Source organism: Leptonotus elevatus, chromosome 2 (genome assembly GCF_054856555.1).
Source record: "Leptonotus elevatus isolate MCC_2025b chromosome 2, RoL_Lele_1.0, whole genome shotgun sequence".
In the NCBI taxonomy this organism is placed as follows: Eukaryota; Metazoa; Chordata; class Actinopteri; order Syngnathiformes; family Syngnathidae; genus Leptonotus; species Leptonotus elevatus.
Window position 1 is genome coordinate 18,042,584 of NC_141240.1, and position 72,089 is coordinate 18,114,672.

A 72,089-nucleotide genomic window follows, 5' to 3' on the forward strand; every position below is an offset into this window, starting at 1 on the left:
GGTTTGTATTATCTGATTTTCAACTAAATTGTAGTGACCTGGTTTATAATTTTGAAAAGGCTGAGCTAGTTTGTTTTTTGTTTTGTTTTGTTTTAACACACTGGCATGTGGCATGAGTGTGTGGCACCCCTTTTCACGTACCTAATACGTTGGGACCCCATATTTTATTAATTTATCATGTATGGAATTTTTATGGCCAGTTTGGAACCAAATTTGGGCAGGGGGAGGGGATGGGGGTTGCAAGCTTCTGCAGATCAGGGCCTGCAGCAGGCCTCGAGTTTGGCACATGCTTTCTCTACACACAGTAAGCCAGTTAAGAGGCAGCCAAGTTCTTGTCTCGTTCTTTATTTGAGAGGAATGCAAGTACAACGTACAGCAAAGACACGGCACGACTTGACGGAGAAGCACTGTTGAGTAGATGCAGCTGCAGAGGAAGGAGTGCAGAAGGTCCCAAAGTCCAAAGGTCCAACGCATCTGCAGTTGCTCCGAGGTGGGACAAGCACGTTTTTGTCACGTGTACAGGAAGCTCCAATATGATTAACGGGAAAAGTGATGAAGTTCACGTGCAGTGTGTTGATGCAAGTCTCTCCTTTGGGCGTCTGGTGCCCTCTAGTGTTCATCGACACCATGGCAACTACTTCAGTTCTATTCACTCACTGACCTCGACCGTATACAGTCGCTACAACCTACATGACTGCTGTATTTTTGGATCTTCTTCCTTTCCGTTCACATGACGCACAACACCATACATGTAAATGTTTCATCAGTCACATGATACAAGTTCTGCATACAAGGACACCAGTCCTCGGGCCTCGTCAACACTCTGGCACTTCAGTAATTACATTTCCAGATACAAAAGAGCTCACACAAACCTCATTCCATTTAACTGATAAGTGGCACATTGCACGTCTGCAGTGTCAAAATAAATAATAATCAGAGCGCTGCACATTGCAAGATAAAAAGCAACGATCTTGATATGAAGCATAAATAAAATGTGGAACTGCAACAGTGCTCGGTTTTGTTTTTCATTCTGGAGGGGAGCAAATGTGTATTTTTATAAATATGAAGCATATTCATTGTAAAAACATACAGGGCGGGGTCGGTTAAAAATACAGTATATTATCTCTGCAATGATTACCGACCCTGGGTAAGTCTGCACCTTTTTTCGGTGAGCACTTTTCATTTCTCGTCAGGAAGTTAAATTTCCTCTTTTATACGACAACTCTGATTTAAATAACGATTAACCTGACCTTTGTTGTTTCTGTCATTACGATCTACAATCATAACCATTCGTGTTGGCTTAAATGTATTACTCAATTAAAGCCTAATAATGCAAAGATATTGCCATGCAAATGTGATCTCAAATACTGTTACAGAAGCCCAGTGATGATCTTAATCTACTCACTACACAAATATGCAGTTGAGCTCTTTAGGCTGGGAAAGGGCAGGAACTGGGCCCCGTTTAAACATGCTGGACTACCATGTGAACAGGAAGTGCATTCGCAACTCCTAATTTGTAGACCCAAAGACAGAAATTGTTGAAGTGTACAATTCATCACATTGCGGCAAGTCACATTCATATACACAATACAGTACAACTCAAAATTCAATTTAGACGTTGGGCCTTAAAGGCACCGCCAGAGGGCGATGTTGTTCTTTTCAAGTCAAGGCTATTCTCCTCAATCAGTGCAATGACATAGGACATGAACTATCTGTGCATTTCAGTAGTCATAGAAGATATTAAATGCATTACTAATTAAGAAGCATACACAGCAGGAGTTTGGGAACGAGATGTTCTACTTCTAACCATCTCATTAGTCCCTTTTGCAAAATGACAGTGTGGATGCCACAATGGCACAAAAATGCACACAATTCCTTTGACGCATGAAAGGGAACATTGTTGGATTCTTCCAGGGCACGTTATCCATCAATCTTTTCTTTTTTCTTTTTCTTTTTCTTTGAAACATCACTGCAAAGCCTCCCGCGTCACAAGAATGAAGATATGTTTTAAGAGAAATCAGAACTATAGGAATGAGATTCAAAAAGAGTTCTGTTTCCAATTGGGGAGGGAGGATGGATGGCTGTCAGCTGGGATGATAGGTGACAGACAGGAAATCAACACTGTAGGGGAAACAGAAGGAAGGCGTACTTTGAAAGCAATGATATCTAATGGTGTGACTTCAAAATAACTAAACTGGCTTGTATGTTGTGAGCCAACATTTTAGATACCAGAGAGCTTCAGATAAGATGGCGGTCAAATCTGCCACATTCAGCCACTACATAAATTGAAAACCTAAGTCTGGCTACTACTGTATTGATTTTTCTCTCTTTACTTCAGTTTAAAATATTATCTGTGGCACACTACTCCGATGATGTAGAATTGGATGTATTTTTAATTAGCATACTTATTGCTAGTGATGGATAAATGAAGCATTATAAAGCACTTGGCTTTTTTTGAAACGCCCTGCCAACAACTTCACAAGTCAGTCAAGTGCATTTGAAAAGCTTCTTCTACCTCTGCTCCATGCCGTTCCTCAGTGGATGATTCCGTTTCCCTGACAACCACCGCCTTGGTCACCTGCATGTCTGGATGCTGCTGCCTGGCCTCTTGGATTGCGATGGCCAGAGCCTGCCAGATCAGATCCGTTTAGATACGCCGCCACTGAGGTGACTGTTGTGGCAGTGTAGGCCTGCGGTGTCATGACCGTGTTTGCAGTTCACCTGTTCCTGGTCCACATCGTCGTCTCCTGTGATGATGATCCTCTTTTCAATCCTGGTCTCCGAGTAGCCCCCTTTCACCGTCTGCAGATTAAAAAGCATATTACACATCGAATGATGCACTTTGTACATTTTTTTGGTCTACCTTGGTAACTTGTGTGGTCGCCGAAGTAACATTTTCGGTGCCGAGGATGGGAGACCCCGTTGACTCTCTTCCGTGACTGCCCATATGCACCTGTGCGGGAAAAGCAGTTGGAGATGCTATTCATGTTCACTCACTTGCCACTCGGAAAAGCATGCACTCTGTCCTTACTGTGTCTTGCAAGTAACGTTTTTTCTCTCCCCCCACTACGAGTGGTCTACTAGTACGATCGTAAGTTATGGGTGGAGAAACTCGCTATGAGGGCAATAATATAATAACTGCTACAGTATAACAATCACAGTGAGACCAAAAAATGTCTGTATAGCTCACTGACAAGACATGTTTCCTGTAGCTCACAAAAAAAATTACACAGGGTTTTAAACGACAGTTAAAGTTTCAAAGTAAGATTTTAAACTAGGCCGAAGGTTACAAAATAGGATTTCAAACTTTGGTTCTAATTAGGGTTTCAAACTATAGTTAGGGATTCAAATTAGGGTTTTAAACTAGGGTTAGGTATTTAGATTAGGGTTACAGACGGCTTACGGTTTGAAAATACGGGTTCAAGCTCTGGCTTGCGTTTTAAAATAGGGTCATGCTTTCAAATAGGGTTTCCAAATACGTTTAGGGTTTCAAAAAGCTTGGCTTAAGGTTTCAAAGTAGGGTTTCAAACTATGATTGTAGTTTTAAATTAAGGTTTCAAAATTAAAATTAGGGTTAGGTCTTCAAACTATGGTTTAAAACTAGCGTTCAAAGTAGGGCTTCACATTGGGATAGGGTTTCAAATTATTGTTTCAAACTAAGGTTTGGGTTTCTAAGTAAGGTTTTAAACTAGGGTTTCAAATTGGGTTTTAAACTAGTGTTAAGGTTATAAAGTAGGATTTCAAAATAAGGTTGTGGTTAAAAATGTGGCTTTCAAACCAGGGACGTGAAGAGGGTGGAGCTAAGAGGTTGATAACACAGCCCTGGTACTGTACTTTATTGCACCTCAATTTATGATATTTACGTATTATGTGTATAATACTGCATATGTATGTGTAAAAGTTGTTAAACTAAACAAGTACCGGTAGGTCCCAAAATGCAATTTTATAATCAACAAAATTGAAGAAGTCTTTTAAAAAATGATCAACAAACAATGCAGAGCTTATAGCTCTTCTAATAGATGTCACTGGATTGCCTAACGTGTTGCCCTGTGCAAGTACGTATTTGGCGATAGATTCTAGAACACAGGCGGGCAATCTCGGTCCTCGAGGGACGGAGTCCTGCAGGTTTTGGAGGTTTCTCACTTCCAACACAAGCCCATTCCAATCAACAGGATCGTTATCGGGCTTATGCACAGCTTGCTGATGAGCTGATCATATATCAGCTGTGTTGGAGAAGGTCAACATGCAAAACCCTGGAGGAGGTAGATTTCAAGTCATTGTAAAGTTGGGGCTGTCCTGCTGTCCATACTCACAGGGGACACGCTCTGTCTCGTGGAGTAAGAGACCTCGCTCAGGCCGGTCATACCATGATCCTGCAAGTAAAAAAATAAATAATTATTATTAAATATATATATTATATCATAATTATTATTATTATTAATTATCATTATCACAATGGGCTGGCGCTTATCACGTCTAAATGACAGTTTTGAGGTTCTGCTTTAAATCTCAGCTGCGACCTTCCTGTATGGAGTTAGGAGTAGCGCGTTCTCCCAATGCTTGCGTTGGGATTCTCTAAGTACAAAAACAAGCTTCTCACAGATTTGCTGATGCCGAGGATTTGAAAACCCAACCTCAGAACTATGAGGCAGACTTTCTTAACACTAGGCCACCGTGATTGTCAAGTCCTTAACTCATTCACTGCCATTGACGACTATAGACGTCAAAAATTCATGTGAAGTATTTCCATTAGTTTAACATTTTTTCATAATTTTTTTTATGAAAACCTCTACTTTTTTTATTGTACATTTATAACAGATATAAAATTATCATGTCATTAATTATGATTAAATGCCCCTTATTTGTATTATTTTTATTATGCCCAACAGGCAATTACATTTTTTAAATGTAATTAATCACGTGACACTAGTTAACCAACGATTAATCTGTTCTAAATTTACAATATTTTTTCTCTAGATTTTCATACTCTTGTTAACGAAAGTGGAAAAAAATGTTAAACTAATAGAAATAGTTCCAATGAATTTTTGACGTCTATAGCCGTCAATGGCAGTGAATGAGTTAATAAATATGATTAATTAATTAATAATGTATTGTTATTTTTAATTGTGTGGAATCCTAAAGGGAAAGAAGGGTGAGGGACCCATGCAAAACCATTACTAGCCAGTCCCAACCGACCTGATCTGTGAACTCCACTATGGTCGTTGTGACCTCTGACCCATTGGGCTGGGTCTCCGTCCTCACGTCTGTCTTCCTCACTGCGCCGATGACATCACTGGCTTCCCCACTCAGAGGTGTGGCGCTGGGGACCCGACTGGCTTCCCTGTGTGGCTGTTCTCTGTCCACTGAAGATGACACCGGTACCGACCTCTTAGGCTTTTTAGGCACTACAGGCTCCAGAGGAGAACATAAAGCAAAAATGTTGTTACTGAACACGAAAAAAGACTACACTTCAATCTATGCAAATATCACCTTAATACAAATGTGTATCTGTTTGTTTTTAACAGGCTGATCTGAAAGAAAGCAACAAGCGTGATGTACCTGCACATCGAGCCGCTTGGGTTCCGTCCGAACTTCTTCGGCTTGGACATGCTTAGCTGGAGGACTGCTGCTCGCTCCTCTGGACACAGGAGGCACCAAAGGAGGCGACTGCTCGGAGGGGCCTTGCTGCTGGAGAAAGTCGATCCCGAAGCGCAGCCCTCCGTCGGGGGACAGGTCCCGATCGCCCAGTTCGGTCATGCCCCGGGAAAACTCCTCCATGCCCGTGTGCAGGTCTGTGAGGACGGTGAAGTCGACCTCGGCCTCCAGGCTGGAAGTGGAGCTGACTGTGATGCTGGAACATTTGCGCTCGATGCCCAGGTGGGATTCCTTCAAGTACGAGATCTCGTGGTCTTGATCGTCCTCGGACACTGACCCCAGACGTCTCTCCCATGGATCCCGCTACAGAGAAGGTCCATGTTATGTTATGCATTGGCCAGTGAAGTAGGTATGAAAAAAATAACTAGCCTACTAGCCTAACCTGAGTATGAAGTGCTTAAGCCTGTATCCCACTGAGGGCCGAACATTTGCGAAGCTAATGAATGTTAAATTCACATTAGAGAATGTTTAGGAAACATTGCGAACTTGAGCAAACGTGTTTTTGTTGTTGCAAGGAAAAATCATTAAAACTGTTTAGAGCAGGGGTAAGCAAACTTGGTCCTCAAGGGCCAGAGTCCTGTAGGTTTTAGATGTCTCCCTCCTCCAATACAGGTGAGGATCGTTATCAGGTTTCGCTGATGAGCTGATCATATGAATCAGCTGTGTTGGAGAAGGGAAACATCCAAAATCTGTATATCTCCGGCTCTCGAGGCCCGAGTTTGCCCACCCCTGGTTTAGAAAATGTTTAGGAAACATTGCGACCTTAAGCGACTCCTGACATGAAATCAATGTTGTTAGCATCGCAAACGTTCACCCCTCAGAGGGATACTGGCTCAGAAAAAACGTAAATATTGTACTTTTGTCCAATATTAGCGAGTGTTTCAGTGTCAAGATCACCTCATGTTGATGATTGAACATCCGTAACTGTTGGTTCCCTTGAGCAAGGTTTAGCTATTACCAGTTTTATGTTATATTATGTTTATGCTAGCTTTCCATTTGTATTCCATTACGGTTGGCTCTATATGACTCTGCATTAGCTTCTCTCATTAGCAACTGCTAACTAGCTTGTAAGTTGTCATCAAACAGTAGTAGTAGTAGTAGTAGTGTTTGATTTCATTTTGTGCTTGTGTGAGACGGTGTGACAACATGCATCAGGGCCACAATGTTATTAAATCTTCTCGATCATGACCGTTCAAGTGTTTATTTAATGTAATAAGGTAAGACTGTCTAACTTCTGCTTATACAGTACTTATATGAAAATTAGTACACATAGAAAAGGTTTTATGATGATGGTCTCTTAAGCTGCATTCATCAAAAATATCCCAAATTTAATTGAAATGTACTTTTGAAAGACTGAATAGAACTTCAAGGTGATAAAAAATACTATAACGCTCAATGACTACTCACAGAGGAATCACTGAGCGGTTCCTCAAGAATGGCAGGCGTTGGAGGCGTCTCCTACAGAATTACGAACAAAGCACAAGCAGAAATTATTAGCCAGCTAATGAATCAAATCCTCAAATTCATTCATGACATTCTACCTAGTAGTTTCTAAATAATGGGATTTCATTAGATAAATGAACACATCCATTAGTTATGACATTTTAAAAAGTTGGCCATTGTCCATCGAGGTTTCTTACTCAGGCTTGTAAAACAAACACAAGATAACTCCTCATTGAAGCTTTAGTCTGAAGCATGCTGTATTTCACTTCAAAATGAACTGTAATGCCATGCACTGAACCGTTCCACTTTTTTTTTTTTTTATAACCATATTCAGGGGAAAAGTATTCATTGGAAATGGGATGTATGAATGCCTAAACCCAGAAAGTTTTGGCAGCTCTGCAGCCTCTGACTGTGTCTAATTGATGTTGTTCGATTGTCTAGTGTTGCTACAGAGGTGCCAAGGCAGGACATTTAGTTCCACAGCCTTTCTTGGCCATTTTACGAATTCGATGACGGAATGGTCGGAAAAGGCCTTGCGCTCCTTGCAACAGCAGCCACCTTTGTCATGTGAGGATGTTGGAAGGATAAAAGGGGACCTTTAGGCCTGTGGCCTTCTGAAATGACCAAGCAGATGTCAAGCTTTGCAGAGGGAAAAAAGGAAAGCAAAAAGCTGGCTGGACCGTGGACAAGAATTAAGTCGATCAATGGCTTTTGCTTTCTCAGTCACATGAGTTGTAAAGGATGGGCGTGTGATTTTGGTTTACTTTTGAGATGGCAAACACAAGATTTGCTGCGTCAAGCTCATGCAATGTTTTACTTCCCCATGATGGACAGACAGGTTTTGGCGGTTTACCGCTTGCTTCCTCTTGGTGGCGTCTTGGTTGCTTCTGTAGTGGATGTGGCTGCAGTCAGTGTTGCTGTGGCGGTCTCGGGACCACTGCTTTTTCAGAGGAAGTGTTCGCGGGGGAACTGTCGGTAACCGAGTCAGGAGCCTCTCTGGGTTAAAGTCTGCATCATTTTGAGCATCTTCTGGTTTCTCGCCACTTCTTGGAAATGGACTTGCTGCATCCCTTATTTCTCTCAGGTCATGCTGTTGTTGTTGATGCAGTGGTCCAGCACCGCTGTGGTATTTTCTCGCTGCTGAGTTATCGCTGACTTTATCTGTGGCTGAGTGTAGTCTGTCATTATCCTCCACTCTCCTTGTTTTCCCACCGGATTCCCCGTCTGATCGTGTCATTGCGATATCCCCGACAATACCCCACGCAGACTCTTGAAGAGGGTTCACACCAATTATGGTGTCTTTACTCAAAGATTTCTTTGATCTCTGTGGTTTGAGAGGAACAATTTTGGGGACTTCAGCATGTTCAGAGTTCAAAGTTTTGCTAAAATCTTTTTGCACATCCTCAGAACTCAGGCCATCGATTTTCTGTGTCCCTCTCGATGCCTTGACCCCTTTTCCCTTTGAGTCCGAATCCAGTGTCTCCGAGGAGAAGGCAAAGTTCTTTGTTAGCCCTTCAGGTATGTTCTGCTCATATTGGCAAAGCTTAACATCTCTCCTCTGTGTTCCGTTCCTTTGTTTTGCCTTTGGGGAACTGAAGCCATTTTCATGAATGTAACTCCTTGTTAATACAGAATCGTGGTCATTGTTAGTGGCCAAAGGAGCATCAAGGGGGCTTCTTACTATAAGTCCCATTGCTCTTAAGTCACTTTTAGGAGATATCCCAGTTGGAGAGTTCCACGTTCGCCCATTTTCCTCAGCCCAAGGTGTGACTGTCAGCGTGTCTCTAGCCACATTAGAGTCACAATCCAGCACTCGTCCATTAGCATCCTGCTTGTCAATCAAATTGGCTTCACCAGTCGCCTATGTTGACATAGAGTAAACAGTTAGCCTAGCGTAACACTCCGATGTTATGCTACGAAACACTAAAAGGGATTTTTCAAGACAAATCAAGGGGAAATGTAAATCACGTAATTCCTCTGTAATATATATTTTTAAAAAATCTGGTTTTCTCATTAGTTTTTTGGAGTGGCTGCACAAAACATTACCAGACACCTGGCCAAGCCAAACAGATTAGACAAAGGGAAAATATGGAGATCATTATCGGAAAATCACATCATATTCTTACTGGTTTCCGCTCTGGGGTTCCTCCGGGAGGAGTAGCAGAGCAAGCGCGTTTCTCCCTTTGGGTGATCTTGCTATTGGGCTGCCTCAAGGCCCTCTTCAGCTCATTAATGCTGGCCTGGTGCTTCTGTAGAACATCCTCGGGCTTGTCCAAGAACTGCTGCTTACACAGTGGAAGTCAAGGCTGAGTTACAAATACCAAAGAGATACTTTCCAGATATGCCATCTTAATCTTTTTTACACGGGAATCTCGTTGTACTTAGTTAAAGTTAATGTATCAATTGAGGCAATATACCTTTCTCATGCTAGATTATGTAGGTCTCATTTGACTTTAAAATCTCTTATTGTCGTATGAGCAAACCTGCAGTTTAAACATTGAACTAAATGTTTGGAAAAGTGTTTTCCTCTGCTGCCATTTTTAAACAACGCCCCATTTTTAAGGAACATGCATTTGTGGGATGAACAGCACAGCTGAGCATGTGCATTGTGCCCATGTAAGATGGCACACATCGCCTTATTTTGTTGTTGCATTTGACTGGTGTTTGATTATTATTATTTATTTTTTTGCATCATTCTCATCAGTTAGTAAGGTACCTGATCCTCAAGCTGGTCACCAGCCTGGCGTCACACTGCTGTGAGATAGCATTCCACTCCTCAACCTGGAGTCATCTCAAGTCAGCCATTGTGGTTGTGTTGGCCATTCTAGCGCAAACTACACGCACAAGCCAATCCAGCAAGTGTTCACTTGGGTTTGCGGTCAGGACTGTTGGCGGGCCACTCCAATTTTTCTACTCCCAGAGGAGAAGTATCTGATAGACACCATCTCTGGGAGTGAACATCACCATCATGGAAGATGGAGTTCAGTCCCAGATGATGGCGATATATGGCCTTTGGTGGCTTATAATTCCTCTGATGAAGACACCACTCTATGCCCTCTCACTACAATTAGCCACCATTTTTCAGCTTCTTGAGGTACCAGAAGCTCAAAACAAGAGTCAGTAGCAACTGCAAAATAAGCTGTTTTGACACATTGTACAGTGGCATGTTTTTGTGAATGTGGCACTCTGAATCAAAAATACACATTGTTCATGTTGTGTTCTTACAGGACAATAGGTGATGGACACCAAAGTAGACAAGATAGGAAAATACCTCCTGCTTGGGCCGAGCCGTGGCCAGATCCTTGTCCAAGTGGGGAGCGAGCCAAGTGAGATGAGGCGTTTCAAGCAAAGCAGAGCATGGTGTGATTTTATTTCATTAGTTTGGTTAATTTGCATGCAAATATGTAAAAGCTTAGCCAAAAAAGAAAGACAAGCAGGCAAACACTCACACAGTCATCAAACAAACCTTTTCAACATAGGCCAATTGAATAATCATGTACTAATATCCAGACAAAACATGAGCAGCTTCCCTAAAGACCGCATAATGAATGATTATACCTGCTTGTGGCTGAGTGAATAAGGGCCTTTAAAAAAAGTGTATCTTGTGTAGAGGGTTCCAATTAAAATGCATCTTCATGATTTAATATCATTTTTAACGCTTGGCTGTTGGAGAGTGGAGTGTCAAGAGATTAGTCAACTGGGGGGAGGGGGGGCACTTGCTAATCAAGAGTGCTTGAGGACCATATGTTTGTAATGAATGCTAATAATATATATATTTTTTTAAACAGTCCCTTTAATATAAGTGAATGTGTACACCAGTTCTCTTAAGTAGTGATTCTCAAAGTGAGGTGTCTGTGAAAGAATCCCAGCATAAGTGCACATTAGTAGTATTACAATTTTAAGTACGTTTTCATTCATTTAGAACTGTTTGTTTGATCTTAAAAAAAATTGTTTAACCTTTATGCGCAATACATTTTATTTGAATCATTATAGTATTTTTCCCGATATTAAAGTGCAGTGTTAATGTTCACACTGTGCATCATATGACAGTGACTTCAACTAATATTAAAGTAGGGCTGCAACTAGTTTTATTTTACTTATTTTAATCATCAATTAATTTGTCACTGTTGACTACTTTGACAATTAAACAAAAAAATTCATTTGAAAAAAAAAGTGCTTTAATTTCCTCCCCTTTATAGGGCATAATTTAAAATTGACTGTGTAGAAAACACACACACAAATATTTATTATTGGGAGATTGTCATTCCGAGGATTTGTCCGATTTCAAATTAAACATGGCATTGTTATTGGTAAATAAGGTTATTGAGTCATTTTAATTAATAATAATTAAAGTGAGAATTTTGTAAAAGCTTTTTTGGAATACAAACTCCCTTTTGATGAATATTTAAGCCTATTATGCAACTGTATTTTAATAGTGGTTATGAAGGTGGAACTTCTGAGGGCTAAGTATTTTTTAGTTGGTGTTTGTTGTAAAAAAAAAAAATTATGATAACAACTGCTGTTCCGCACTTCTTTAGGTGAGGGTTCTTGCACTGTACTGTATGGATATTTACAAACATAATTGGATTTGAACAAACTATTTGCCAGCAGGTTTTTCTTTTTAATTTTTCTGTCCATTCATCTGATAACAACGGACGGATTATGCCCATTGGAATTCTGCAAAATTGCCAGCTGAATAGAAATAACATTCCTTTCAGGGAAAAACAATCATAAAGGTACACAAGGTGCAGACACGAGGTGTGGTACTAGACCAAACACAACCACGCGCACACACAAGTAGCCAAAATACCTCTGGTTTCGAGTCTACGGGCGAGGCTGCTTCATCGGTCTGCAGGACAAGACAAGCCGGAGTGCAAAAAAGAAAAGGTCAGAGAAGAGAAAAGGGGGTGGTTAGTGGGACGGGATGATGATGATATTAGAGCAGGGAGATGAGAGAAAACTTTAAGAGGAGCTTAAAAAAGAATAAAAAGAGATTAAGAAGCAAGTGGTCTCTTAAATGCCTGGAGAGGAGCTAAAAAAAAGAGGCGGGATTAGGTGAAACGATTGGCTAAACAGATGTTGAATACCAGTGTCCAATGCAAAGGAAACTGAAGAGGATAAACGGTCGTATGGTTTTGATCAGTTTAGATGACTGTTAAAATCAAGGATGTGGTTCAGTCAGTACAAGACTCCCGAGTATTGTATGGAATAAAATCCATTTAGATCGGATCGGCAGCCATTCATCAACATGATAGAACATATGCTAGCATTTTCTCTTGACCCATACCTTGAGCTCCAAAGTTTTGCTGCATGTTGAGATGCACGCACCACGAATGTTCTCTGGATCTTGGTGAAACTCTAAGTCCTGGTCAGTGTCATGATCCTGGTCTTGGTCCTGGTCTGGATAGTGGTAGTGATCATTGTCTAGATCCAGGCTGCCTTCTTGGTCCAGGTCCTCTCTGGACATGAACTGTGTTCGTTCACTCGAGCTTCGCTGGGACAACTGGTCCATACTGTTACTTAAAGCTGAAGCTGGTTTGGTGCCAGTGGAGGGAAAATGCAGTGTTTAGTTTTAATAGTCCGCATAGGTACACTTTACAAAAATCAATTTGGCATACAATGAATCTTTATTTGAAGGCAGTCATGCTAAAATATTCTGTGAAAGAAAATTTCTGCTCCTGACGGTTTTCTGACCTGGCATGTGTGGTCTAACTGGCATTGGCGTTATTATTGATTCCTGTGAACACTCTTGAGCAAAGATGATGTGACCAGGAAATGGATTCTGAGCAATTCAGTTGGTCTATTTGATCAATTCTGATAAGAAGTTGTAAACTTTGTAATAAATCACATTTCTCATTGGTGTAATTTCCAACATATTAAGTGAAAGAACTGTAGGTAGTACTTTACTGTAAGTAGTGCAGTTTTTCTTTTAACCCTATAAAGCCAAATGTATCATATTAAAAACAAGACATTTTGAGCCCTCTAGTTCATGAGTATAATAATTGTTTCCCCCATTGAAACCCTGACGTATATGATCCGACAAATGCATTGCACGGCTAATCCATTAAAGGGCAGTATCACCCAGCTGATGGTTTTTCCAGCGACCTTGCAAGATCGCCCCAATTGAGAAAGGAGTACAGCTATACTTATTAATAGTGGGAAATGTTCTTTCTGATTTTTGGAAACACTAATATGTTTGATACGTCTGTTTATTGTTCCATTTTTGACAGCTATAATTGTACAAATTTAAAGCATTGTCACCGGATGTATCAAATATGTCACAAATCAAAAGTTATTAGATGCAGAGCAGTCTACAACTTTTTAGCCATTTTTAAAGGTCAGGATAAAGCCTTGCCAAGTGAGGTTCCCTCCTTCAGAACAACATAAAACACACATTGAGGAGTAATTTGAGTTCTTACCCCCATCAATACTTCGGGACAGCAGGTACCTCTTGCTAACAGAGCGGTCAAAGAGAGGAGCAGGCCTGTCAATCAGGGCGCTGGCCTGTCTGGTTTGAGCTTGAGTTCGCCCACTGTAGCGGAACTTGGAGCCAATCACCAGGAAGCCCTTTGGAGGTGGCTCTGGAGATACCAACCTGGAAAAACAGTTCACGGATTATGCTAAAAATAAAGAGAGATGAAAGAAGTGAATGTATGTCATTTAGTCCTGGATTTCTGAGGATAAAATGAGCTCCCTAATCCATACTGCCAAGCTTTATCTTGATTGTAGCCAATCAAAAAAAAATGCATGAACCAATCAGCATCCGTTAAAAAATAGAGGCAGCGACTAAGGTTTGGTTTGACACTGAATCAACAGCACCTCTGCTTGCAATAGCCGAGGTGCACTTTGTTTTGCCTAAGACACACTCAATCAACAATCAATTCCACACAGTCAGCGGGATTCTTAACGATTACTTAATCAATGATCTGGCCCATCCCTAGTGTCTGCCATGCAACAGCGCAGAATAGGTCCTACCTGAAGAAAGTGTGGTGCTCAATGCAAACCTTCCACAGGCGCTTCGATGCCCGATGGTTGGGCAACTTGAAGCCAATGGTGCTCTCAAACTGTTCATACTGAGCCGTGAGGGAGAAGGAGTGATGGATGGTGGAGGGTGAAAAAAGAAAGGAAGGGTGAGAAGAGCGAGTGCAGGGAAAGACGAAGGGATATTGTGAGGGTGAGCTGCGTTTACTCCAGAGCAATGGAAGAATCAATATCTTTTCTTTCCCCTCAGACATATTTTCTTTGGTGACACGTACGGTACAATCCCAGACAACCTAAAAATAAACACCCATCAGGTGTTCAGTGATGTGAACAGAAGTCGCATCTGTCCAATCAATAGGTTATTAGCAATTGCACAGGTCTTTAAACATCACATTGACAGTTGTCCTTTCAAAAACAGAACCCTGATCGTCCAGGTAAACACTCACTGATTTGAGGATATAGAGGAAAGAAAATTAATTACGAAGATAGAAAGAGCTCTGTCGTCACGCAAGCATGGGAGGAACAACTGTGAGACAGACATGTTAACCACTAATGCGCCGTGCTGCCAACTGTGAAACCATTCAATGAAATAGTGGAGTCAAACGTGGCCCTCGTTCTACTACCTGTGGATTTTGCTCTATTTACTATCACGAGCAACCCTCACTGGGCGGGTACAATAATTGCAAAAAGACATCTCACTTTTATATCTACCTCTCCAGGACGAATCTTGATGTAGAAGTTGCTCCTCTTGTAGGAGATCTTGAGGATCTTTGGCCAAGCAAAGCGGTTAATCCTTAGACGGTCTCGGTAAATGAGCAGACCATTGGCACTCACGCCAAGCATGATGTCAATCCCCTCGGAATCCTACCCAGCATGGGCAACACAAATATGTGTGTTAGGGGTATGCAGCTACAACATAGGCCACTGTATATGTAGCAGCCCTTATGGTTTGTCTCTTACCTTAGCGTGATGTAGGTCCACCCCATACATCGAGAGCTTCTTTGCATTTTCTAAAAAACTCACTTCTGCTTCTGCTGGACTCATTCCTCTACAGTGGGATGATCACAAACGAGGCATCATTGAATCTGCCACACCCCGTAAAGTATCACAGGCAATTATATGAATTTGGGTGCAGACCTGTAGTTACGATGCAGCTCCATCACCCTTTCTTCCAGCTCCCGGGTCTGATTCGGGGCAAAACGGAAGTCAGCGACATAGTCCGGCCCGTGTTCCTCAGGCTCGTAGTCACCCAGTTCTGCTTGAACTGTGTAGGAGCCCAAGAGGGCGTGCGTCACAAAAGAACAAGGCAGACGGCCGGACAGGATGTCGTCCCTCAACTGCAAGCACAGGTAGTACCTGAAGAGTAAAACATATGGAGGCACGTTAGGGTTTGCCTTCCGTCTTGCTGTTATTAGCCTAACCGCACTAATACACTCTTACATGGGTACTACCACAACATCCATTGCTGCCACTGTAACAAACCTCAAGAGACCTCAGCACAACTTTCAAGACTTCAGATCAAAGAATGACGTTTTTGTTAACTTGAAAGATATTTTGGAATGCCAATAAGGAGAGAGTGAAAAGAACCATACAGCTGTTTATTTATTTATTTATTTATTACGGTACATACAGGCTCCCATTCAACATAGAACTGCCACTGGCTGTTACAGTACATAAAGGTTTTTTATTATGTCAGCAGAACCTTTCCAAAGCAAGTTTGCCTTTTTTTCCTCAAGTCCGAGCCTGGCCAGTCACTACACATTGGATTGTGTCCAACTTAGAGCTTCTACTGCTTTGTCACGATCAAGTAAATTAAGCCAAACTGTTATGCAAGGCCAGGACATAAGTGAACATTGGTGTTTATCCACATAAAAAGTTCCCTCAGACAATTACTGATACCCTGTGAAGCAAACAGCAAAACACAATGTCACGTAACAGTTTCAATAATCTAAATTAGATCCAATGGTCCAGTATAACGCAAGATCGCTTACAGCTTGTGGTTGATTCGCCTTTTAAGTTTTTAATAAAATGTCTGTCCAGAAATAATTTCACAGTTATTCATACTGATTATCTTGGACACTATAATACTTCCAGCTCAGGAGAAAAAAAGCCATAAAGGTTACACCCGATCATTGCTTTGCGGTTGAAAACAACTCCAGTGAGGTTTCCTGCGTGTTTAAATAACCCGTGCGCTCACTGGGTCACATGGAAAAAATCTTCTATAAGCATAGTAATTCAAGCAACACGGTGTAAGAGCGTTTCAAAAATGTCTCGCATACTCCTTCTTTAAATAACCAGTCATTTAAGCACTTTATCTATTATTGATAATTTTTTTTGGGATACTCATTGTCTCTGTTCTGTTTTTACATTTTGATTCAATCCTGAAAACAAAAAAACTCTTCTGTCAACTATGCCTTTTTTTCAGTGATGTCAACAGTCAAACCAATTTCCACTAATCTTGTGGTTTAATACGAAAAAGTTGTTTCTTATTGGGCCTTAATGATTTGTGTCCACAAACCAGCTGATGTGATTTTTCAACCTTCAAGCCTCTAGATCACACTTTCATGAAATGTTTTTGGATTGGTGCAGAGCTTTACATCTGGACTGCATATTTCTTTCATGAAATACAGCTGCAAGAACACACGCACGCACGCATGCACGCACACACACACACACACGAGCTTACATCTTGCTTTAATTCCAAATCAGAGTTGCTCCTGCTCTAAGCATTGACATCTAATCATTACTAAATAAATGTCTCGTAGAGAGAGTGTGGATTCACTTTGTTTCAGTGCCAGCAGACAACTTTAAACTCCATCCATCCATGTTTTATAAAGCTGATCCTTTTCAGGGTTATAGTTGAGCTGGAGCCAGCTGGAATCATACCAGGTGACTTTGGGTGAAAAGCTGGAAGGTGGTCTCCAAGGCTACGTTCCCACTGGAGGGCGTGATGCCCAATTCAGATTTTTTTGTTAAAACTGACCTTTTTATGGACAGCGTCACGTTGCGGTGTTCACCGAATTAAACCGATTCGCAACGTTTCACCTCCAGCCAAGCCGCCGAGGCAAGATAGTTTATTAGTGCCATGTGCACATTTTGCTGTGCCAACGCCCGCTACTGATTGGTGGGCTGGTGGACTCATTTCGCGGACGTGTTATGAGTTGGATTAATGTGTCTTGCCTGCATGAATTATGCAAATTAAGCTGTGCGAACGCCCGCTCCCGATTGGTGGACTGTTTCTAGCTCACTCATATTTGGCTGCTGTCCTCGGCTTCCTCGAGTTTCAGTGTTTACAATCAGAGCAGAAACCCGTCAAAAAAATGTTTTCCATCTGATAACGCCAGAGTAGCGAGGTTGGAAGAGGTAGAAATATTTGGGGGAAATGAGGGGAGACTTCTCGATATCTTCATTTCATTGAAGATGACGTCGCGTCATTGACGCATCACATACATATCTGATTAATATCCACATACGAGAGAGGCCCAGGTTTGTCGGAATTGTACCGTTCACATTGCATGAAAAAATCAGATACTTGAGAAAAAAATCGGAATTGAGCTGCAGTGTAAACGCACCCCGAGTGCCCACTTTACAGATCTATGATCTCCCGGGCCAGGAGATCTGCTTTCAGTTTCCTATAAATGCGCTTGGCATGCTTTGACCTCACGACTCAAGCAAATCAGTTTCTTCTTCCGCCATGCCAAGTACTGTGCTGCTCATATTTGGATTTGTAAAGGGAATTCAAAGTTCTGCTTTGATTGGCGATGGATCAAGTTGGCTGTGTTCACACCCACAACAGCGCCAAATACCCAATATTAACTGTGCTAAGCTACATGCATCGGCGAAAATACCAAAACCCAGTCTAGCCCGCCTCTGCGCAGATTTTAGACCATGCCTCATACTAGACTTGCACTGCATATGAAAATAGAACTAGTAGTCTTTTCACCTTTTTAGTAATTATCTTCAAACATTTTTCTTTTTTTTTTAGTAACAAATCTATGAATTGAGTTCACACTTGAATATTTTGCAAATTCAAACTGATATTCACACTGTCACCGAGTGGGAACTCAACCTACGTAGACAGGCGAATGAACTGCTACACCATTAGTCAACAGTCTTCGCCATCATTTTTTAATGACAAGTAATGCAAGTTGACTGCATTCTTGAGTTTGCTTCAAATCAAAACCATGACATGTTTTCTTTTGTGTCAGAATAAATGTCTGTTGCCAGGAAATGAGGACAATTGTCTGCAGCAGATAATTGGCAATAGATATAAGATAAAAGAAGATCATCTGATGATAATAAATTCAACTCAAGCCATTTTGGCAATTTTTTGCTTATCGTTAAGTGTTATAATTGTTATAGGGTTAGCGTTAGGTCAACACATGTTTCCCTAGTTACATGTATACTTGTGACAATAATCCGCAAACCTTTATTTAAAACAAAACAAATCCTAATCAAACCTTCACTAACACTAAAGGTAATGTTTTAAAGTAATATTTGAACATGTAAAATGTTAACCCACAAAAACGTGTGTTCTTAACCTGAACTTGGATGATGGATGACACATTGACAAACTACTGCTTATGCTTGCTCAGTGAGGCTTTTCACACACAAGAAAAAAAAAAGTCCAGCTGGCTTTCTCATGTACATTGGGTTCTGATTTTATTAATATAGGCCTAAATCATGTTCTGCTTTTATTATATTTGATGACTTAGTGTCACTGTTTGTATAGAGCAGCCAGTTCCCAAATGGTCATCTTTACATCATACGAGCACACGTACACAAAATAAGCAAATTTAATTAGATGCTCACTGAGAAAAATTCTTGGGAGGTACGTTGTTGTATAACTTCACAGGAAATTTGTCTTTCAAGGTTCCATTAGACACAAACGTTATTGTATTTCAGTAGGCTTCATTTGAAAATTACTCTCATTACTTCATCACACGTTTCCAGTTTAATGTGATTACTCAAAAATGTCAGGTCCATTTTGAACCACAAATACGGTTCAGTGTCCAATTACAAAGGGTTTAGGAGAATGTGAAATGTAGTCACACATGCTACAGTACATCAACTGAGGAATGTCAATATTTCCACAAGTTGTGTAATTCATCTTAATGTATTTTTTATTGGCAGCATTGGATTAAAATAAATAAGAGCCAACTGGAATACTAATATTGTTGCCTTACAGAACTCAAACATCATATGCTGGTCTTGGCTTCAAGTTTTAAGACCAAAAGAGGTCATGTCTCAATCAAGCTTTGTCGTGATCGCTTATCTGATTGTCCTCATCTGAAGAGAATTGAATTCTGGATCAACTATGAGAACTGACACCTAAAAATGACATATGGTTTGTCCATGTTTTGAATTGACGGTAATATTTTTCAGTCGACGAGGTTCCAAACTTTGAGACGAGTCAATCTGTCTGTGTCCAGTCTAAGCAGCCTTGTACAACATTCCTACTCAACTGTTATTGATGGACATAAAAGACTTGCTGTAGAATTCAGACCAACCTGGTGATGTCTTCAATGAGCACTGATGGGTCTGGGGGGTAGAATTTAACAGAGAACCCCAAAATCCAGGAGCCAACTGTTAACAGATTAGCATTAGGACAGTTAGGCACATTTCCAACAAACACGAGGTACTGTGTATACTGTATATTATGGCAAACAAGAAATTGATAAATAATTTGTCACGGCCATACTCACTAGGCAAGGGGTCACCAACATGGTGCGCCTGTTCTAAAAATGACTCAGCAGTGATGCGACATTGGGATTTCCTAGGTGTGTATTAGAAGTGATCATTTGAAAAATGCCTGTTAACAATTGCGGAGATCTATACAAATAAAGTGTCGGCTATTTGTTATTTATCTGTTTTCTGCTTCGTTAAATCATTGTTGATAAATATTAAACCAAAAAATCTCTAACATGATTAATGTTGTCACTATAGGTGTCAAGATGAATTAATTAATCAACAATTAATCAAAAATCTATTTAATAGACAGCTATTTTGATCATGGACCATATCATAAAAGGGATAATATGAGCCACTTTGTCATTTATTTCCGAAGTGTCACACTGGTAGCGGTTCACATTAATCATTGCCTAAAATGTAGCTCTCAGTTTCAAAAAGGTTGCTGACCCCTGAGCTCCACAGAGCTCCACTGGGGCACACCTCCTCCATGCATGGAACATGGAAACAGGGAAACCATTATACAGGCCATCCCTGATATAAACTAAACAGAACTTTACCACTTTGTAAAACCTCCATCTTGCATGCTTGCTCCCCGGCTCACCTCAACTAAAATGAATTGACCCTGTCACTTCTTTTATTCCCATCAGCCCCTTTGTTTTCTTTGCCAGTAAGCCTGTGTTGTCTGATAATGAAGTCTAAGTCGGATATTTTTGAAAAAAATCCTTTAATTGGCCTGCTGGAAGCACGCTGTCTGTTTTAATCAGATACATACGTGCACACACACGCACACACACAGACAATGTAAGCATACAGTCTCCGTCTTGTGCACTTACCCCGAATTTGCTTTTTAATCTCCTTGGATGGATCCAACCAATGCTAATAAAGATGAAAAAAAGAGACAAAGCCTTTTTGAGAGATTTGACCTCAGCAAAATCCTTCAGTTGTATTTTCAAGAGCTTCTTTAAGTGCTGCTCCTTGCTGGATGCTTACACCTTTCATAGTTGAAGAGCAAAAACTAGCCTCTGCAAATGGCAGGAAGCATCAATATTGGGCGATGGAGGCTACTCGAATGCATCTTGTTCTGTTTAATGTCACCGGCAGCTTTTATTGGTCTCTGTAGAGTCCAGGCATCTTATTTTTAAAAGGCTGTATAATCCTATTTTAAGTCCAAAGCCAACCTGTTTTACATTGAATCGATGCGAGCTTTACTTGAACAGCATATGAACCTGGCTATTGATCTTGTTCCAATTAAGATCAAATCTGGATCATTATATTAGCCATAAAATAATGAATCATTTTTACATCTAAATACATGTCCCAATGTTTGATCTCACAAAAATGTTGTCCGAAATCCAGCAGTACACGCCGTTGGATGTGTCATTGCATACACTGCGCAATCAAAGTAGACATTTCCGTCAAAACACTACATTGAGTTCAAATTTCTTGTTCTCCGTGGGCTTGGGTGGAGTTGTCCCCGGGTAGTCAGACTTCTTCTCACATTACAATAACAAACATGCATGCTAGGTTCATGAAGACTCTAAATTGTCCATAAGTATGCATGAATTGCATATAAGATGGATTGATTGTCTAGATGTGCCTTGCAATTGACTTAGGACCAACCCAGGGAGTTCCCGGCCTCTTGCTCAAAGTCAGCTGGGATAGGCCCCAGGCCGTCTCATGCATAAATAAGGACAGGTGCTACAGAAAATGATGGATGGATGTGTTTGGAAAGCACTGGCTTAGGATGAGGGCATGTATTTCACAATGCCATTTAACATAAATATCAAAGACAATTTCGAATCATCAAATTCCAACGTAGACCCTTTCGGGCGTGAGGGAGACATGCTGGGCACAAGTCATCACAAATGCTTCCAAAAATGTGCGAGTGTGTTGGCGAGACCTTGGCGTTGTCGAGGTCGTGGAACGTTAAGCCGAAGTAGTCTCTCTCCAGCAGATTCAGATGGCCACACACCATGTCCAGCAGTGTCTGGCCCTTGGAAAATTTCTATCAAACACACACACATGCATAGAATCACATATAGCTATAAATACATGTACACTAACAAACGGTGAGTGGGAAGGTGACGCAATGCAGATGCAAGAGTCTAAACATGGTAAACGTATGCTCTCAAAGACAACAACAAAAAAGAGATTCACAGGAATATTCACACCCACAAACAACAAAAGTATAAGGAGGTCGCCAAATGTTATTTGTCAATACATCAATATCAAAGACAAGATTGCCACATACTCATTTTTAGTTGTTGTTTACATTTCACAACACAAAGGAGTAAAACCCAATCATAAAGTTCTTATAAGCAATGACTGCACCCTGTTGAGTGGGAGGGCTGACACTGTGTGTGTGTGCCCATTGGGCCAAGAAACAACAGTCCACACCGTTCATTAATGCAGCCCTTTGGGGGTGCAAACAAGCGGGCTGTTGGTTGCACGCACACACACACACACACACACACACAAATGCATCTCCTTGGGCAATCCAAGCTCCTATGGCGACAAAGCAACCAAGCAGCTGTTACCATAGAAACAGAAGTAATAGGTCCCTTGTGCCCTCTCCCACTCCATCCTTTTCTCTTTGGTACGAAAAGACTAAAGTGAAGACAATGAAAAAGAAGCCAAAAATGCGCCCTCTTTTTCTTTTTCTTTTTTTTTTTTTAAATCAAGGCAGTAGTGAAGAAGAGGAATTTGATTTTTTTGCTCTTGGGCTCCCCCAGCAGTTTAAAATTTGTTATCATTATTTTGAAGCACAATTTTAGACAACCGTAAACATGCACTTCTATTGGAGGACATGTTCATGAGATATACAATATTATAGGAATATTGACTAGTACCAAACATACATTAATGCATTTTTTTTAATTAAATCTCTTTGTGGAAATGTTCAGTTTAATTGCATCAACAGCAAGAACAACATATTCTCTCACACCCACTATAAAAAAAATCTAATTAGAGGAAAAATAAAGACATTTACTAAATGTTTTTAAGAAAACATCATTTAACAGCAACATGTCCTAAGACAGAAGGTGTGTCCAGGCTGGTCCACCATTATTATTATTATAGACAACTAAGCTTGGAAAATACAGAGTTGCCATGGCAACAGTAGTGCATAAGCTGTGTCCCATTAAAATGGCTCTTAAAAAACTGAGGAGAAACTGAGACCACGAGTAAAACCTTAAAAAATAACCAAACAAACAAATGAAGTTAGCAATTTTGTGTCTCGTTCATGGGTTTTGTATAGTGTCACAAGTTTCAGCCACAAAATCCACCGGACACAGAAGGGACATCCAAAACAGCATGCTTTTTTTTTCTTTCTTTTTTTCTTTTTCTTTTTTTTAACTCACCCATTTGAGGTGATGAAATGACCATTAAGCATTTAATGAGCTGAGCAAATTGTTACGTTCTGCCAAAGTTCTCCTCATTCAAACACAGGCAAGGGTGAATAATTGGCTCAAAATGAACACATTAAAAAAAATTAAAAATAATTATTGTCAAACATGACTGATTCACAGACAACAAAAACAAATAGTTTAACAAATAGAAGCTTGAAGCCAGTACAAAGGAAATGGAATCAGCGCTTTAATTGTGTGGCTCGAACAAAATATCGCGTTTACCAGACAAACCTTGAACGTAGGCTAAGACTTGTGTTTTTAGCATCAAAGCAGCTTGCTCAGTCCACTTTATGGCTGTAATTAGAATTGGGATTTTACAGCATTCATCATTGTGTCCAAACAGTAGAGTCACTTCCACCATCATATGTCTCAGCCCCTCCTCCACCCGCCTATCTTTATGGTTTCCTCCACCTCTCTCGCTCTCACATTCTATTTTCTCGCCGGTCAGACATCAGCGTGTTCATCTGTCAAATGCAATATATGGATTCCCTGCTAAAGCGCAAATACCTCTTGTGTCGTGGGCCGGGATGGATGTGTGCTCATGTGATGGGCGGGTTGAAATTATGCACTAGCTTGAGTCATGAGCAATAGAAGTAAAAAAAATAGAAATAAAGATTTCAAGAATGAGTGCAAGAATGAGGTGGGGCTTTATTAAAGAGGAATTTGCGGTTTTCAAACTGCGAGATTTGAATGTAGCCACACTCTAGTCCTTCCTCCCTTACTGGAGCCTGAGCAAAGCCACGGCCCTCATTCACATGAGCGCACACGACGTGCGCTGTAAGAATGTGCACGTAAACAAGCCGTTCTTAGCCACGGCGGGGTTGCTACATTTCTAGCATGATTGATTCATAATGGGACTGTTGTGTTCTACCTTTGTTATGAGATGTCCATTTCCGCCTCACCAATTGCCGTTTATATATTTCTGTGTGTATTGTATCACTTCAGCCGTATGTAAATTTGTTTGTGCTGATTGGGGGGCATTTAAGAGTCGTGTCGCACATTTTGTGTGGTCATTCAGATGCTTTAATATAGGAATGACCACATTCCTAATGAACACAATCTGAGAGTGGCATTAAACAGCTTGAAGACTCGTATTTGCAGAATTGTTCACTATCTGCCACACTGCCGCTTGTTCTGATGAGAGTTGAGTTCATTGCTCATACAGCACTCATATCACAATTTCTTTCTGGCAAGTCAAAAAAATAATAATGGAATCTCAATATAATGGACTAATATAGGGGAGGGGTTATCCGTTCAGACAAATTGTCCAATAAATTGAAATGGCCTTTTTCTGTGTGGCTTAAAAACACCCATTATTTTCTCGTGACCTAAAAATGCCCAGGATAGTACAAAATTACTGTAAATAAAAAAAAAAAAAACTTTAAACTGTTTGTAACGTCAAATTTAGCTCATTAGTGCTTGGAGTGGGGTGATAATGGAATTCAACTGTTTACATTCAAGAGCCGCCCGCTAGGGTAGACAAAAATGGGTGGATTTTGCTGCTTAATTCATATTCCACAGTACAATATGCATTAGTGTTGAGACCAGTGGGGGTGCATTGAACATATTATTGAAATTAACGATTTTGACTTGACTTATTTACTTAAGTATTTAGTACCTCCTACTCCTTTTGAACATGATAATTGCACCAACTTGCTAGTTGCTACCTTGTTTAATGGAAGCTGTCACAGCAAGGCCTACAAGGAAAATTCTTGACATGGTTAAGGTCAGGCACAGGCCCATGCATGTTTATGGGCTAATAGGGTTCAAGAGCTTTACGATGAATGATGTCTGTGCAATTGGGAATGTGGAAAGTCACGTTAACATCCCAAGATCTTCCTGGAAAGTCTTTTTTTTGTTCATGTCGAGTCATCTGAATTCACAAAGCTGAGCAGAAACAGGTCGCTTATGTGAGCACTAAGCCACCCCTACGCACTCGCTATATTTCCTGAACTCAGTCATATTTCCAAAGCACACACATTGTCTCACTGAGGTGCAAAGAAGTGTGGTGTGCTGAGTCAAGGACTGTTCAAATGTCGGAGAATGCACAGTGTGAAAGAAATTAGAAGCATATGTGTGCATTATAAGGTGGCTGTAATTGCTGCAACATTTCAAACTTTAGCCTAATTTAATTATGTGTCTGCACATTTTGTAGGATAGTAAAACAATAGGCGAACACAATTCCTTCCAGAATGAGTGTGTGTAATTGTGGTTTTTCAAGTTTTAAGCATTGGTATAATAAGCCTCAATGGGTGTGTGAAACTTTGTGACCTTCAAACCTCAAGGTATTGTTTACTTATTTTTTTTTATTTTTTTTAAAGGCTCTGGTATTCATTAAAATGTACTCCTACTTGGAGTTGCTTCATTGAGGCTCTTCAAAGTGGCTGTGTATTGTGTTACCTGACCTTTAAACTGCTCTGTTAATGCTGGCAATTACATGGACACTTTCTGATCCATGAAGAACAACATAAAATATAAGAGATTTTGAGAGAATTTGTATCCCGGTGCCACTTTACTCTGTATTCCCACCAGTGTTAAAAGGATTCTTGTTCAGAAGTAGCCTAGTTCTGGCGTAATCCTTCGAAGTCACAAACCAATGAGCAATCAAGACACAGAATCTTGCTTTTTGGTTTGGCAGAGATAAACTTGAAAGCTGACAAAAACATACTGTACATCTGAATGATTTGATTTAAATCAGAAAATCATGGAGACATTAGGGAAAACATTTGTTAGTGACTTTAATGTGTGTGATTTAATTTTGGGGTAAGAACTATAAATCTGTCAGTTTTCATCCAGTAAAGTAAATCCTGATCAGACTTGGATTTTAAAATGTTGCGCAATCAATGTGACATCAGAATAGTACAACACAATGCATTTTACCAACAAATGTAACAAAGAACAGGAACATGACACAGTAAACAAAAGAAAACAATGGGGGCATTGAGAATCCCCCTTTCCGTTCCCTTGAGACTGAAATGACAATTAAATGTTGACAAACGATGAGCCAACCGCTGCACTTGGTTTACCATCAGAGGCTTGCGAAACAGTCGTACGGTTCTGTTGGTTCTATTCATGCAACATCCATCCCATGGTGCTTCTCAGCAGTACTGACAGCTGACAGTTGAACACGTCCAAATCAAACATTGTTTTCTTTCAGTGTGTGATTATAAAATGTTCAGGCTTATCGGTAGCACGCCCAAGCAATGACAACTAGCCAATAAGCTGAACTCCAATGACAGAATTTTTGATAGCAAAACTTCTCTGCTTCAAACTGGTCTGAATATTGCAAAAGATGACTTTTGTGAAGTGAACATGTTCCTATTTAACCCGGAAAAACGTGACTGCGATAGAGTGGGGTGTTCTGCCGGCCTTTCATGCTCATTGAGTTGGTCTCTTCTGCAACTCTGATCTATTAACGGCCCAGAAGCCAACAAACGTCAGCGTAAATGGCAGGCACCTTCAAAAAGTTCCACTCTTGCTTCACTTCAGCAAGCACGGTAATTACAGTCTAGTATGTGAACTGAACAGAACAGAACTGAACAATGTACCTCAACGGCGGTCTCGTAGTCTGAGCCGTCAAGCAAGCTGACTTTAACAGGGACGGTCTTGGGCCTCTTGCTGCTCCTCTGGGGGGATTTGGAAGCCTTGCTGGGAGTCTTGTCTGAGCTTTCGTCCGCATCTTGGTGGTCCTCTGGAACCTGGACACAAAAAGTCCAAATGTCTCTTCGTCCTACTATTCTCATTCAGATGCAATTGCTTGTCTCACTACGTGATTAATTGCCCAATTGGTTGAAGCGCTGCAGTAAGATCTAAAGATGCTTCGTGTAGGTGGGTGGAATGATTGAGAGACCCGAGTAAAATGAGCTGCTGTTATAGTTCCCCACTACACCCACCTGATTGGTTCTCCTGGAGTCACCCTCCATTGCACTTTTTATTTCCTCCACCAAAGCCTTCTCTGTAGTCATAGAAATAGATTGAAGACCTGCAAGCGCACATAAACACAGTCAGTTCACATCAAATCTTATTCTGCTTGCTCAAAAGAACAGTGTGGCCGGAATGATTACTGTCCCTGTATGTCCAATATGGCTATAAAGTCCTGATTGATTTAACAACAACTCTCTCCCTCTGTAGCTCCCCTCACATTAATTGAGTTGTGCTGGCATACTGTGTTAGCCTCAGCTGCCATTCACATCCAGTAGGCTTTTCATGCAGGGAAAGGAAGTTGAAACAGAGAAAGGGGAGTGCAGAGTGCAGGCTCCAGCATCCTGTCTTCTCAAGCAGATACGCAGCGTAAATCCTATCAGCAGGCGAGCCTTGCAGCAGACAACCCAGATAGAGGAGAGGAGAGGAGGCAGGAAGGGGGGGCAGTCATCTGAAGATGTGGAGGGAGGTTATGAAGAGAAATGATAGAACACAAGTAAAAGAGGTTATGAAGGCAATGACAGCAAAGTGGGTAGATGGACATAAAAGCAATAACGCAATATACTGGTGACGGAGAGACATGTCATTTGAAGGTGACCACTGCACTGTGGTCGTACCCGAGCTGTGCGCTCTCGCCAAGTAAAAGAGCTGAAATTCAGATTAGGCATCATGGCAAAGAAGAATGAATTATCCGAGATAAAACCCTGAGTCAGTCAATTACTTTGCTATAAAAAGAGAGCGCAGGATCAGAGTTTTAACATTTTCTTCTTATGTCAGCTGAACTTGCCCAAGATAACACTGGAAATATTATTTTGAACTATACACAGTGTAAATTATTCGACCAAGTAGAAATATTCATTATTACCAAACAGAAGCCTTGCTATTCTATGCAAATATATGTGCAACATTTGGCACAAGGGTGAAAATTAGAGGGAGTTATTTGGTACTCTTTTTCTCAAGTGCCCTTTTTTTGACCTGTTAAAAGGCCAGGGACAGAATAGATCACGCTAAAGAGGCAGTAGAACCATATGGTTGATCCAACTCTTCTCAGGACCAATCAATGATTTCATTTGGGTCACTTTAGACCAGACTGCGCCCCTCCAACATCCCTTTTGGACTCTGCTTCCCTAATCATCAGTGCAAGGTGAATGATGGAGATAAAGACCAAAAAGACCTGCTATCTTCTTGCAGAATTCCATTATTGATCTTTCTTCCTTTTATTCTATTTGGGAGCTCTGCGGTTCAAGAATCCTAATGAAAGATTATCAGTGTGTACAACAGTGGTGCCATTTTAGCTCTTAGGAAGTAGGGCAGACAAACACAAAGTATAGTGTATAAAAGAGGGTCAGGGATCTTAAAATTCAAGAGAAACATTGTTAACTTTCATATGTCAACAGACAATTGCACTCCACTCCACTCATTGCTTCTCTTCCAGTTTGTCCACTGGTGCTTTTGTATTGCAGTCAGTCCGACAGCGTACAGTCGAAACAAGCAATTTACCATTTCTACATGATTGTTTTTCAGCATCCCAGGCAGAGACCTTGATGGAAGTGCTAATGTTTTTATTGACAGATAAACGGGATGCTTTTCAGTTTATTCTCCTCCCGTCGTGAAGTACTGGCCAGAATGCTCAAAACTGTTTTGTTTCAACACAATGCTTGTATTGTGCCAGGTATGTGGGAAACAGTAAATGGGCGGATTTCATGTGGTGCTTATCCACATTAACCACACTGAAAATGCTTTCCAATGTTGCCTCATTTACACACGGATGTATAAACATTTCTGAGATTGTATTTTCTGTGGTTACAATTCAAAGACTGTTGACGTAAGGGATGTTGGGTAGCAAGAAGAATGAACATACCGACATGCCGGTTGTTTACTGTCAAAAACTCTTCAGAAAATATCCAGTACTGGTCCAAAGCCTAGATGAACAGCAGGTTTTGTGCCAGGAAGGTAGTACACTGTGATAACTCCTTACGGGAAAAGGTTTTGAGGTTTAAAAAAAACAAAAAAAAAATTGGGAAGTTATCAGTTAAACAGCGAAAAGCATAAAGAGCAGCGCCCAAGCTTAGAAAACAAACAATGTCAAGCGTGAGAATTGAGTCGCCCCCTTTGTTGTTTAAGATATAGTGTTATTTCTTTATTTTTATCAGTCGGATCTGAATGTTTTAAACTTGTGTTTCAATTGCCTTAACACTAGATCTCCCAGAGCCGTCATTTTGACTGTTTTCAAAATTGGATTTGTTGTTACTCTATTTACATAGATCAACGATGTTCCTGGTCTTTTGACTTTTCCTCTCTCTGTATGTATATCATAACTGCACTGGCATTTTATTAAAAATCTAAAAATATTTAGGAGTCATTACTACTTTACCTCTGCAACAGTCAATTTGACGGCTCTTTCGCATTGCTGGGACACGCGGGGTTGCGCCGCTGGGCTTCCGTAGTTTGCGCCACTGGGCTTCCGTAGCAAAAAAATAGTTGTTTCATCAAGATGCCAGTCAATCCCGTTTGTAGGCTATCGCAGCTTACGATACACAAGCATCAGAATTGGACACCAGGGCTGCCTATTGAAAATCTTGAAGAGCTTCTAATGTTCTGGAGATAATGACTACAAGATGTTGCAACGCCGTTCATTATTAGAGGAAGTCAGTGTCACGTTCTGCTGTCAGTAGCTCGGATAAAGAGTTCCTGTTGGGTGTCACTCGGGATCCTGTCAGGTCTTCCAACTGACCTTGACTTTGGTCTCCCCCTCAGTCATAACTCTTTATTATGCTGAATGCCACGAGCTGGTGTGAGTCCAACTGCAAGACTCTGAAACCACACACACTAAAGTGGAAACATATGTCAAACTCTTATCCAACAAAGGAAGCAAAATGTGGCCCAAAAAATGTTTGTGATCCCCTGACCGTTCTTTACCAAAATGCCCACTTATGGGAACAAAACTAATGGGGAGTCCAATAACCCTGCTTGCGCTCATCATGTCTGTTGCCATTACATCTCTCTATGAGTGTGTTTCACAGATTCTACTTTCATTATGTACCCTAAGGAAATGTCCCAAAAGCTGAAGAATTTCACTCACTGCTTGGGCGCAGCAACATGTTTTTTTCTTCTTCTAGGTTAGGCCAAAAACAAAAAGACAAATCACAAAAACAGTGTGATGAAAGGTGGAATTTCAATGTCATCAACTAAGCCAGAACTTGACATTTTGGACTGCCTAGATAACTGAGGGAAACAAATGTGATGTTCCTAAGACCCATCACTAAACATTGTCCCTCCAAACCTGCCAAAGGATACTGCTGATTGCTCTATTTTACATCTCTCAGATCACAGCACAGCGTCCTTCTAATCAAGTAAAGAGGTACAACTTAGCCAATAGCTTTTGGAAGATTCTGTCGAAGCTGTAAAAACAGCACCATCATCCTCTCAAGAAGCCCCATTCTGCATTTAAATGTGCTTTACATTGTACGGGTGTCTTTACAAACACAAAGTGTCTCTGTCTCTCTCGCTCATAAGTTTACAACGCAAATATATGCTGTATTCAGGCTTTTAACACCACTTACGTCCCACATACAAGTCTTTTTGTCTTTTCCAAAGAGACTCAGCAACACGGCCTTAGATGGCTCCATTACTTTTTTTCTTTTTTTTTTTTACAACCGAATGGAATATTAATAAGAGAGTTTACACTCAACAACTACTATTGATTGGCAGAAGCCTCTCTACAAAGCATCTTTGACTGCCAAGCATTTTCAGAAAAGAGGATGTGTGGGTGCCAGCTGATTTAAGCATTTTGACTGATCTTTCAAGGTCCACAGAAAATTTTGTGTTTGGACTATAAAAGATTGAACTCTCATCTTTCATCAGAAATTTTTTTTTGTTTCTACCTTATTCCGTTCTTCAGTAATCAACAATAGAAAATAGGTTAGTTTCATCCAAATGCTCTGTTTTGGACCAAAATACGGAGAAATCAAGCTTTTAGTGAAACTATATTATTTTATGCACTCTAGTGAATTTGACACCTTTTTTTTCCATGAATGATGCCACAAACATCTAAACAGTGCTTTACTTCTGTAAAACACTGCCACCAACAATGAAAACGTGTTTTTTTTATAGCAAAATACGTTTATTTACATTCAACAGTGGAACAATTTGGCAAACTATTTACAAATGTGTGCAACTGTGCATGTGTGGTACTATTTACAAATGTGTGCAACTGTGGTACTATTTACAATTGTGTGGATGTTTCAACTACACAGTTTTTCTTTTTGTGAGGTATATTGTGTAACACTCCCCTGCGTGTAAGGGGACGCAGCAGGATTTGCACCGCAGATTAGTTTCACTGTGATTGCCCCTTCGCGTGCACTTTCTTGCCGGCCTTTTTTTCCGGGGAGTAGCAGGTATATACTGCAGTGTGTGTTTGGCCATGTTGTCATCAAGTCTACTCTCAGGATCATGATACGGTGACCTGGTGTTACGTCTGCCTTCCTCATGCCCTTCAGTTCCTAAACCGGGTGGTAAGAGATGTTCTGATCCATTTTATCCACTCCATTCATGGTGACATTGTAGTCCAGAACCAGTGTCTTCTCCGTGATCAGACTGTACCCACTCCTCCGATGAATATGCATTGGACTCGGGGTATTCTTCATCGTCCGATTGAACGTCCGCCTTTGCAGAAGTGCTCGTTTTCCGCCGTTAGCATCGCTAGCCGGTGAGGCTTTACGACGTGATCGAAGCCGCCGCGTCATCGTTTCCAACTTCGGCGTCAACGGTTCCAACTTCGGCGTCAACCTCGGAGTCACCATCATCATCATCAATGTATTCTTTAGCATTGGTCGATGCTTTTCGTCTTTGAAAAAAATGCTCAAGCGTGAGCTGCTTGCAACCGGTCACCATTTTCGCCTCCTCAGCCATTCTCCCCTCAACACTCTAGCTCCGCCTCACGCTGACGCCTACCCGATCTTGTCCAAAGAGAGTCATCGCTGCCATCTAGTGCCCAACAATAGGCATTATACTAACTCAACCTGCTTGATACTTTCAGCACAGCTTGCCAAGGCTTTCCTCCACCCGTTTCCCAAAAAAAAATATATATATATAGTGAACGTCTTTTAACGTCTTTGGCGGCACTCATTTGGATTTTACTAAACATTATTTAACGTTTTTGGCGGTCAAAGAGTTAAACATGTTTTTCAAACCTGTATGTGTATTTGTTTGTTTAGTTTTTTTTTTAACTGCACACACAAAAATCCAAACACACTAATTGCTAAACTCTTTCATCCTTTTGCAAAACAACTTTTTTCCATCAAATCAAAATGGAAGTCGTTTGAATACATGAATACAAATTTCCACAATTTGTAACACACGTTTCTCAAAACACTAGCTCGTGTTTTTAATTGATACACAAAGCTCAGCATTTGCTGCACACTACAAAGCATTCACAGCACACTGAAGTGCAAAATTTCAACAAAAGTTCAACAACTGACCATTGTGTGTATAGCTTTGACAACAAGGTGAAGTGTAATTGACATCAGAGTGTAAAGAAGGAAAGTCAGAGTCTAATGCAGAAAAGGGAGTGTTTAGATGTGGCAAATTGGGCTGAGCAATTGGTACTTGAAGTGAGGGTTTTGCAAACTGTGCCATATTATCGAGTGTTGTGTGTTACGAACTATGAAAAACTTTTAACACAGCCAAGGTTTTGGCTGAACACTGCCAAGCACGTACAGAACACTGAAGAGCACAATTTAAAACACCATTTTAGAAATGCAATACACTGAATCAATGCAAAATGCCCACTTCTCTCAAACAAACATAAAAAGTCAAACAGATTTTCAGACAAACATTTTTTTTAACCAACCAGAACAGTCCAGTTGTGATTGATTCAATGCCCTGGAAATTAAATGAAATCTAAAGAGATCTAATAAGAAATGTATGAAAAAAATAGACTATGTATTGGATGATGTTGTTATAGTTTGAAGTGATTTGGAACTGCACCGCATACAATATTTTACCACATGAGAAGTGGAACCAGGAGAATATGTTAAGTTAATGTTCTGGATTTTATTGGATTGTGCAAGTGTGATAATGTTGTCTTCATGTTCTCAGCTGGATATAACTTTTTTGTTTGTCTTTTTAATCATGCAATGGTGTCGCAGATGGTGGGCAGTTTCCTAACTATATGAACATATTTTCTGGATTAAAAAAAAAAATGTGTGTGTGCAAAAGCTGAAGTGAGCTGTGTCAACAAGATTTACAATTACAAAGATTTGATGTAAAAGGCTTAAACGTGTTAGATGTTATTTTTATACAAGTTCCTATATCACTAACAACACTATTGTAGAACCTTTTATTTTGTATTGTAATTAATCAAATTGAACCAAAATCACAAATGAATAGCAAAATAAACGATTGTATTTTTTTTTTCATTACGACTGACAAACAGATATGACAGGAAACATCGCAATTTAATCAAAAATGTTTATTTTCCATCAAGCTACTCCACCCACAAACTTTATAACAATTAAACAATTTATAACAAAGGTTTAAGAACTGGCTTGATGGGCCAAAAAACTCCACATCCACACTCCTCTGAGGCATCAGAAACCCCATTGCCTAGGAATCCCACAAAAAATGTTATACATCTGCTTGTATTAAACAGATGTCTTGACATTTCACGGGTTACATACAGCAAAGTTATTACCTTATCAAACGTGTGAATTTAGCGCATGCTCAAAAGAGGCAAAGGGCATACACGAACAAAAAGAGCATATGTTTTCCCTATGTGAACATAGCGGGAGCCTTAGGTAAATCCCACATTTAATACGATTTGACTTGCAACAATCTGTTTTCATCTTGTGTGCAGCAACCAAATGGCCACTGTCTTGTAATTGTGACAAGATCAATACAGAGAATTACTATTGATTGGTGTGCCATGATTCACTTCTTATAGTATTTTTGAAGAGATGTTCTTTCACTTATTTATTGTGTCTAATATGATGCTGCAGTTTGACAGAGTGTATTGCGCCAATAAACAAATGCTACCACACTAGAAAAGTTAGCACTGATGTTCTGTTTATAGCGCTCCTCTTACTGCAATTGTCACCAACAGTAAACATTAAGTGATGACTGATGGAAAGAAAGTCAATGATTGCAGGTCGCTGTAGCAAACACTCTTTCTTTGTGTATTTGGCGAGCTACTCAAACAACCTGAAAGGGGGATTTATCAAAAGTGAGCAGGGAGGGGGTTGTGGAAATGCACTTCTTTCTCTATCATCGATCCACTCAGTTTTTAAAGTGATTTTTTTTTTCCATTCCAGGCTGAAGGGGAAAAAAATGAGCCACGGCACGAAGTAGCACTACAACTAGCTAATCAAGAACCTGAAGTCCATTCAGTCTTTTTTTTCTTTTGCACCTGTCCTCATTCAGGTTGAGCTGGATCCTGACCAGCTGGCTAAAGGCAAGAGGTGGAGCTCAACCTACAATGGTCAAAAAGCCAATCACATCGCACACAAAAAAATCGTACCACTTTTTTTTTTTTTTTTCAAATGTGGTGCCACTGGGTAACTGAAATTTAATTGAACTATGGCCACATTTTATTCAGTATTCTGCATGCTAGATTCCGGTTAACATTTACCACCTCTGGAGAACAACCAGGCCCAGACTGGGCCATCTGGATGGGCAGTACAATTCCCGGTGGGCCGCCGTATATTTCGGGCCGAAAAGTATCCACGTCATGTTAAATTGTCTCATTGTCAATCAACTAACTGAAATCTTCCAGGCCATTATATTATATATAACACTGAATACCTGCTTTTGTTACTAAGGGTGTCACAGAGTTACAATAATTTAATATCAAAAGTAGCAAAACTTTCATCCGTGACTAGAAACAACAACAATATAACTATATTAAACCTTGTCTGTACAAAAATAACACATAAAAGAGGCAAAACACAATCACAAGTGTTACTAGGACCAGCAGAAAAGCATGATGGGAAAGACTCCTATGATTACCGTCAGTCAGCTCACTAGTGCACCAGAAGTGGTGAGAATACATTTCAAAATAAGAGTACAGTGTTAGCTGCCTTAATCTTGCTGGTTTGACTTCATTTGGTAAGTGTTGTGAAGTGTAAAAAGACTTATCCCTTTTAATGTACATTTTTTTATTGGTTTCTTTTTGTCCTTTTTTGTGTCCCCATTTTATGTTCACATACTTGTAAGAGCATTCAATTGTAAATTACATTTTTGATCAAGTCAAGTCATCTTTATTTATATATAATGCAATATGAATATCGTTGGAGGGAATGCTCTTCTATTTTACATTGACACACAAATTGTAAAATTGTGTATGTTCATTCAAATGTGAACTAAAGTGGGCCGGTCTGAGCTCTGAAATTCCAGGGCTGAAAATGAGTCCCAGTCCGGGCCTGAGAACAACTGATGGCAGATCAGCTCCAATATTAATGTGACTATCATAAGATAGTTGCAAAACAAACAAACAAACAAACAAAAACAAAGAGGAATCCCAAAGTGAAACACTTTCTTTAAAAAAAAAACACACACACAAAAAAAAACCCTTATTTTTAATTAACCCCGTAAAATAAAGTACACATCAGTGGTATTTTACAACCCTGCAGCTATCGCAAACTTGAATAATTTGTCAAGCTCGCTTGCACTTGTTTGCTGTGAGGTGCTAACACTTCCAATTCCCATTTGTAACATGGTAGAACCAAATATTAGTCAACCAATTTAGCCACACCTTTTTGGGTCATTATGCCAAATCACCCCCCAAAAATCGGAAATTGTAATGAAACTTGATGATTGTAGATTTGTATTCCTTGTTGATTTCCTTTTCCAACAACACCAAAGGAAGGCGGCCACGCCCCTTTTTTGCCCAAAATGTAAAAATTCGGCGCGGGCTGTAGGTCTGATTGACCTACAATTTAATTACATTTAGAATTTGTCCTATCACTACCAACAAGTACACCAAGTTTCATTAAAATCAATATCTGCAAACTCGGTCCTCTTTGGGCCGGAGTCTTGCAGATTTTGGAGGTTTTCCTCTTCCAACAAAAGCTAAGTCCTCCTTCAAATAAAGAGCCATGTACTCTGCGCATTGAGTATAGAAGCGCCCCGACAAACATACATTTTGCTTGATAAGTCTTCAAAACTGTAGAGTGACAGTGCCTCTGCATGTCCTGTATTGAAAAGGAAATTCTGTACGCTGTGTACGAGATAAATCGGTGTCTCATCGCTGACCTCTACACACAAGCTGTACGTTAACCAATCACCGCACGTGCTGCAATGATCCTTGCCATGTCATCATGCTTTTCCTGCAAACTCTCAGATTTACAATCAGCACTTGCCTCCTAATGGCACACGCAGCAAACCCATCAATTGTAACTGGGCTGAGGGCGGCCCTGGGAAACCAGCACTAGACCAAGGGTGGGGGTTGGGTGAAAGGGAGTGGCAAGATGTCCTTGTCCAAGGAAGAAACACACACACGCACACACATATGCTTCAGACCCTTGGCACTGTGCTTTGTTGGAGACAGATTGCGTAGCACAGCTTCAGTCTGCTGCAATTCACATCCCAAAGCAGCAGAGATAAATGATTCATCTACTGAAGCAGTGAGGCTGCAACATCTCTGTGGATCAAGTGGTTTTAAAAAAATAAAAAATAAAAAGTAGTGGAAGCATTCACTCAAGAAGGGTTAACACATGGAGTCAATTTATAGTCCTCTTTTGGGGAGGGGGGCATAATTTTCCCGTTTTTATGAGCTTTACTTCCTGATTCTCTGACAGTTTTCCCTACTGTTAAAGCGATTTTCTAGTATTGGATTAGACATTGTCTATAAAGAATAAAAGTGAACATATCGCTGGCATCTTATTCCCTGAATTTTCTTTTAAACCGATTAAGTAACAAAATAAGAACATACCGTGGTGAACGCCATTATCCCGGTCACGTGATCGTGATGACGTATCCCGTGCGTAAACGAAAGCCGCCTTCGTTCATTTCAATGGGAGTTTGCTGACGTAATGGGCAAGAAAAGATCCCAGTTACTGCGCCAATTCTGATCAGGTTTCATGTTATTCCGTGTGGGGGTGGGGCGGTGGGGTGGGGCGGTGGGGTGTGGCTTCTCCTAATGTGGGCAAAAGCGCGCTGAGCACACAACATGTAGCTTGGCCTAGCAGAGTAAAAGTCACCCGGATATTTACCGTCCAGGTTAGGGGCCGTCCACAAATTACATTTCCAGAGTGAACAATGTCAATGGTGACTTGACTGGTCATTTGAGCCTCTGTAACATGCAACTTGTAGACAGTCCCCAACTTCGACTCGCTATGAGCCGGCCGGCTGAATGAGTTGTTATCGGCCACTTTCTTCCCCGCTTTCGGCTGGACACAAATCTTTGTCGAGTCCTCCGTGGCTGTACTGCTTTTGAAGAAGTGCTTCTTTGCTATAGGGCGTAATTCCACCTTTGACCTTTTTGTCCGCTGAGGGACGCAATAATTCCGCATGAGTGTCTTTGTTCAATCAATGTGTATTTTACTCATGCGTGATACGTCACGATGATCACGTGACTGTCCAAAAGGTCCGATACTGTACTTAATGCAAAAATATTCATAAAAAGTGCTTTAAAATCATAATCGGTCAACATAAAGTGACAAAAAAAATTCAGGGAAGAGTTGAAATTAAAAATTTCACAGAATAGCTTGTTAGCTTTTCATAAGTCTTGTATTCCTTTAAATTCCACCCTACTTCCATTTTTTTCCCACCAGCCAAATATCTCCTTGCATGCTTCCCAGCTGCCTTGCCTTTGTGTGTTTTATTATTTATTTTTCACAAAGACATCTGTGCAACTGAAATTTTGTCATGTAAAAATCTAATTGTTCGTGGTTTACACTGTGTGCTTGGTTTTTGCAGTGCCAGCCACATGGCGCAAGCTTGCTCATATACGCAACAAAAATATAAACACAACACTTTTGTTTTTGCTCCTCTGTTTTTTATGAGATGAACTCAAAGATCTAAAGCTTTTTCCACATACACAACACTCTCTCAAATATTGTTCACAAACCAGTCTAAATCTGTGATAGTGAGCACTTCTCCTTTGCAGAGATAATCCATTTCGACCTCACAGGTGTGCCATATAAAGATGCTGATTAGACACCATGATTAGCGCACAGGTGTGTCTTTAGACTGCCCACAATAAAAGGCAACTCTGAAAGGTGCAGTTTTGGTTTGTTTACTTGTTTGTTTGTTGTAGTTTTTTTGGGAGGGGGGTTCTGTTGACCCAGGAAAACAGTCCGTTTTTCACAAAACTGCACCTTTCAGAGAGCAATATTTGAGTTAATCTCATAAAAAATGGGATTTTTGTTGAGTATGCTTTCAGTTTCACTTTTGACTTTGCATTCATAAATGCCAACAGAACAGGGCACATCAAACACAGACGAAAAAACACCTACACACACACCTATACTATACACAATATAATGTATACAATACAATACATCTACACATACAAAAAAATTCCAAAATTCAGCACATCCGGTTAAGGGTCAAAACAAACTGTTAGGAAAAGTGAAGATTAGAAACCAAATATTACAAATGCCAAAACTGTGCTGTTCCCATTCTAATAAAATGTTTCCAATGACAGCATCACTTTTGTCACTTTTAAACCAAAACTTGACACAAAGCTGTGGACCTCAATCGTCTCAAAAGATAGCAACAAGTGTATCAGCTCAAAACTTAAGACATCTTGGCACATATACATATACATACATATACATATACATATATATATATATATAGGGAAAAAATCGTAAATTGAATTTTTTGTTTAAAAAAAAAAATCGGCCAGCCCTATGAACATGTGACTAATTGAAGTTCATCACATCACACCCAATTCAAGACCGTGTCATCTTCATTCGAATGTAGTCCAACTGAGAATGTGCACCTCTTCAATCAGTGGCGGGGGAGATGTTATGCCCTATGTTCCATTTTTTGCTTGGCGAAAGTGAAAATGTTGACTTTTATGATAATGAACACAACAAAGTCATCAGGCGGGGCCTTTTTAATATGCAGTTGCTGTGGAAACTGCAGGCTAACATATTCTGCCAGCATATCAAAATAAGATAAAGAAGAGAAGAAAACTATTTTGCCTGTTGACACACTTGAGTGGTGAAGCGTCTCCTGGTGCTATATTGAAGGCAGTGACAGCTCCTGTAGAAGTGCGAACGCTGACGTGGAGGAGACAGAGGCAGTGGGTGGAAGAGGGTGAGCGACCATTTTGCACGTGACATCAGCCAGCACACTGACACACGGAAAAAAAGTATGCACTTACAGTATTTGACCTTTAAATAACATCATTTGAACGGTACATACAATTTGAAGAAGGACACTAGCATACCCAGGAGTACTTACGTAAAAAAATCGACGTGGGTGAATATATTGATAGGAATTGGCAAAATAAAATTACAGTATTAATACTTTTACGCTTGCTTTTGAAATTTCTGTCAAAGCTTAGCACACTTGTAGTACATAACACCTCCACTGCAAAACTACAATTACAAAACTAATTGTTAAAGCCCCTGTAAAGTGAATATAAATTGCCAAAGAAAATAAATAATTTTAATGATTAAAAGCTAACATAATTAAACCATCAAAAATCATGAAAAATTAAGCCATTGTCTCTGCTCTCAAATGCTGTGGGTGTGTCCGCTGCTTGTGTGAAACCACACCCTCCAGATTAAACGGCTACTTTCCTGTTCCTACACAAACCTACAGGTGTGATTGCTGAAAATTGATATACTTAATGCCCGCCTCAAGTGGCTCAAGTTTAGTCTTTTACAGTGTCTTCATCAAAACTTAACATGAAAATCTCATGTTTGTATTTCATGTTTTCATAGTCATTCCATTTACTATATATACTGTATATATATGTTGGAGATCTTGTTAAGAAGATTAAGAACTATTTGTGAAATTATGCACGGTGCTATGTTGTGGGTCAGTTCATTATATTTATGTGGTCACACATTGACTGGATAAGCGCTGGAAAATGGATGGATTTTAAGACTTTCATTCTTTGAACTATTTGAAGTCCACTGCAATGGAAGAATAACATAGTTAAGAAATAATTAGATACCATATTAAACACCGTAACGCTTAATCAGACGGGAACATGAACAACATACTCTTAACTATCTGCATTCACACACTGAGAACACACAGGATGTGTCATCATTTAAGGCCAAAATATTCAATGGGGGAGGGGAAAATATAAAATTTTGTTGGTATGGTATTATTAAAAATTGGGGAATGTTGGTTGTTTTGAAACTATCAGGTTGACGCCAAACCTACAGAAACAAAAACTGAATAACATTTTAAGCTACTGAACACAGAGAATTGAATTTCGAATAGCTACTGCCACCTGTGGCCGAAAAATGAAACTGCATTTTAACTTCTTCACACGTACACAATGCGCAAGTCACATCCGCAGACAGAGGGCGGGAAATTTGAACCCGAATCTGGTCTAAAAACTTCCCATTATGAACAGCTAAGGTGTTAATCTACTAATTTAAAAATGCTTCAGTCATAAATGATCAAATAAAAAGGCTATTGCAAAGACATGTTGTGGGAAATTGTTACAAAGTGCAGCTTTAACTTTATGAGTCGATGCTCACCAGTGAAAACCGAGGGATTATCATGAAGTCATAACTTTAAAGTTGTCCATTTTAAAGTGGTCTCGGAAGACAGATACGCCAAGAACATTCAATGTCGTGATTTGGCTGTTTACACATTTGGGATGGAAAAAGTGACAATTTATTTCATCCAACTTTTAAAAAGTGCTGTCACTTCGACTCTACATGTTCTTCTTGTGGTTGGCTCCGCATCAATATGCTGTTATGATTCAATCAAAGGATGAATGTTCAATACATCTCAAGGGGGAAATTGATGATGAATGTGCATGATGAGTGATGTGCGCAGCTGCTTGTGATTCTCGAAGAACACACTGACCCAAAGTTATTTTGACAAAGTGACTGCATGTCTACATCTACAGCTGCTGGATAAAAAAAAATTTGAACTGAGGAGTCTGAGGTAATGCACATGTTTCCTATCATAATGTGATCCTCATATTCTATTCAATTACATATTGTAAGTAAGCCCACCAGCCAATTTGGCAACAGCCTGTTAACAGTCAGGCAGCTGAGTATTGTGTCCGTTTCAAAAATGTTACTAAAATGCACACCAGATCGTCTGAGATGGGAGGAGATGATTCGAGAATGAGAGTTCGCTGATGCATGAGTGGACAGATGGATGGACTGTGGATTTAATTTGTCCCCTTCCGGACTTGGCCTCCACGAAATCAGAACCTGAGACGTACTTATTTCTGCCTTTGGCATGATTGCAGCCCATAAGAACACCCACAGCGTGCACACAATGAGCAAAAACAACATTCTTGACTTTTCCAGTCTAACAAATCCAGAGGTGTTGATACAAAACGTGTTGGATGGTACAATTCTCGAGCTTTGCGCTACAAGAAACAGACACTTTGATGGCTAAACTTAGATTAATCTGTTTGCATTTTATTTTTAGTAAGGTATCTTCCTCCAAATCTATTTTCCATTTCATTTGCTTTCACTCCCAGCTTGACTGCAGAGAATTGCAAAGAACAAAGGGGAAACATACTTCATACTACAAGTAACAAGCAATTTAGTGAAAAAAGGATGTACTGTCATCCCTTCAATCACAAATTACCTTTTACTAACGCGCAAATTTTCTGTAAGCAGATCATAATTAAAACCGTTCGCAATCGGAATCTTACTAGGAATTAGATCAATAATAGGCAGCATTTTATTTTTATAAACCTCATTTCAAAATCACAATATCATATCATGGGTGATTATTTATTATTTTATTATTTTTAGAACAGGCCCACAGTATATATACTCATGTGGTCTGTGGGGGCTACTATGTTGGTGCCCCCAGAATTAACCTGCATAGTTATTCAACCTTTTGCTGTTCCTTTTTTTTTTGTGAGCAATTTCTAATGTAAAATGTGAAGCTTTGTTTTCGATAAACTTACATTTATCATTTAACCCGAATGCACTGATTTTAATAAAAGCGATCTGACTGCATTTCAGCCAGTATTCCCCCTTTATCTTCAATAAACGTGTTGCTTCACTAGACCACCACTTCTCTGGCTCCCACATGCACACAATGCACAGCGTGCACACTGCACAGAACCCCCTGATGTCTATGAAGCGACCACGTCTGCCCCCTCTGCCACACCCACGACAATACACACACTCACCATCTTCAATGAGCTCATTACATGATCATCTTCGGCTTCAAAGCCCGAAGAAGCGCGATTAAAACACATACACACACATGATTCTTCTCGGAATGGTGATGGAGAGGGAGGAGATGCTACGATAAGAAAGGTGCACCTGCTGACAGCGTCTGCACACTGGGCCTTATATGCATGAAATAGAAAGATGCTCTGGTTACATCTACACCACACAGCATAGTGGGCGCATTCAACGTGTCAACGCCCTCTGTCCTTTTGCAAGGGAGACAAAGCGTTGCCTTTGTACGAGCGGGATGCAGCTGGCCCTAAAATGTCATTTACAGGCGGCCAAACGCAACGTGCACCTGTTCAGCTAGCGCTCCAAACAACTCGCAAGTCGTACCTGTGGTGGTGCCAGGTTCGGGTGCCAGGCGTCAGTCGGCTACCGGATGCCGATCATTGAGGTAGCGGCGAGTATGTAGACCGTCGCACGGTACAGCGCCTTTCTTCTGCCCGGGAGATGAAGCCCTGCAGGCGGGGACAGCAAGCAACCACAAGCCGACGAGAAAGGTTTCGCCGAGCCCAGGAGGGGGAGGAGGAGAGGGGAACTCCTAACGTCGTGCGTGATGTGCATGTGCGCCACTCAGCATTTGCCACGCAGCATCACGTTGTCTTTTCACGTTTACTTTTTTTTTTTTAAATCACTATTATTTTTAAACTGGTCTATTTTTACATCTCGCACCCAAAAGCTAGAAATAAAATAGACGTAACAACAAACTAAAAATACGTATTATGTTTTTGACTAAATTAACATTTGAATCGGCAAATTTAGCTATCAGGTACCAAAATTAAAAATATTAATAATAAAATAAATAAACAAAACCATATTGCATCAATGAACAAAACACATGCCCTACCATGAACTAGCCTATATTATTTTAATGTGGACTAAGCTTTGTGACTGTCCCACACATGATCAGTACAAAATTAAATCTGAACTGTCACTTAACATCTGGCTGATACCAGGCCTCGTTTCAAGGTATCAGTATATTCGTGACGGCGGGTGATACTGGTATGGCCATTTTTGTGTGTGTGTGGGAGAGGGGGGGGGGGGGGGGGTTATGAAGCAAAATAAGCTAAATAACTATTGCTATCTGTACTTGGTATCGGTATTGGTGATTACTCACGAATTGAGCATCTGCACTGGTATCAAACATCTATCTCTCTTGTTTAATTCAGGGTTAACATGATAACACTTGAATCCAGCTACTGACTTCACCATTAGGTTTGTCAATGTGTCAGATACAGTACATGGCTTTTTTTTCTTCAAATTATCTGTCATTGTTTTTTGTTTTTATTGGGTTATGTTATGTATGAAAAGTACTCATGGTATCGGTAGGCTACTTGATTATATCAATATTGATAAATACAGTTGAGCATTCGTACTGGTAATGGTCTGGGGGAAAAAGTGAAAGAAGCTACAAACATTGAAGTCTACTTGTTTCTCACATTAGTCATGCAACACCTGTCTCATGGCCAGCGGTGGGTGGAGTAGCCAAAAGTTGTACTCAAGTAAGAGTAGAGTTACTTCAAAATATTATTACTCAAGTAAAAGTAAAAAGTAGTCCTAAAAAAATCACTCAAGTACAAGTAAAAAAGTATTCACTAAAAAGATTATTCAAGTACTGAGTAACTGCTTGAATATAAAGTCAGATTTATTTAAAAACTTAATTATTTATTTAAAATATTAAATAATATTTATTTAAAAACTTAAAACTATGTACAAATTCTGGCATCTTCAAATCATAAAATTAAAATCAATAAATAACTTTTTGAGTTTCAACAACAGTGCAAGCAGACACGTTAGCCCAAGCATGTACTATCCATTCACAAATTGTGGCGTAACTCGCTTGGCGCTGCCTCCCAGTCTAATCACCATAGATGTCAGTTTCTTAAAGCAAACGCACCAAGACATTGTCTTTCAGTTGACTCTTTCAGGTTCTCATTATGCCTTCCAGTCCTCAACCAGGGTCGCATTTCCTGTATACAGTGTTTCGTTTTCCACTGGGGTTAAGTTCCAAAAAATACCTGCAATAAATGAAATCCACAAAGTAGTTAGCTTTATGTTATATATTTATTATAATTGTTTTAAGGCAGTTTATACACTTCTCATCGAAACATTTACATTTAGTCACATTTCTCTCTTGTTTAAACATTCTCAATGTTCAAAACGTCATACATTTTATAAAATAGGTACATTATTTAAAATTAAATGCATGCAAAATTGCAAACACAAATAATCAGCGAAGCAGTGAGGCCGCAAAAAGGGAAACATGTTCTATTCAGGTGGCGGTGCTGATGCGTCACTCGAGAAAGAATTCATAAAGGATATGTCCATTGTTCCGGCTAACGTGACCCTCATGTATAAAGGAGGAGCGTAGCCGGAAACGTGTCTCTTTGAACCATCTCACTCTGTAACTCGCGGCGCTGTTTACCGCTGTTCTTTTGTTTCCGTATCCGTCACTGGTGGCCTGTGATCGTGCTGATCGGGGCAGCGGGGTTTCCCGCCCCCCTTGGCTGCGACGCCTCAGTGTATTTTTCACTTTTTAATTATACGTATAAACATTGGAGCTCCCCTTCCATCTTGGCATGACTCCGCTCCTCATCGCTGAGTGAGGCTTCAAGTTCGTGAGTCAGCGACTGTTGACATCTTGCCTATGGTTGCTTGGCTTGTTTTAAAATTCGCTAGTGTAATACGGTTTTACTAACTTGTATTGCCTTTTACCTATGCGGCTCCGTCCGTGGGTTGCCAGCCGCCTTGATGTTGGTTGATGGCTTCATGACGTCTACTACTTTATGACGACACAAACGTCCACTTACGTGTTACCGTGAGCACTTGTGGATTTGTTTGTTCCGTTGGTGAGGAGGCCGGTTTTCCGCCTCCTCTCCCACACGAAGATAGCAGCCTGTTGACTTGCGCACTCTCATTGCGCGTCGATTGGCGGCTGCTATGGACGACGACACTCGCTGTAAGCAAAGTGGTGGCTCCTTCTGGCCCGAAGAGGGACACACTGACGGCTGTCTTGACTGTAACGCAGTAGCGACTGCTGCTGCGACGGTCCACACTCCGGTGAACGCTACTGTTGTTGCGCCTCACCATGCCGCAGTGGCTGCCCAGGGGCGGTCATCGCCGTGCAATGAAAACTTTCCAACGTTTAAAGTTGGACATGTCTGTTTTTTCTCAGTCTCAGACTGAATGTGGCCTCTCTCCGATGATATACTCAACCGAGTCTTTTTGGATCACGGAATCTCGTCTTTTTTTGACAGACCTTGATTTCTGCTGATACAACTCTAGTGTAACTCCTCGGCTCCCGGCGGACAGCTGTGCTCTGGCAAACATGCGGCGTCTTAATCCTATTGGTTTGGACCGTATGCCTAATGTTGACTATTCTGTGGCCTCAATCAGCCCTTAGGGAGGCTGTGAGGTGCCCTAGCCCTCAGTGGCGCTTGATGGACGAACTGGTCATTAAATTGTACAACGCGGCAACGGTGGTAGCACGCTTGGCCAATGCACAAGCACATTTCCTACTTGCTCTCTCCGCAGCTTTGAGAGACAACGAAGTAGATGAGGCTACATCGTTCTGTAACATGGCACTGAGGGATTTATCCCTCCTTTTCAAGGGAGCATAGCCGTATTATGTCTTGGCTCATCCAGGCGCGCCGTCAGGTCTTGTTGACTCAATCTCCCTTGCGTGAGCCCTCCCGGAAGGAACTGCATCACCTCCTTGTGGTACCCGGTCATTTGTTCGGTTCTGCAGCCGGCTGGAGGGCACAGTGCGTGCTGATGACGCAAGGTGTAAGTTCGCTCGCCTTGCCAGGCCCTATGCTCCGTCAAACTCTAGCAAAGCTGCTCTCCCGGCCACCGCTCTGTCACGTAATGTGCAGTCCTTTCGGCCTATGGGGGGATACGGGCCTCGTCGTCCCTTGCAGGGACATGTCATGGACTTCCGTGACGTTTGTCCCTCTGGACCCCTAAATCCGGGAGGGCCAGGGATTGAGCCAGAGGGGCCGGCAGTCGGTTACTTTTCATGTCGCCAGTTCCATTACTGGGCTGCCCTCGCTTCGGAACCCTGGGTGCTGACAACCTTGTCTCATTCAGTTCCGACGCCGGCGCCCTCTCTCCAGCCGGGTCAAAGAGACTGTCATCAGCGACCCGGAAATGGCGCTGGCTCTAGATCAAGAACTAGCGACCCTCCTCGCCAACTCCGCTATTGAAGCAGTTGATCCCTTGGCTCATCCAAGGGGATTCTACTCCCCCTACTTCCTCATACCAAAAAAAGACAGGCGGATTACGCCCCATCTTGAAGAGGTCTCAACCGGATTGGCGTCTCCACCCGGAGGTGGTGAACGCCATTTGGAATTGTTTCAGAAAGGCGGCGGTAGATCTTTTTGCCTCCAAAAAGTCCACTCACTGTCCCTTCTGATTTTCCCTGAGGGAACAGAGCAGCCCACTAGGACAGGATGCTCTGGCACACCACTGGCCAAGGGGACTTCTGTATCCCTTCCCACCTCTCCCCCTCATTCAACTGACCATTCAGAGGGTCCTACTGGAGGCTCACTCGTTATTGCTGGTGGCCCCTCTTTGGCCAGCCCAGACTTACTCCTATGCAGTCTCTGCTCCTTTGAACCGTGGATCCTGTCCAGTCGGTTGGATCTACTGTCCCAACAGCGGGGTCAGATTTGGCATCCCGATCCCCGCCGACTCCATCTGTGCGTCTGGCCGCTGAGGGTCGAGACCCATTGCTGACTGAGTGCTCGTCTTCTCTGTCCACTCGTTCGCTGTATGCTAACAGGTGGAAGCTGTTTACGGAGTGGTGTGCAAATTGCGGGAGGGATCCCGTGACATGCCCTATTTCCACTGTGCTGGAATTTCTCCAATCTGTTTACAATAAGGGGCGTTCCCCTTCTACGATCAATGTCTACGTGGCGGCCATTTCGGCCCGCCATATTGCAGTTGACGGCAAGTCTGTGGGCTGCCATAACCTAGTGGCCTCCTTCCTCAGGGGTACCCTTCCCCTTCGTTCTAGGAACCTGCTTTGAATCCCCACCTGGGACCTTCATCTGAATGAGTCCCCTTTCGAACCGTTGACCGAAGGGGACATTCGCTGGCTGTCTCACAAGACAGCGTTTCTGCTTGCAATAGCATAAGCTAAGCAGGTGGGGGATCTGTTAGCCCCGAATGCCTTCGTTGGCACCCTGACCAGGGGTCACGTTGGCCAAATGCTGCGTTTGTGCCAAAAGTTTTGTCTGGCTCTCAAGCCAACCATCCTATTCGTCTCGCTCGTTTTGCTCCTCCATCGACGGATGGGGTTGACGCCCCGGGTTTTTGTTGTCCTGTGAGGGCGCTATGCTCTTATTTGGATGCTACGGCATGTTTCCGTGCATCCACCCAGCTTTTTGTGGCTTACGACGGCCCAAATAAAGGGGCTGCTGTGTCCAAGCAATGTCTCTCACGTTGGATCGGGGAGGTGATTCAGCAGTCGTACCGGGTCTCTGGTCGTCTCCCTCCTCCTAGGGTGCGCAATTACTCCACCAGGTGTGTGTCTACATCATGGGCAGTTCTGAAAGGAGTGTCCTTGGAGGACATTTGTGTGGCTGCTTCCATCCTTTTCTTCTCCTTGCACGTTCTCCAGATTCTACAGTTTGGATGTCACCGCTCCTCATCCACTGGATGTGGTTTGAGGTCCTGCGGAGGCCCCTCTGTGAGGTACACTTTCCCGGGTCTTTGTGACATCGCTGGTATTCGGCGTTCCGTGCTGTTTCAGCACCGCCACCTGCCGGTCGGGAGGGTTTAAACAGAACGAAAGTTAGGTATGTAACTACGGTTCTATGAGTCCCGAACGACCGCCAGCCTTGCTTGTCACTCAGGACCCTCGTGTTGGTTTGCGCGCGAAGGTTCTGAGAGACACGTTTCCGGCTATGCTCCTCCTTTATACATGAGGGTCACGTCAGCCGGAACAATGGACATATCCTTTATAAATAATTTCTCGAGTGACACGTGCGCATGGGGGATTTCCGTGCTGTTTCAGCACCACCACCTGGCGGTCGTTCGGGACTCATAGAACCGTAGTTACATACGTAACTTTCGTTTTAGCAAGGGAACACTGTATAAGCAACGTGTCCGCAGAAATGCTCCCACACAGTCAGTCAAGCGGAGCGCTTACCGAAGTCGCACAAAAACATTTCCAAACTTTGGAAACTTGGTGCACACAAAAAGCGCATCTCATTATTAGGCGTGCCATAGATTTTTGAGAAAATTGAAGACTTTTAAATGCTGCTTGTAGGTGCCAGCTTTGTGGCACACACTGAATATGTATATAGATTAAGTATTTTCTGGTGAATTGAGTGGTGATTGGTAAATGGGAGACAGACATAGGCACGTTGTTCTTTCTGGTATACACATGGAGCTCACTAGTTGAACATATTGAACATCAATACCATCCTCAAGATTGCTTTTGACAGCAAGTGGAAAGGACATGGTTGCGGCCGTTGGAGCAATCAAGATTGTGCACACGTGGACAGCCGGCGCGTCTTGCAGGTAAAGATTCCTCCATTTCAGCCTCTTAGTGGCCAAAATGTATCTGGATAGTCACCTACAATTTTGTTAGCAAAATAATGGAATTGGATTGGATCTTCCGTGCAAACGCATCGATTACGTCACATGCTGTGTGACAGCTCACACACGCAAATGACTTTGTTCTCAATTCGCTTGCAGGATGTAACCTGTTCCTCTATTAACGTGGCATATTGGGAACAGTGTGAACTTTGACGTGTTATTGGTTGGATGCAAGAAAGAGTCGTCGCAGTGGAGAGGGGATTTGATGCGCAATACTGAGCCTCTTGAAAGGTGTCTGTTTTGATGCGAGTGCCGTGGCTTATTGTGGCAGTTGGTAATTGGTTTCTTGATGATCAGCTGCTTAATTCACAAAAATCTTTCAAATCAACTAATAAGAGGATCCTTCCCTGGAAAATTACATTCCTAATTACCAAAATAAAATGGAACAACCTCATGCACATTTAAAGTTTGACTACCAGGATACAGTAGCACCAACCGACAGCATATCAAACCTAAACAGCAAGTGCGCAAGATCGAAAGGTTCATCTACAGCACCTGCTTGCCTTAAGGCAGAGACTGAAATGGCTGCTTTACTCCGTGAACATTTTGGGAATGAACATCACATTGCATCTGCATATCTGAACAAAATATTATTATGGCCACAGATTAAATCAAAAGATGGAAAGGCTTTACAGTCGTTCAGTTTATTCCTGCGTGGTTGTTGTACCGCCATGAAGGATGTGTACAATCTGTGTGATTTGAATACACCAGCTAACATGCTCAATGTCGTCAAGAAGCTGCCTTATAAGCTGAGGGACAAATGGAGAACTGTTGCGTGTGACATTCAGGAAAACCTCAGGAGATGAGTAATGTTCTTGGATATTGTAACATTCATTGAAAAGCAAGTGAAGATTTCTTTTGACCCCATATTTGGCGACATACAAGATGCACCTGTGGTTGGCAGGAGCATAAACAGTAGCAAAGAAAGGCCTATACATAAACCAACCACTAGAGGGAGTAGTTTTGCAACAACTGTTGCAACGCTGGAATCAAAGCACCAAACAAATACAGCAGCACCAAGCAGCAGCAAAACAAATACAAAATAGAAAAGGCTCAAAGACGGAACTGAGAAGACTTGTCTTTATTACAAAGGAAGAAGCCACACGCTGGAGTCATGCTGTCTGTTGGAGGAAAAAGAGCACAGCGAGAGGTTGGAATTCCTGAAAATTAATGGAGTTTGCTTTGGTTTTATGTGCACTGGGCACATCAGCAGAGAATGTAGGAAACACCTCTTCTGTAAGGTATATGACTTACGACATCCCAGCTTGCTGCACAGCCATCAAAAATAATAAAGCAGATATGGAGAAAGACAAGAGCCCATCAGTTAGTACAAAGGATACAGCTATGATGAAGGTCAACACCGGTGGTCTCACTGGGGCCAGTGACCAAGGTTGCAAAATTGTACCTGTGAGACTTAAGTCGATCAAAGGTCAAAAGGTGGTGTAAACCTACGCATTTTTAAACCCAGGAAGTTCTGCGTCCTTCTCTACAATGGGTCTGATGGAAAAATTGGATCTTTCTGGAAGAAAAACAAAGATTCTCTTGAGCTTTATGGGCCAAAAGAAAGTTGGCAGTGTTGTTGTATATGACTTGATGTATACTGCAAAATGTCAAAGTTATTTATGCAGCAAAGCAACATTCCACAACAAATGGACCTGGAAAATGGCCTCTTTTGAAACATATTCGTTTCCCAGAAATAGATGCAGATGTGGAGGTCTTAATTGGAATAAATGTACCCAAAGCTTTGGAGCCCCTGTGAGCATGAAGGGCCATATGCCATAAAGACAAGACTTGGGTGGACTATAAATGGACCACTGGGCAATTGCATTACTGTATATGAATCCAGTGTTCTAGTGAACAGAATTTCTGCTATTGCTCTCGATGAAATGTGGATTCAGCAGTTCAAGATAGACTTTCCTGAAAACAGTCAGGATGAACAACCAGGACTATCAAAAGAAGACCAGAGAGAGAATGGCTGAAAGATCTGTGAAATTGCGTGATAGCCATTGTAGTCTTGCCTTACCTCTGGGGGACAGAAATTTCAGCATGCCAAACAACCGCGAGATAGCAGAACAGCACACCTTCAGCCTGAAGAGAAGGTTTAATAGGGATGCAACTTTCCATAAAGACTACACAACATTTTTGAATGACCTACTAGCTAATGGATGCTGAGAGAGTTCCAGACTCAGACCTGGAATGTAGTGATGGCAAAGTTTGGTATATCCCTCATCTTGGGGTATATCATCTTCAAAAAAGAAAGATCCGGTGTGTCGCTATGTGAAGACTTAAGAGCCATCTGTGCTAGGTGAGGGTTCTAAATGGATCAGCAATAGTCATTGTGTGCTGGCAGCAATACCAGAAGAAGAAAAGGCTAAATAAGTTAAGGACTTGGATCTTGACCAGGACATCCTACCAGTGGAGAGAGCTTTAGGAGTGCGATACCTTTAAATTCAATGTAACCCTTCGGAACAGACCCATTACCAAGAGAGAAATATTGTCAACCGTCAGCTCTTTCTATGATCCATTGGGAGTGCTGACGCCAGTCATCTTCATAGCCAAAAGAATAATTCAAGATTTGTGTCGAAGAGTTGTAGCCTGTGATGACACGCCACCGTTATCTACAATTCAAGACTGGATGGAATGGGTGAAAGAGCTCCAATTGTTAGAAGGCTTCTGCATCAGACGATGCCTAAAGCAACCCACTTTTGATGGAGAAACTAATGCTTAGCTGCATCAAGTGAGCATTTCACGGGAAGACACAGCGCCGGTCTTTACGTGGTTCTCCCTCGGTGGAAGAGATTGAACAGGCTGAATTCGAGATAATAAAGTTGTGTCAAAAGAAAAGTTTTCCAGAATAATTATACAGCCTCCAGAAGGGTGAATGTTTAAAACGAAGCAGTCACATATACAAGCTCAGTCCCATACTGGAGGAAGGAGTGTTGAGAGTTGTTGGGCGCCTTAGTAATGCTCCCATGCCTGAGGGGTTTAAACATCCAGCTATAATACCTAAAGACCCCAACATCTCAAACATATTTATAAGGCATGTGCACCAGGTGGTTGGCCATGGTAGAAGGAACCATGTGTGAACCATGTGTTATCAAGACTACGGCAGCGCTATTGGATCCCTGGTGCCAGTGTTGCCATAAAAAAGGTGTTGTCAAAGTGTGTTGTTTGTCGTCGGCTACAATGAGCTGCAGGCCAACAGCAAATGGCAGACTTGCCCGTTGACAGACGGTGGACGAACATCCCTTCAGTTATGTTGAAATGGACTACTTTGGCCCTTTTGACATTAAGCGGGGAAGGAGTCTTGTAAAAAGATATGGCGTAATCTTCACACGTTTGGCAATAAGAGCAGTTCACATTGAAGTAGCATCATCTCTGGACACTGACTCATTTATTAATGCCCTACGGCGCTTCATTGCAAGAAGAGGACAAATCAAAGAGCTGCGTTCCAACAAAGGCACTAATTTCATTGGTGCAGAGAGAGAACTAAAATGAGCCATTGAGCAATGGAACCTGAAAAAAAATCAATGATACCCTCTCATTGAAAGGAATAACATTGACATTTAACCCTCCTACTGGATCACATTATGGCGGAGTATGGGAGAGGTTAATTCGCTGCATTAGGAACATTTTCAATTCAACGCTGAGAACTCAAAATCTGGATGAAGAGGGTCTCCACACAGTACTCTGTGAAGTAGATTTGATTCTTAACAGCAAACCGCTCACTGAGGAGTCCACTGACCAAAATAATTTTGGAGGCCTTGACACCTAATCATCTCATGCTTCTCAAATCCAAGCCCAGCCTTCCACCCGGTCTGTTTTGCAAAGAAGACAGTTACTCCCGCCGGCGATGGAAACAAGTCCAATACATGGCAGACATGTTTTGGAAAAGGTGGATCAAAGAGTATTTACCACAGCTACAGGAGTGACAGAAATGGACAAAGGTCAAGAGGAACTTCATCCCAGGGGACTGCCCCTCGGAATTCCTGGATTATAGGGAGAGTTACAGGAACCATTCCAGATAGAAAGGGTCTTGTCCGTTCAAGTCAAGTCAAGTCAACCCTCTTTATAGGCCAGTAACCAAGATCTGTCTTCTTCAGGAGTTCGAACAAACCTGAAATTGGTTTTGACTAAATTGAATTTACTGGACTTGACCTCGAAGGAACCTTTTGCTTCACATATCCATGGACATTATTATTTGACATTGAAAAAAAAAGAAGAAAAAGGAGGTAGAAAATAAATTGTCAGATTTTTCTAGACTTTTATTTAACTTTTATACTTAAGTAGCACATCTGAAATTATTACATAGCTCTAAACAGTAAATTGTAATAATTAGGGCCCGGAATGTAGGCGTCAGTTTTGTGGCACACACTGAATATGTATATAGATTAAGTATTTTCTGGCGACTTGACTAGTGATTGGTTAATGGGATGTTTGTCACGTGGTACGGGTGTGGTTCGTCAGCACAGGTGATAAATCAGCTGTTCACTTGGCGGAAGGGTTTCTTTTCCTTTGAACTGTCAGAGGGTGAGACGGGGGAGATCCTACTTTTTGCTGAACGCACGCACGAACGCACGCACCTAGGCACGTTGTTCTTTCAGGTATACACATGGAGCTCACTAGTATGTCTCTAATGTATGAAATGGAGGTAAAGACTCTAGTGTAGCCCAATATAACGGAGTGAGAGTACCGTTTCTTCTTCACACATCTACTGAAATAAAAGTAAAAAGTATTGTGTGGTAAAACTACTCTTAGAAATAAATTTCCCCCCCAAAAAAAGTTATTCAAGTAAATGTAATGTAGTAAATGTACCTTAGTAAATGTAATTCGTTATGTATGTAAATGTACCTACCCTCCTCTGCTAATTGCAACGTCGCAATTAGATCACTTCGGTTACACAGAAAAATTGACAATATCACAGGCCAGTGTCTTGCATTTATCTTCATTAAGTCATGTTTAAATTTGAGTGGTTGTGTGTCTAGATTCCGTTTCATAACTTTTTGCTTCTTCCTCTTTTTTTGGTGTGTGAATCATCTCAAAGGCCTTAACAATGGAATGCCATCTGGTAAGGTTTGAGCCCAATTCACTTCCTGTTCATGTCTCAATAGATGTGGGTGACGGTTCCAAGATGATTTAACTACCATATTAGTAAGCTTTTCAGAATGTGACTTAACTCACTGCTACTGGATGTGTTTGATCACTCATGTGTGGGCTAACTAATTCGTGAAGCATACATGTGGCTACGGCTCCGTGATTCATCTCAATATCCGTGACTGGTTGTCAGAACACACAGGAGTTGGGTCACTTTTACAGAAATGTGTCCACATGGTGGCAGTCACACGCCTTACCATCAACATACATTTAGTGGAAAAGCCCGTTTTGTACATTTGTCTAATGTTGTCAATGCATATAATCACTTGATGAGTAGAGCATTTTCGGATGCGGATGACCACCCCTCTACTAAATCCCTGAAATGTATAAACTGCTAACCTATTATTTAAGTTGTGTGTTCACTCTCTCCCTTACTAGAAAATTTCCTTCCACCATGCTCTCAATCACACTAAAAAAAGGCCTAAATGTGTCAATGTATAGTATTGATTTAAAACAGGCCGGATAGTCAGTCCTGTCTGTACATTCAAATTTAGAAAAACTTGGAAACCAAATGGTCTACTGGGTAGGATTAATAGAATTGTCTTGCCAGATATTTTTGATCATTCAACACTGTTCTGACCTTTCAGGAAACACAGCTGCAGGATATATGTGCAGAAAAGGATACCAAGGGTCCACCAAACCATTTAGCTTTATTATGTTACATGAGTCCAGTGAAGGAATGTAATTGCATTCCTTTGAAATACAACATCCCGAAGTATGTCAAACCTAAATGACCGAATGGAATGTATTGTTCATTTACGTACAGATCATAAAGATTAGGATAGCCTACAATGAATCCATGAATGACAATCTGTAAGTCCTCAATCACGATACTGTTTTTTTTAATTATATATATATAAACTTTTGCTTTTAGACAACAGTGTAAGCCACATTTTTCAAATTATCTTATAAAAATACTGCGGGGCCTGCAAGGTCGAAAAGTTCCGACTAGGCACAGTCGGACTTGCCTCAACATGCAGCTTGGGCTGTGATTCCACTCTGGAGTTTCCCATGCAGCGCAGAGCAGATTTGGGCATACTTAGCGACTCGGTGCCTGTACATTGGTGTTCACCCTGGTAGGTGAGAAGGTACCCTTTCTCCGCCTTAGGGTGGGGGGGATGAGTCCAGACTGTTGTCTGCGCTTATGCACCTCAGAGTACCCGCCCTTTTTCAGAGATGACGCTGAAGATTGATCCTGCTCGGGGCTCCGGCGTTCTCTCTCGGGGTCGTCAATGCACACCTGTGCAATGACAATAGTCAGGTTTCCATCCAAATGTTTTGAATTTTTTATGCGAATTTAGTGAAAATGCGCAAAACGGACATGCGACTTATGCCTGTTTCCATCTGCTCTTCTTTTGCGAATATGTGCCGCGAGATGACGTTGTAGTGACGGAACTTTGGGACAATGGGGAGTTCTCGGTGGGAATGTTGGTTTTGACGGACTGAACGGAAGTAGTTTGTCTTGTTGTCTTTCCTCCCGCATGTAAGTGAAGTGTGCCGTTACATTGAGAGCTGATGTTAATAAAGCCATCTAAAATTGCATTCATGTTTTTTTTCTTAAATTAATCATAAAAACAATCGTGTTTCTTTGTCTCCCAAACATATCTTACTTCATCATACGCCATTTATTGGGACTACAAACGTGCGTGTGACGTAGTATCAGTCAAAACGTGCGACGTATATCCGGTCTTGTAGTCGCTTATTCGCAAAACCTGTTTCCATCGCCAAAATGCGCATTTTCCTATTTTTGATATGTTTAAAAAACCACCGCCCAAAAACTTTTTTCAAATTTTGGGCCTTTTTTCGAATTTCTGGCGTTTCCATTCAATTTCTTTTTCGCAATTCTTGAAAACCTGAAAGGGCTTGGTTGGGAAGAACGGCACCCTTGATCAAAACTCAAGCTCCGTTCTTTTATTGGACTTATGTGCTTGTCACAGATTGTCTATAACGAGTACTATATACAAAGATAAGGGTGACTTGATGACAGATTTTGTGGTAGCGCCATCAAAGTTGTGGTCGCATGTCTTGGACAACTTGAGTGAAGAGAGGGGCGGAGCTGTCAACTGATCACCATCTGGTGGTGTTTTGGCTGTGATGGCGGTGGGAAAGGGCAAAATTACAGCAATATGATTGATGCTCATTAAAGTATGGCATTCACAGTGATATTTGGCAATTCCATCTGACAGTACCAACTGGATGTTCACATGCCACTGAACACCAAATGCGGAACCCATTCTGTTCTGGGCACCAAATGTTCTTGTCTCAGGGTCTGATAAAGACAATTTTTCTTTTGTTATTGCTTTTATCGTGTAGTTTGATTCTTATGAGTCATGTCGGCAGGTCTAGCATAGAACAAAGGATGATGATAATCCCCTTGGTAGAATGTATAAATGATGAAAACGGGAAACATGGAAAGCTATTTGTTTCTTCTATTAGTCATGCAAAAACTCTTGTCCTGAGGCAACTTCTTAAATTCACGTGTTGGATGAACTCCCAACATTCGCTCTGTTGTACTGACAAGTTGATAACACCATTGACTGGCTTATGTTTTAGATTACTTATTTCAGTTTCTTGAGACAATTTATCTACTTTTGAGGTCATGCCGGTTTATATGTTGGAAATTCTTTTCATAAAATTCCAATACCTGTATTTCTTGTTTTGAATGTTGTGTTTGCAGTTAGTACTGAATTTCCTATTGGATCTAATCTATCTCCCAATTCAGTTGCATAAGTTTGATGATCAGCTCCTTCCAACAACAGGATGACTTTTATGAATACTTGGATTGTCTCAATGATCAAAGTTAAGACCAGTAGCCTATGTATGTCTTCTCATCTTTCTTTTTTTTCTTTTTTTCTTATTATTTTTTTTTTCTAATAAAGAGCTCAGTATTGTTCATTCGGAAATGTCATCATCATTGCTCTTTATTTATTTTTATTTTTTTTTGTGTGTGTGTGTGGGTGAGAATGTGTATGTGCGTGCGTGCGTGCGTGTATTTGTTAGCTCACAAAAAAAAACTATTAGAAAAAATCTCATACCGTTCACCTAAACCGAACACCGCCGTCAGGAGACCCGAGGGGACCAAAGAAAACCAAGGAAGGTGAAATCCAGCACCGACCAGGCACCACCCACCAGAACTCCTCCCCAACCCAAGAAACATCCAGACCCCAACAAATCCAAAAAACATAAAATCAGGGAGGCCTCAAGAGACCGAAGGAGAGACCGAGAAAAGGAAGGAAGGACAGACGAAGCCGCGTGAGATCCACAGACACCAGCCTCCACCGATTCAATGACCTGAGGAGGAAACAGATTGTGTCTGAGTTTCGGTAGATGCTGGTGTGGTGGATCTGGCATGCATGAAAATTTTAATTTTTTCTCATACTTTGCTGGGCATATATGAACTCAGTGCCCTGGCTGTTGTGATCCATTCTGAATGATGTAGTAGGATACAGTGGGATATTGCACCCTTATATTTTGCACAACTGGTTTTGTTTAAAATGCGCTAAAATAATCTGATGCATTGCTTTCCAAAAAGAGTTTTCCCCATATCCAAAACATAAAGAACATTGTGTTTACACCAGGGGTGCCCAAACTACGACCCGGGGGCCATTTGCGGCCCGCCATTCATTTTTCAGTAGCCCCCGATCTGATCAAAAACAAAAAAACAACAAGCTAACATTGGGGGGGGAAGCAGAGTGTGAGGTAAGAGTTTCAAAAAATAAGTTTATACAATATATGTTTTATTTGTATATGTTTTTAAATAATCAGAGATACAAATAAACTATTAACGACTAAAATAAAATGTATCTTCAAAACACTGATAAAAAAAAAAGAAGATGATTAGATAAGGAAAAACTGTTTCTTCCACTTTGTGCTAAGTGTCAAGATCCATTTAATGAACATATTCAAGTAACTGCTTTACAAATGGTCAGCTTACTACAGTTTGCTCTCATTTGGTTCTGGTTATGGAAATTGGATTGGGCTAGTCTAGTGGGATATAGGGCTGGCGGCCACACCAAAATCAAAAAAATTCCTGAACTATTTGCCTTCTCACCTTGACCACAAAGCTTTTATGTATTTATAAATTAACTGGAAAATACATATATAATTGCTTACTTGATTAATTTTAATGTGCTTAATAAATTAAAGTTGAACATTTTTTTTAAGTGGCCCCTTGCATCCTTTCATTTCTCTGTATGCGTCCCTCAGATGAAAAAGTTTGGACACTCCTGGTTTACATGTACATTTCAAGTGACCATATCCCATATGCCCATGTTTACATTTATTGCACACCTGAGACTGCTGCTGTAGTTGGCCTGGTGTGTCCCTTCCTCCCGTTGGTTTGGCGACATGTCGGTTTGTGCAACAATGTAACTGCTTTCATCAAAATAGCGCAAAGTAAAAAAATTCAAAGCACAAATCCATTTATTTACTTACATCCCCTATTTCTTGTCTTTCTAAAATCAGACCGGTTTTAGGTCCATCCTGCCTCTCCTCATATCGCCAGCAAGTGTATTCAAAACAGCGGACAGAATCTTAACTGCGAGTGTGCGTGTGACAGTGCAAGATCGCGCTGGTAAGTGTGCACGCCCCAGCTGGCATTTGACCGTCTCCTCTTCGGCGTCACTCAGCGGGCCGGTTCTCATCATCTCGTTGCCAAGTGTGGGCTGCGACAGGATGCTTGGTTCTACTTGCAGAAAGTTAGAACACGGTGTGAAACAATGCGCGCACCCATGAAGACAAGCATTTTCATTTGTGGAGGCAGCAGTTTACTGTGTTTGGCACAAAGGACAAGAGCTAGACATTCAAATGTGCAATTCAAGTGTTTCGCATTATCATCGAGATACTGTGAAAAGTAAATCAATATTCAAATTACATTTATATAGTTACTACTCACTTACTGTGTCTTCAGGCCGATGTGTTGAAGTTAATAAAAAAAAATAAAAAAAACATTCTCAAGAACAGATCACAAGCTCAATAAACATGAATTTAATGTAAGTCGGCAACCAGATGTGGACATATGATTTCCTATGTGAGAAATGCTGTTGCCATGAGATCAAAGCTGCAGCTGTCATCATCATATTCATATCCCATTATATTCCCATTCCTTTTTCTTTTTCTTTTTTTAACATGTATAGATTTTACTTTTTTTTTTGTTGTGTTTTGGCCTTCATTCTGACTCTTGCCTTCAGCAAAGTATTTAAAGGTAAGACACGTGTCAACAAAAGGCTTACCCTCCCAGTCAAAGAAGCAACATTTACTTTCAGCGAGATTTCAACATAAAAGGTGAACATGAAGTCTTCAATAAAACTTGTATTTGCAATGATTCCCATTCAACAATAGTTCTTTATACTAGTAAAATGTTTTTTAAAGGTAAAGAATAAGTACGATGCATCGTTATTTCGGCATACCATTGTTAGAATTGTGGTTTACTATTAGTGGTTGTATCATATGGCAGAGGAATGTGTTCTTTGGATGTATGTTTGTGGTATTTTTGAGCCGTTAAGGTCCCAAAGACTCTTTTGGAGGTTTTTGTTTTTGTTTTGTGGTGATTTTGTGTGTGTGTGTCATATGTTTTCATCGGTCAATCCATTTTCTACAGCATGTTATTAAGAGTGTTGCTCAACTGTGCCTTTTGATTATTCAAAGTGGTTCACAAACCGAGTACCCAACCGGGAACACGGTACGCCAGTGCGTCAGGCAGAATTGATGGAAAAAGTTCAAACATGAGTTGCTGATTGGCATAGTCAGGGCGTCAGAGTAGGGCTTCTTGTCCAGGTGTTTGTAAATTTGAATTAGTTCTCAAACATTTTACCTGGTTAAATAAAGGTTAAAAAAATAAAAATAATCCGAACGCACCCAATGCAAATTACGCTAAATTGGGCACCTCACGGGAGTGCTTATAAATGTGCAATGCTTGCACTTATCTGCACAATTTGAGCATATCCACACAGCAAATCGGCCAGTGTTAAATATCCAGTGTTTGATCAAATATGCAGTAAGCAGTGTTATTTTAACACTGTTAGGATAAAAAAAGTTACAAGTAAATTTCCTTGAGTGTTGGGATGGATGTTGGGTGTAATCTGACAGTCCCTCCAGGATTTCGTGGGCATTTTTTTATGATTGTTGCGGGCTAAAATGCATGATTTTGCAGCCAATTTTTCTAAAGGTTGCCATTTTTTTTGTTTAAACACTTTTTCTGTAAATTTGAATAATTTTGCAGGCATTTTTTTGTGATTGTTGAGGGCTAAAATGCATGATTTTGTGGCCAATTTTTCCTAAAAGTTGCGATTGGCAGAATTAAATGTTTAACACTGATACTAATGTAGACTACTTTCAACACTATTTACCAGTGTAGATTTTTAACACTATACAGTGTTGGAGTAACACTGGTTAAGTGTGAAAAAGTAACACTTTTAAAAGTGTAAGATTTAGACACATATAAACACTTTTCTAGTGTTAGATTTAACACTCTCAGTGTTAATCTAACACTGACGGTTTTCCTGTGCACATCCACTGCGCATTTGCTCAAATCCGTCCCCTCACGCAAAATGGTGCCCCCCAATGGAGAATGAGGCCCTACTCACAGAGTGTGCTCTACATTTAGGGAGTGGCGGCTTTGTGTAAACTACAGCAAATGTTTTTTTCAAATACTACATTACAGACACCCACAAAAAGGAAAACAATGACACATTTAAATTGATGAGGCAAGGTCAACTAAACAGTAGCCTATGTAGCCTAAAGTTACATTATAATTATTATTTTTTTTTACAACTTATCAGTATTTACTTCTTCTGTGTAATTGTCACTTCCTGGTTGTCATTAGTTATTTACGGTTAAGGTGTGCAGTAGACGTAAACACATTGTCAAAGCAGCCTATGATTCTGAGATATGACGCAACATCAATAGCGTTCACTGCAGTCTTCATTGACTCATAACATCAATACGATCCCCGAACTTGGGTATACTGTCGCATTTGTTGTGTGTCTTCTCTTAAGCAGATCTTTTTCTCTTTTTTATATAGTCAATTAAGGCATACTATAGAAAAGGAAAAGGCAGCAACAGTTTTCTACTGCCACAATACAATTGTACAGTTTTATTACGATAAAAAAGGTTATTTCTTTAATCAAATAAGATTTTGTTCATTACGACTTAATCTCATATCAGTTTTCATAATGTGTTGTGCAAGAAACTGCAAATTACTCATGCACTCAAAAGGTATTTGCATCAAAACCTCAACCACAGTAAAGCATTCCTAATTGGAGAATGAAAAACAAGTGAAGTAATAATAAAATGTTTGTACTCGTTTGTGTTGCAGCTGTTGGATTCACACCTATCTGAACAGGCGTGCCTGCCCTCTTTATGACATGCCCGCAGGGAAGCATCATCAGTGCATGTAGCGTCACATATACTGCATAATATGCATGTCAATAAGTGATGATCTGCCAAAGAACGTAAATTAATTTATTTGCCTTGTCCTCTGGCAACTCATGGTCTGCAACCTGACATTTCACTGTGGGCCTGACACCTGCATACTGACTCATTTAGCAACTTGGATCCTTTCATTATTGGATTGAAACTATCGTTAGGTGATATATGTTCCTAAGATTTAGCTTTTTCCTCCTTCAATTTTAATTAGTTCAGTTATTGATGGATCCATCCAAAATCCAATATTAGTCACATATCTGCCCCTATGGCCATAGTCTTAATGGGCAGATCGGGTACACGCTATCAAAGGGGGAGCTTATCTATGTCTACACACACATAAATATGCACAAATTTTAAAAAATCGAATCAACGCTACAGTAAAAGCACAAAACAGGGTCTGAATTAGTGTTGTCACAATACAGAAATGTTGAGCTTCTCTATTTATTTATTTATTTATTTGTGGTGTTAATGCTTGGTTCATGCTGACCTGGATGCACAAAAAAAGCTAATGCCATACATCCACACTTCATCTCAGCATTTCTTCAATAGATAGCAATTCACCAAGATGGTGTAAGTTTCCTAAACAAATGCCACTCATTGACATGTCATGCATTACTCAGTAGAAAATCATTTAACACAGCAATTCTTGGGGTATGACCAACCCCAAGAAACCACCACTGTGCATGAGTTATAAACTTGAGAAGACAAAGTTGGAGAAGTGGAAAAACATATTCCATGTCATCGTTCAAATGACTGAAGAACCCCAGTAATCCATGCCTCAGGGTTTGATGCACGGATGAATGGGCGGATACTGTATGGATGGAAAACTGTCTTGACAGACACATAGTCAAATACACGGATGCATAGACAGACAGATGGTGATAGACAGACAGATAGATAGATAGATAGATAGATAGATAGATAGATAGATAGATAGATAGATAGATAGATAGATAAATAGATAGATAGATAGATAGATAGATAGATAGATAGATAGATAGATAGATAGATAGATAGATAGATAGATAGATAGATAGATAGATAGATAGATAGATAGATAGATAGATAGATAGATAGAGAGATAGAGAGATAACTATCTCTGTCAGATATTAAGTGTTTCCTAAAAACAAATACCTAAATAAATTCCTCCTTTGTCATTCAAGTCCAAACACAAAAATATCATCTCTGTGTTAATCCAAACATCAGACACAGTCTTCTCTGTCTGATGTTTTATGGGAATATTGCCATGTTAAAAAAAAACCTTCCACTTACTCATCCTCCTTCTTCTCATGTGTTTTTGTATGTAGTATGTAAAAATTATGTCAAATTCATTTTAGTCGTGGGCCACATCATTTCGCTTAGAGGGCCAAAATGACTGTTAACACATAAATGTATGATCACCTTATATTGTTTTGTTTTTGTTGTATTCATTTTTTTCCTTTTGGACACATTATTACAGGTTACATCGATCACATCACATCATTTGCAACATTGACATCCGAAAAAAAGGCTGACGGGTAGAAGCCATGGCTTATTAGTAACCCGTCTCCATCGATTCTTACTAAACACATCAGTCATATACATTGATTACGATAGTCATTGATTCATATCGTTATCCATCAATACCAGACGTATGTCTGGACACTCCTCGCTCAGTTCATCTTGAGTAATGTCCATGTATAAGTTGCGGCTAGTCCCAGACATTTGGAATTGGTAAATCGGCCCCCGGACGCCACCAACAGGCCCACCCCACCAGGCGAGCAGCCAAGCCATGCTCTCTCGTTCACCAGTAGCGTCTTCGCTGACCTTGGATCAGCTTTCACACATGTTGTGGATTCCAAAAGAGTGGATGGGCTTGCATTCTGCCAATTGCGTCCACAGCAATGTTCACTCAATTTCGGTCAACTCAGCACCACTGTTGCTTATATGCTTGCAATATCTCACATAAAATGATGTGGTGGGCCAGATCTCAAAGCTGGTCTCCAGACGACATTTTGAAGGTCTTGGTCTTGTCTCAGACTTGACTCCCAAAAGTCTCGGTCTTGTCTCGCGCTCAGATTTTCCATCAAGACCAGCACTGATCTGCTCTTCTTCAACTTGTTTATGTGATAATGAAAAAGGAACAACAAACACTTTCATGTGTTACTAACCCCCCAGCACCTCATAATGACAACCTTCATAGTGTTGTGTCCGACGCCATGCTCCAGTAGGTGGTGGTGTGCGTCAAAATGGAAGTATTGGTCAGTCCATCTATCCATTTTCTTAACCATTCCTCAGAAAGCCTGCGGGGGTGCTGGAGCCTATCCAAGCTGGCTTCGGGCAGTGGGCGGAGTACGCCTTGGACTGGTTGCCAGCTCGTGGGTTTTCTGTACACCACCAAGGAGGCCCCTGTTATCTCCAACGTTAAGGTCACAATACAAAAAAAGGGCAACTTGATGTCTTTGACATCATCACGTGTCAACTTTACGTTATGGTCCACTGAGTTAATGTGCTGGGTGAATTTCCTGCACTTCTTTGGATTTTAAGCCATGTGTCGTCCACATATCTGCACCGATGACTTGAAGTTGCTTCTTCAAAAGAGTTCTTGTTTCCTTGTCCTCCATGTACAGGTTTGCTACGAATGAGGATACCAGGCAGCCCATAATATAACAATTTTTTTGTCTGTAAAATGTTTCCACAAAATGAAAATATGTGGTATTGGGGCAAAGATCCAGCAACCAACATATTTGTTTGGGGTTAAGTATGATTCTGCCTTGGAGGCTATGATCAAGCAATATTGCCGAGGATTTTATTTTTGTGCAAGCTGAGTCAAAAGTAGCCAAGATAGGGTGACCAGACGTCCTGTTTTGGCTGGGACAGTCCTGGTTATTATTTATTTATTTGTACTTGCTCAGCACCTGTATTTATTTTAAATGCTGGAAAACTTCTAAACAAAGCATTACTGCAGCCAATAATTGGGATTTACATATGTTTTGCGCTTCAGTCCAACTCCCAATTGAGCGTCAGTCAAATTCCATCAGTCAAATTATATCATGACATGCCATTCATCATGCATATCAACCACAAAGCAGCAGTTAAAGTTGCATAATTGACATAGTTCATGGGTTTTATGACCGCCAGGTGCATTTGCTTCACTTGCTCGAATTGAGGTTGGATAAAACATGTGTGGCACATTTTTTTTATGTTATGCAGGAGGTTTGAAAGCAAAGGTTTAATTTCCAAAGAGGAAATATGGTTAAAATTACCGGTAAGTAAACAAACAAAAACAAAGGTACTGCATGTGGAATTATAGCAACAGCTGGAGATCTCCACTACAACTGCAAAACTGCATCAACCTACCTCGTTCTGACATAGCATACCAGCAAGGATTAGCTTGTTAAGCAAGTGTATGAAGTTAAATGAAAACATGACATTGGCATTATCACTCATTGTTAAAAAACAAACAAACTGTGGGATATTGAAAAAAACACTAGAACCCCATGAACACGTTACAAACTTGATACTAGAAATTATACTGTAAGTCTTAAATGGAAGGCCATGTTTACCTGAAGAAAGTCATTCCTGGAAGAGGCGCAATAACAACAATGCAAAATCAAACAATCAATGTGGACTGTTGGTGAAGTGCGTTTCACTTGATTATAATGTAAACAACAATGCTACATTAACATAAAACAACAGAAGAAAACATGAAAAACAAGAATAACACACTTTGATATCCCGTGTAAACACAATTCGCTTAATTAATTGTGCTAGTGATCCTATCCTTAGCTTTTTTTTTTGGCCAATTGGGCAAAATAGCAAACAAAAGTCTATGTTTTTAAACTGGACAATAGCAAACTGGAAAAAGGACAATATTATTGTTTTGGGAATTAATTACCACAGGTGTATCCCGAGTTCCTTTTCAATAAATGTCTAATGTCTGAGGTCAACATGAGCTGAACATGAAAAACAAACTATAAGCCGTAGTAGGGGTTATGAACCTGGCTGGTTAGTCCGTGTGCACAAATATTTCCCAGGATTTACTGTGGGAATAGGAGTAGATGATATTATTGATAATCTTTGCACAGGCCTTAGACTGAAGCTCCGGGGTAGAGCTTGATTAGATTTAGCGTGACATTCCAAGGAAGATGGGTTATACAGTGGTTGAGCCTCAAAGGTTGCATTTAGCCTCACACCCTTTCTAAAGAGGAAAACATGTGTGAGGCTTTAACCTTGTGTTGTAAAACCAAACTGGCAGGACAATTGCAACAACAACAAAAGTCTGTGTACGTCTACACAAAACAGGGTTTTGGTTTGTTTGTTTTTTAAATCCTATCAGACTTAAAGATGTTGTTGTTTTCTCCCCACCAAACCCCAAGTACAACAATTAATAGCAATTACCGTACTGTATTGTGGGTTTTTTTGTCTGCTGTTTTGCCCCTTGCTGTATTTATGTAATTTTTGCATACAAACTCTTGGTAACAACATAATTATCTCAAAATTATGTAATGAAAAGGAAATTACTGTCAATGCATGCGCACACACATTTTTTGATGTGTTCATGTACCATTTTAAGTCTCCGTTCTCTGTTTTCATGACAGGCGCAAATCCAGTGTAGTGTGGCGTAAATCGGTACAGAAGCGGGTTACGCTGGGTGATAGTAATTTCGCAGATGAGTGGAAACCTAAAAGAGGAAGCTCTGCACCGCTATGGGAGTGAACACAGCTGACTGCATTCAAACTCAACCCCTTGCGGTGCACTAGTCGAGCACTGTCAATCCTGACATGGTGGAGCCCAGATATCCCCATTTTTCCAAGAAGAAATTAATTTGCTCATCCAGGAGGTCAAAGAGCACAAAGTATACAGAACTGAAAACAGACCTTCACGGGCAGATGGTGTCAAGCTGGCTTGGGAGGCGGTGATAAATATCGGCACCATGAAATCTGCACTTGGAACCCGCTCTCCACCCCTGATCATTTGGCTTTTTTACCATTATGTTTATTCTGCCCTCTGTGAGCATGATGTGCGCACTTAGCTGAAAGAGAACAGCTATTCAAGAGTGTGCTTGCTTCGAGCTGATTTTCGCAAGTTTGAGTTACAGTTTGTTAAATTAAATCTGATTTTTTTTTTTTAACTTGACGTATTTAACCACAGTTGACAAGCTTAATGCTACCACATACTTTAATATGAAACGACATAGTCGGACTAAGGAAACTGGAACCAGTGTCACCATAGCTCTAAAACTTTTAATTAAACAATATTTGAACACAAATGGTGGAGCGTCACATACAGACAGCCTTAAACAATACTCACAGCATGCATTCTTTTTTCTCTGCACAAAATGACTACTATTACTGCAGCTTAGTTGCAATTGTCTTATTTGTGTTTCATCATCAAATCTATGTATGAATTTCTGTATGACTGTATGCAATATATAGTTGGTGGCGAAGGCACACAGACCATAAGGAGCGACACAATTTCCAATGAATGAACTGTTCAAATCTATGTAATTATATTATCCCTGTATGCTTTATCGGGCACAATACTAAAGTGTTGTTTTATTAAAAAATAATAATAATTAAAGTACAAAAATATGTGTTGGTATTTTTGGGGAGGTCGGAATGGATTAATGGCATTTTAATTACTGCCAATGGGGAAAGTTGATTTGATATACAAATGATTTATTATAACCATACTTAGATTATTTTTTAACACATGACACATGTATTATTCTCTGTCACTAGCATGTTAAAGGTTTCACAATGACAACTGGTTGATCTTCTATTTCCATAGTTTCCATTGGTAAAATTGGATTTGGAAACCAGAGATGAGAAAAGTACTGACATCCTCTACTTGAGTAAAAGTACAATTACTTGTGTAAAAAACAACTTTGGTAAAAGTAAAAGTACTCACTCAAATAATTACTCAAGTAAAAGTAATGAAGTACAGGCTCTGTAATGTACTTGATGAGTAGAAGCAAAAAATATTTTACCGGATGTTTTCTCCTACGTCAATTTGAAAGATATTAGCTAATGGAGCAGAAATGGGGATACATCGGCCAATTGACTCTCTGACTTGCTATCGAATTCTAATTATCCTCCGTTGTGGCGGTTCATATTTACGTGTTGTTCTAATCTAGCCAATTGCACGTCATGTGATCACGTGTCGTTGAGTCAATCACAAGGTGGGATGTAGGGGAGCGTATGAAAGGCTTCATATGATTGGCGGAGCCAGTAAACATTGTTGGCGACATTTTCTTGCAGGTCAAGTATTTTAATTGCTTTTATGCTTTTAAAAACTAAAGTAACTACCTTATTTTGAAAATGAGTCAAATAAAAAGTACAGATACTCATGTAAAAATTTAACTGATAAAAGTAAAAAGTAGTCTAAAAAAATGTATACTTACTTAGGAAAGTATAAAGTACTGAAAGAAAAACTACTCAAGTACAGTAACGAAGTATTTGTACTTCCCATCTCTGTCGGAAACCAAACAAATCAGCAATTGTCAAAACAAATCAAGCGAGTTTATGTGTTTGACTTTAAAGCTTTGATGTACATTCATTCAACTTGTTTCAAGTTCAGTCTGCCTTACCATAATGTCCTGGTTTTCCTGCTGCTGCTTCTGTTGAGCATGAACATGCTTGTGGCATTGGTAACACATAAAGTCATTTCACCGTGACCCACAGGTGTTCATTTATGTTCAGAGAATGTTCTATTTTAGCATGAGAATTGTACATGGCTGCATGTGGGGGCACGTTAGGGAGTTCAGTATACAAAAGAATGTCATCTGAGGGTGTAAAGGGGGCAGACGTAGGTTAAAGGTCTGCAGCTGACCCCCCCCCCCCCCCCCCAAAAAAAGACTAAACAGCACCTGGCAAACTTGCTGTGCTCTTCTCATGGCCTTCCCAACCAACCAAGTAAAGTTGTATTTATTTATTTTCTTCCAGACAGGAAGAGCATATCCCCATAATCGAATTATACCTCACTGGGCTTGGTTTCTAATTATATTATTTCTCTCTGAAACTATTTTAATAAAGAAGACAATAAAGTACAGTCTAATCACGATGAGTATAGTTATGGGTTTAGACTGTCTGAAGTTCACCAGCCCTTCCCCTACACCTACAAAGACTACCAAAGATCTAAAAGTTGCTGTTTCATTTAAATGTGTCTCATGGCAGTGGCGAAACAGCTTTTAGATGGCTTTCCACTGCAGCTCTTAATGCAGTCGGTTGTGTTTTTTCAGAAACATTATTAGAGTGGAAAACCTGCTCCATCGTACAGTTGTTATGTGAGGCACAATCAGCTCATCCTCATTTGACAAGACCATTACTTAGAACAGAAGCTGTGGGTAGATCTGTCCTGTTTAGAGCTGACAATGTGGAACAAAATGCCCACTCATGTGAGTGAAGCTTCTACAAAAGAAGCTTTTAAAATATTTCTGAAATATATTATTGTTTTGTTTAGAGTTGGTTGTATATTATATAGTCAGTCCACAGTTGATGTATGTGTTATTATAAAAGCAAATGTGTGTGGGTAGTACTGTTTTGTAAAAGTCTAATGGGGCCCCAGAAAGAATAGCTGTCAAAATGATGACAGCCGATGGGCATTCAAATAAATAAACATTCTAATTGCCTACAGTACAGCCAATATTTTACATATATACATTAAAGTGAGCCACAGCGGAAATCGCTGTGCTTACATTTAATAACCACCTCTAACAACCTGCCCGCACTTATTTATATTTGACATGGCATACTGATTAGCTTGGCCTGGACTCCCTCCAAACTTTCAAAAGTCATCATTGGCATTACTCCAGTGGCCGTCGCCTCCCGTTGTTTCCCCAAATTAAAGGGATTAGATCACTGTATTTTAAGCCCTTTCACAGTTACCTATAGGTATATAAAAACGCGGTAACTTACTTCCGTCAGTAAAACGCCACCTCTCCCCATGTGGTTGAAACAAAACTGCTCCTTGCCGCAAGAAATCGTGGAGGAGGAAGGGAGGAGTGGGAAGTAGAGAGAGGAAAGAACACGGAAAGAAGAAAAAGAAGAAGAAAAAAACCTGAGCTGGTCACAAACCAGGGACCTTCTGCTTACTGGGCGAGCACAAGTTTTACTTGTAGTTTACACAAGTGTCAGCCAGAACGAGATTATATGATGGCCAATTGTCATTGCACTTTGGCATTGTCAATTTGAAGGATAATTGATTGTTTTGAATTCATTTGGACAGAATGTTTACTGGTAAAAGCTACTTTTGTCATTATCCAATGAAGGTCTCAGAGAAAGGGGGTGTGCGTTTAGTGCGGGAGGTGTTTGTGTCCGCACCTAATGACGTCACAAAGTGAGCACCCGCTCGTTTTCTCAGGTTGGGAGGGGCTGATGCTTGGAGAGCAGAATGGCCTAGAATTTCTCATAGAGGGGCGAATGGAGGAAAACACAACCTAGGTGATGTTTTTAGTGAGGAATTAGCATTTTAACATGGCTAAAAGCTCAGAAAAGCTGATTTTTCATGTTACTGTCCCTTTAGTAGTCAATGCTTGTCAAATACACCGTATACTTAGATCTTGTTTTATGGTCTATGCACATCTAATATAGTATATTTAGCCCAAAATTGAATGGCCTTTTATACACCTCACAGCTTCTGCTCTGTGATTGTGTTGTTCGGGTAAAAATCCATGTGTGTAAATACGTCACTGCCTGGTGAAATCTCGCTGACAGGGTAGCTTTGCAGATGTCAAGATTAACGTCCAATTTTTATCCAAATATAAAGCCTGCTTCAGTTCTGAGGATTTATGATTTAATGTGGGGTGGGAGTTATGTGCTATCCAAACTTTGCTGCAAGGGAGAAACCAATCAAAATTGGGTCACTTGAACCATGGAGCAGGGGCATTTAATCAAGATGCCATGAACCAGTGCCGGAGTGTGGACCACTTGGACACAGTACAAATAAAAACATATTTTAATAGTTATTTTTTCCACATTTGTTTCTGTCACATTGTGTAAAGCCCACGTAATAAAGCAGTGAAAATAACCACACAAAAAACATAGGAGGGCTTCTTTGAAACAATAGGTGTTTTTTCAGTTTGTTATAATAATAATAATAATAATAATAATTAATTTCATGCATACAAGGTAGCAACACAAGCAATACAACAAATAAATATGGAATGAATAAAAGGTCATTCAAAATAATCGATAAAGAAGGGCGAGTGAGCAAGGACGAGAAACAATAAACGGATGAGGTTAAATGGAGTTAGATTCTGTCATGTTTTGGTTTTCAGCTGTTTCTGTTTTCCCTTGGTGTTGCTGGGGAAACAGCTAGAGGGCGGATCCTGCCAACACACCTGCTGCCCATCAGGTCATCAGGCCACAATAAAAGCCTGGCAGCAACAGAAAGGAGCGTCGGTTTATTGCTCCATGACGCTACTCACCATACCTGACGTTGTGATACTGCTACCGTTCTAGCGGCAATCTTTCTTGGTGTTGTGGACACCACTAGTGATTTGACTAGTAGCGTTTTTCGTTGATCTACTTTGTATCCCACACTCCTCTGTTTTATCTGCCCTCCGGCGTGTTCTTGTGTTTTCTTGTTTTTGCCCATGACGTACACCTTTTTTGTAGTCGTCGCCTTTTGTTGAGTAAGCTTTTTGTCCACGTGCTGTGCGCTTTTTGTTGGTTGATTAAAACTGAGTTACATGCATCCCTGCCGTGGTTCTCCTGCCTTCCTGCATTTGGGTCCTACAACTCCACCGTGACAGATTCAGGATTTGTAAAATGTATATTTTGAGCCGGGATCTGAAAAGAATGACTAGGAAGAGGATTTGAAAGTGTGGGAGGGTTTATCAATACGGAGGAGGCTAGAGTGATATGGCAGGGAAAGCTTATTTTTAATTTGGATGGTTTTACAACTTAGGGTGACTATTGGTATTTCAAATTAGATGTGGCTTTGTCAAGCTCGCCAGTGGAGTTACTGCAGGATGTGGTGGATGGAGCAGATTTTGATCATAAAAATAACTTTTTTAGTAAACTATAAAGGACTCAAGATGGGGATGACAACATTTTGGACCTGGATAGCAGCAGTTTGAATGGTAAGGGATAGGCGGGGGGTGATAAGGGTTTCGTGAATGGAAGTAAGCAGACAGGGGGATATTTTTATGTGAGATTCAAAAGCGAGTGTGTTATCGTGGATGATACCTGAGTCAACGGGAAAACGGATGAATTGTTACAATGCGATGGAAAAACTGTCAGTTTTGACAAGTGCAGATTTGGTATCTTTAAGAAAGATTTTGGCACTGTTAAGATTTTGAAAATTAGAGGTGAAACATAGAGTTTCGACTGGGTGCAATCAAGATGGGTGGTGGGTTTGGCAGGAAGGTAGAGCAATGAAAAAAGGCTGTAAAATTGCAGAGAGAGAGATAACAATCTCGCGACAAATATTTAATTCCCTGCGCAATAATGCGACACGTTCATCATTAGGGTCA

At 40.7% G+C, this 72,089-nt stretch overlaps 1 protein-coding gene across 6 annotated transcripts; it reads right to left on the reverse strand.

Annotated features, from left to right (window-relative positions):
* Positions 1-329: 329 nt before the first annotated feature.
* On the reverse strand, positions 330-42,998 carry LOC147178650 (band 4.1-like protein 1). Of its 6 annotated transcripts, none has more exons than XM_086068654.1 (24): positions 42,779-42,998; positions 27,071-27,159; positions 26,726-26,875; positions 21,671-21,775; positions 20,604-20,646; positions 19,590-19,665; positions 15,217-15,435; positions 15,040-15,127; positions 14,779-14,943; positions 14,074-14,171; positions 13,518-13,693; positions 12,386-12,630; positions 11,909-11,947; positions 10,370-10,399; positions 9,225-9,380; positions 7,952-8,959; positions 7,063-7,113; positions 5,560-5,958; positions 5,197-5,412; positions 4,314-4,373; positions 2,864-2,953; positions 2,722-2,802; positions 2,516-2,629; positions 330-2,121 (listed from the first exon to the last, which is right to left on the reverse strand). In XM_086068654.1, the coding sequence occupies exons 2-24, from the start codon at positions 27,140-27,142 to the stop codon at positions 2,116-2,118; spliced, it is 3,687 nt and encodes a 1,228-aa protein (XP_085924780.1). In that variant the 5' UTR covers positions 27,143-27,159; positions 42,779-42,998; the 3' UTR covers positions 330-2,115. The 6 variants fall into 6 exon arrangements, with proteins under 6 accessions (XP_085924780.1, XP_085924781.1, XP_085924782.1 ...); XM_086068655.1 differs by having other exon boundaries at positions 14,791-14,943; positions 42,779-42,997; XM_086068656.1 differs by lacking the exon at positions 10,370-10,399.
* Positions 42,999-72,089: the final 29,091 nt, after the last annotated feature.

Bases quoted from the DNA above. Each gene is read 5' to 3' on its own strand.
- LOC147178650 (XM_086068654.1), bottom strand. From the start codon at position 27,142: ATGACTACAGAGAAGGCTTTGGTGGAGGAAATAAAAAGTGCAATGGAG. The intron at 15,436-19,589 runs GTTGGTCTGAAT...TTTACTCTTCAG, and splicing joins CTCATTGAAGACATCACCAG to GTACTACCTGTGCTTGCAGT. The intron at 5,959-7,062 runs GTGAGTAGTCAT...CCTTCTCTGTAG, and splicing joins AACCGCTCAGTGATTCCTCT to CGGGATCCATGGGAGAGACG.